This window comes from Saccopteryx leptura, chromosome 5 (genome assembly GCF_036850995.1).
Source record: "Saccopteryx leptura isolate mSacLep1 chromosome 5, mSacLep1_pri_phased_curated, whole genome shotgun sequence".
In the NCBI taxonomy this organism is placed as follows: domain Eukaryota; kingdom Metazoa; phylum Chordata; class Mammalia; order Chiroptera; family Emballonuridae; genus Saccopteryx; species Saccopteryx leptura.
In genome coordinates, this window is record NC_089507.1 from 64,404,372 (window position 1) to 64,476,460 (window position 72,089).

The 72,089-nt window shown below is 39.8% G+C and overlaps 1 protein-coding gene and 2 pseudogenes across 2 annotated transcripts; all 3 read left to right on the forward strand.

Annotated features, from left to right (window-relative positions):
• The first annotated feature begins 279 nt into the window (after positions 1-279).
• On the forward strand, positions 280-5,611 carry LOC136406498 (small ribosomal subunit protein eS1-like; annotated as a pseudogene).
• Positions 5,612-11,925: 6,314 nt separating this feature from the next.
• COPS4 (COP9 signalosome subunit 4) lies at positions 11,926-44,461 on the forward strand. Of its 2 annotated transcripts, XM_066385837.1 has the most exons (10): positions 11,929-12,146; positions 18,224-18,303; positions 21,914-22,065; positions 22,540-22,643; positions 30,093-30,246; positions 30,414-30,564; positions 35,690-35,860; positions 41,166-41,281; positions 42,995-43,079; positions 43,943-44,461. In XM_066385837.1, exons 1-10 carry the CDS (start codon positions 12,073-12,075, stop codon positions 44,074-44,076), a joined length of 1,221 nt encoding a protein of 406 aa, XP_066241934.1. In that variant the 5' UTR covers positions 11,929-12,072; the 3' UTR covers positions 44,077-44,461. The 2 variants fall into 2 exon arrangements, with proteins under 2 accessions (XP_066241935.1, XP_066241934.1); XM_066385838.1 differs by lacking the exon at positions 42,995-43,079 and having other exon boundaries at positions 11,926-12,146.
• Positions 44,462-45,833: 1,372 nt separating this feature from the next.
• LOC136406499 (ferritin light chain pseudogene) lies at positions 45,834-49,150 on the forward strand (annotated as a pseudogene).
• The last annotated feature ends 22,939 nt before the right edge of the window (positions 49,151-72,089 follow it).

The following is a 72,089-nucleotide window of genomic DNA, read 5'->3' on the forward strand; positions in this document are numbered from 1 at the left end:
AAACAAGCCGATGGACTATTTTGTATGCTTACATACAAACAATGGAGAAACGGGCAACTTTTTTGAGAAAAACCACAAAGATAAATGAGAGAGCCCTCAAAGCTAGCTACCTTGTTGCTGAACTAGTAGCTAAATCAAAAAAGTCTCACACTGTGGCAGAAACATTAATACTGCCAGCTTGTAAAGCCATTGTAAATGAGATGCTTGGCCCTACCGTGGCCAAAGAGATAGCTTAAAGTGCCTCTCTCAGATAACACAATTGCCAGATGTATTGATGACATGTCTGTGGACACTGAAACTGTTGTTTTGGAAAAGATGCACATCAGTAAGAAATTTGCCTTGCAACTCGATGAGTCTACGGATATTAATGGACATTGTCAGCTCTTGGCCAATGTGCGTTTTGTGGATGGAGAAGCCATTAGAGAAAACCGCACAGGTGTCTGCACTGATGGAGCCGTAGCCATGGTAGGGCGCATCAAAGGCTTCGTAAGTAGGGTCAAAGAAAGAAACCCAGATGTTATTGTTATGCACTGTTTTTTGCACCGTGAGGCCCTCGTTGCAAAGACCTTACCAGCAGATCTAGCTCCTGTGTTGGATGATGTTGTGAGCATAGTAAACTTTGTGAAGACGCGACCTTTGAGATGTCGCTTATTTGCGTCTTTATGTAAAGAAATGGGAGCGGAACATAAAATCTTATTGCTCCACACGGAGGTCCGGTGGCTGTCGCGCGGCAAAGTGCTGGCCCATGTGTATGAGTTGCGAGAGGAACTTAAAGTATTTCTGACAAATGAGAGGTCCTATTACTCAAAGCTGCTTGCAAGTGATGAGTGGTGTGCAAAGCTGGCATACCTGGCTGATATATTTCATTATCTGAATGAACTGAACACATGGATGCAAGGCCGAAACGAAAACCTGCTTACAAGCACTGATAAAATGAACAAATTCCGTTTAAAGGTGCAGCTCTGGCAACATATGCAGCATGGCAACCTTGAGATGTTCCCGCTCACCGAGAAACAGCATGATGGCAACACTGCTGCAATGTGCGAGGTGATTGGCAGACATTTGAAAACTCTTGAGAAGACGTTGTCATTTTATTTCTCTTCAGCCTTCACAGAATGCCTTGACTGGGTTAGGGACCCATACAGCTCAGTATCCGTTGCTGGAAAGGATATGACTTTAGGAGCAAGAGGAACTCATTGAACTGAAACAAGATCGTGGTTTAAAGCTAAAGTTTGCTGATCTTCCTTTGGACAGTTTTTGGTTATCTGTTGCCAAGGAGTTCCCCATTCTGGCCAACAAAGCTATTTTGACATTGCTCCCATTTTCAACCACATATCTATGTGAGCTGAGCTTCTCAAGCTTGACTGCGATAAAAACTAAAAACAGAGAGAGACTGAGAACCGTTGAGGAAGAGCTTCGTGTGTGTCTTTCTACCATTCCTGCCAGGATATCCCTTTTGTGTTCATCGAAACAGGCCCAGGTTTCACACTAAGTGAGTATAAATACATTTAGAAACTATATTATAAACTATATGTATAATATGTACTGTGTTAGAGTGTCATTTTGTGTCATTTTGGTAGCTGGTGTGCCCCAGGATTTTGTAAATGTAAAAAATGTGCCGTGGCTCAAAAAAGGTTGAAAATCACTGCCCTAGTGCATATGCCGGGTGTATCACGGTCAGATGCATACGGGGGTCTGTCTCTTTGCCTCACCACTTATCACTTAGAAAAATAAAAAAAAAAAGAAGGAAAGATATCTGTGAATATGCACAGATTCACAAATATGTTACCCATGCACAGTATCTAACAGATCACTTACACGTGAAGACTACAAAACCATAAAACAATCATAACAGAGACCTCATATCAAGACAGGCCCCAATCAGGGAGGATGAAAAGAAGGGGAATTTGTGGTGAGTAATTTCTTTGAATTTATAAAACAATATAAGTAAATAATGACAATGTAAGTGGGAATTATAATACAGGTGGTAAATTAAGGATTCCTAAAGTAGAAGAGACATATTGCAAAGGAAAACCAAATACTTGGTGAAATGGAACAAAGTGCCAAATTTTCTTAGTAAAACCTAGTAATTATGTGGGGTTAGAAGGGACAGAAGTAAATATGTCCTAAAAATCTCAAATAGGAGTGAAGGGTATGAAAGTAAAAATATTATAAGAGCTTCATTTATTGAGCTATAATAATGAGGCAATGGTGGCCTTTTGGCTTTTTGAGTAGCACCTTAAAAAAGGTGGCAAAAAGGGAGCCAATCTCTGACTAGTTAGGTCAGTTGGATAAAGGATCGCCCAGACACACCAAGTTGCAGGTTCAATCCCTGGTCAGGGCACAAACAAGAATCAACCAATGAATGCATCAATAAGTGAAACAACAAATCAATCTTTCTTTCTCTAAAATTGATCAGTCCTGAAACAATAAAGTACATAGAAGAAGACATAGGTACTAAACTCATGGACTTGGGTTTTAAAGAACATTTTATGAACTTGACTCCAATGGCAAGAGAAGTGAAGGCAAAGATAAATGAATGGGACTACATCAGAATAAAAGGTTTTTGCTCAGCAAGAGAAACTGATATCAAAATAAACAGACAGCCAACTAAATGGGAACTGATATTTTCAAACAATAGCTCAGATAAGGGCCTAATATCCAAAATTTACAAAGAACTCATAAAACTCAACAACAAACAAACAAACAATCCAATAAAAAAATGGGAAGAGGACATGAACAGACACTTCTCCCAGGAAGAAATACAAATGGCCAACAGATATATGAAAAGATGCTCAGCTTCATTAGTTATTAGAGAAATGCAAATCAAAACTACAATGAGATACCACCTCACCCCTGTTAGATTAGCTATTATCAACAAGACAGGTAATAGCAAATGTTGGAGAGGCTGTGGAGAAAAAGGAACCCTCATACACTGTTGGTGGGACTGTAAAGTAGTACAACCATTATGGAGGAAAGTATGGTGGTTCCTCAAAAAACTTCAAATAGAACTACCTTATGACCCAGCAATCCCTCTACTGGGTATATACCCCAAAACCTCAGAATCATTGATACGTAAAGACACATGTAGCCCCATGTTCATTGCAGCACTGTTCACAGTGGCCAAGACATGGAAACAACCAAAAAGCCCTTCAATAGAAGACTGGATAAAGAAGATGTGGCACATATACACTATGGAATACTACTCAGCCATAAGAAATGATGACATCAGATCATTTACAGCAAAATGGTGGGATCTTGATAACATTATAAGGAGTGAAATAAGTAAATCAGAAAAAAACAAGAACTACATGATTCCATACATTGGTGGAACATAAAAACGAGACTAAGAGACATGGACAAGAGAGTGGTGGTTACCAGGGGTGGGGGGAGGGAGGACGCAGGAGGGAGGGAGGGAGAGAGTTAGGGGGAGGGGGAGGGGCACAGAGAAAACTAGACAGAGGGTGACGGAGGACAATCTGACTATGGGCGAGGGGTATGCAACAGAATTTAATGACAAGATAACCTAGACATGTTTTCTTTGAATATATGTACCCTGAATTATTAATGTCATCCCATTAACATTAATAAAAATTTATTAAAAAAAAATAAAAAAAATAAAATTGATCAGTCAATCAAAAAATAATTAAAAAGAAAAATATGAAGCCAAGAAGAAAGTGGTTGATTCATTTTCTAAGAAAGACTAGTATGATGGCCTGAATGGTGATGGCCTGACTGGTGACGGCACAGTGGATAGATGTCGACCTGGGATGCTGAGGTCCCAGGTTGAAACCCTGAGGTCACTGGCTTGAGCATAGGCTGATCTGGCTTGAGCACAAATTTGCCAGCTTGAGTGTGGGATTATTGACATCGTCCTATGGTCACTGGCTTTAGCCCAAGATTACTGATTGCACAAGGGGTCACTGGCTTGGCTGGAGCCCACCCGTCAAGGCATGTAGAGAAGAAATCAATGAACAACTAAAGTGATGAAACTACAAGCTGACATTTCTCATCTCTCTTCCTGTCTCTCTGTCTTTGTCTCTTGTTTGCTAACAACAACAACAACAACAACAACAACAACAAAGATTGGTATGATGTGAAAGCATCAACTGTGTTCAATATAAGAATTGGAAAAACAGTAGTCATAACTCAAGGAACCAAAAATCACATCAGATGATCTAATGGTCATGTTTACCTGATCTTACCTGATATGCAGAATGATAATGTTACATTTAGAAAATTCATGCTAATTACTGAGGATATTCAGGGCCAAAACTGCCTAATTTCATTACATGGATCTGATCTGTGATGAGATGTGCTCCATAGTAAAAAAATAGCAGACCATGATTGAAGCTCATGTTGATGTCAAGACTGCCAATGGTTATTTGTTTCATTTATTCTGTGTGGTTTTACTACAAAATGTAACAATTAAATTCAAAAGACTTCTTATGCTCAGCACCAACAGGTCCCCCAAATCTGGAGGAAGATGATAGAAATCATGACCCAAGAGGTACAAACAGATGACTTGAAAAAAATGGTCAGCCCTGGCTAGTTGGCTCAGTGGTAGAGCATCAGCCCAGCATGTGGATGTCTTGAGTTTGATTTCCAGTGAAGGCCTACAGGGGAAGCAACAAACTGCTTCTCCATCCCTCCCTCTCCCACTTCTCTCTCTCTCTTTTTGTTTTTCTCTTTTTCCCTCCCGCAGCCATGGCTCAGTTGGTTTGAGGGAGTTAGCCCTGGGTGCTGAGGATGGCTCTGTGGCCTCTGCCTCAGGTGCTAAAAATAGCTCAGTTGCTAAGCAATGGAGTAACTGGCCCCAGATGGGCAGAGCATTGCCCCATAGGAGACTTGCCAGGTGGATCCCCACTCGGGGTGCATGTGGGAGTCTGTCTCTCTGCTCCCCTCCTCTCACTAAAAAAAAAAAAAAGAAAAAGAAATGGTCAATAAATTGGTTCCAGATAGCATTGGAAAAGACAGAAAGGCCTGTCAATCTATTTATCCGCTTCATGATATGTCTTCATTAGATAGTCAAAATGCTGAAGAAGCCCAAGTTTGAATTAGAAAAAGCATAGAGCTTCATGGCAAAGGTAGCAGTTTTGTTGGTTTTTTTTTTTTTTTGTATTTTTCTGAAGCTGGAAACGGGGAGAGGCAGTCAGACAGACTCCCGCATGCGCCCGACTGGGATCCACCCAGCACGCCCACCAGGGGCGACGCTCTGCCCACCAGGGGGCGATGCTCTGCCCCTCCGGGGCGTCGCTCTGCTGCGACCAGAGCCACTTTAGCGCCTGGGGCAGAGGCCAAGGAGCCACCCCTAGCGCCCGGGCCATCTTTGCTCCAATGGAGGCTTGGCTGTGGGAGGGGAAGAGAGAGACAGAGAGGAAGGAGGAGTGGGGGTGGAGAAGCAAATGGGGGCTTCTCCTATGTGCCCTGGCCGGGAATCAAACCCGGGTCCCCCGCACGCCAGGCCGACGCTCTACTGCTGAGCCAACCGGCCAGGGCCAAAGGTAGCAGTTTTGGAAAAGCTACTGGGAATGAGACAAATGCTAAAGTTGAATGAGCTGATGAATATAAGCCTCCAGTCCAAGAACCTGTTCAAAATTCAGACATTTAATGGTGACAAATAAAAAATCCTATTTGTAATTTTTTTTAAAAGAAAGCACTAGGGGATTAAACTGTCTAGAAGGCAGGAAAAGGCTGAACAAGTGTTCTTGTATATTATTACAGAAAAAGTGTTTGATAGTGAATGTCAGAGAAGGGAAGGTAATAAAATTGAAAAGGTGAAATACTACTCTTTAAGCCTTAATATGCTATTCACACGAGTTAAATAGAAAGAAAATTATACAGGATACAATAGGACAACATGATAAAATTAGAAACACCCAGAATGAATGGCAGAACTCAGGAAAGAATTAGAAATAACAACATTTTAGGAATGAACAAGACCAAACTGGAAGGAATCCAGGAGTAAATAAAAATGGCTTCTAGGCCCTGGCCAGTTGGCTCAGTGGTAGAGTGTTGGCCTGGCGTGTGGAAGTCCTGGGTTTGATTCCCACCCAGGGCACAGCACACAGGAGAGGCACCCATCTGCTTCTCCACCCTTCCCCCTCTCCTTTCTCTCTCTCTCTTCCCCTCCTGCACCAAGGCTCCATTGGAGCAAAGTTGGCCTAGGTGCTGAGGATGGCTCCATGGCCTCCACCTCAGACGCTAGAATAGCTCCAGTTGCAATGGAGCAATGGCCCAGATGGGCAGAGCATCGCCCCCTAGTGGGCATGTTGGGTGGATCCCAGTTGGGCACATACAGGAGTCTGTCTCTCTGCCTTCCTGCTTCTCAATTCAGAAAAATACAAAAAAAAAGGCAGCTAATGACTTAAGAAAAATAGTGTTAAAAGAAAAAAAATTAAATAAAAAAGATGTAAAAACAGAGGAGGAAACGTAATTATCTTTAATAATTAAAAACAAGTAAAGAAAATTAACATATAGATAATAGATAATAGTAGTTTCTGAAGAAAAAAACAAAAATAAAGAACAAATAAAAATATAATTAAAGATATTGTTATTGAAAATCAATGTTTCCCTCTCTTTCCCTTTTGCTAAAATCAATAAATTTTTTTTAAAATTAAAAAGGAATTTTAAAAGTTAGTAATAATAATAGAAGCCTTAGCAGGGTGACTCGGTTGGAGCATCATCCCTATATGCCAATGTGTGGGTTTGCTTGTTCGGTCACATACAAGAATCAACCATTGAATGCACAAATAAATAGAACAACAAATTGATGTTTTTTCTCTATCTCTCTCTTCCCCTTCTTCTCTCTCTCTAAATCGAAAAAAGAAATAAAGATAATGTTGAAAAAAGTTGAAACTATATATTGAAAATGTACACAATCTACCTGAGAATACTGACCGAAAATGACCAACAAAAACACATAGTCTAGTAAAATTACTCAATGTTATAGGAGAAAAAAATTGGGAGGCAAAAGAATAGATAATTTATAAGGGAATGAGTATTAGATTCTCATGAGATTTTCCAGCAATGCTTTTTGCCACAAGAAAATGGAGTACCACAAGTAAGATACTCAAGAAAAGTGACTGAAGGTTTATTCTATCTAACAAAACCGATTCTGAAACATAAAAGCACAAGATGTCACCAACATACAAGAACATGCAAGAATGTGGTTTCCATGAGCCCTTCCTTAGAAACCTATTAAAGTATTATGGTTAGAGAGAGAGCAATAAAAGTTGATGGTGAGCATTAAATATCTATTACTTTCAGAACTAAGATTAAATGTGGACTAAAGTGAAGAAAGCATTGTTTGTAAAGGGGACATGTGCTCACAATATAGATATAGTTCAACTGAAAAATTAGAGGAGCCCTAACCAAACAGTTTGGTTGTTTAGAGCATCATCTAGAAGCGCAGAGGTTGCATGTTCCATCCCTGGTTAGAGCACATACAGGATCAGATTGATGATCTTGCTTCTCTGCTCTCTCTCCCTCTCTCTCTCTCTAAAACCAGTCAATAAGTTGTTTTTGTTTTTTTAAATTAGAGTATTAGTACTGTTATACTGAAGCTGTTGTGTATATAACATGGGATGAATGAAGTGAACAATTTTGGACTATAATGATTCTATAATCCCCTATGTACTTGTGAACCAGTGAGAAGGAAGGAGATACAGATGTCATATAGAAGAGGTTAGGAAAAATCATCTAAATTGGATTTCGAGGTATCAGAATGAACTCTTGTGTTATTTTATCCTTCAAATATGTAGATATTTCCTACCTCTGTCTTATGAAGAGTTCCCCAAATGACTAATGCAATAGCAATGAGAATCCTAGCACTCAGATTGTTATCTGTAAATATCAATTTCTAAAAGGAACAAGGGCTCTTTGGAAAGGTTGCTGATTTGGGGTCTAGGCTAGGAAACACACAAGGTCACTCTAGAACAATTCTGTCACACAGCACTACTAACATGTGGAATAAATGTACAGTAAGGATTAGTGCTCAGAAAACAGCAGAATATATGCAATCACCTATGTTCTTCTTTTCTTCTCTAGTGAGGCATGTAGGACCAGGACACATGAGCAAAGAATAATGTACATGGGAAAAGGACCCCAGGATGACTTCTTCTGCATGTTCATAGGGAAATTGAAGGTATAAAGACCAACTGGTTGAATATGTAGAAATGGGTGTTGTGGACAGGGAAATGGCATCATTTGACAAGAGGTTAGTGAGAACAGCGTCTATACCAGTGGTGTTGACATCTGCTACAGCAGGGTTACCCAAACTTTAATGTGAAAGAATTAGTAGAGGGATTTTGTTAACAGGAGAATTTTGACTGAGTAGGTTGGGGCTGGGACCTAACATTTTGTCTACTGAAAAAGAAGTAGGATTTGTGCACTTCCCTTGAGTTAATTCAGATATGCTTATCTAACTTCTTGCCAAGAAATTGAAAAAAGGGTGACTTTAAGCTTTCAGTGCCATGCGTGTTTGTTTTTCTTCACTGCTGTAAGCAAAACCTAAAAATATGTAGCATTCTCTTAGAGGTTGGGCAGGGATAATGAGCAGTCCAGAAATGGGAGACCTTGTTATATTAAAAAAAATTTAGTAAAATTGCTGACTACAATAACCATGAAGGCTGACACTCTTTCTCTAACTTACAGCTCTAGTAGAGGTATCTGGAAAGAGCCAATTTGTGTCAGTGGCTGCTTCTTTTTGTTTTCAGCAAGGTATTACAGGTAAAGTTTGAAGTCATGGTAATAAGGGGATAGAATGTGCAGAAATTCTGGGGCTTTACTAAGTTGAAAAAGACAACTGTTTATGTACCCCTAAATATCAGAAGAGAAGACTTGGCTTAGAGATTTCTCATAGCCCATTAAGATATTGTGGCATTCACACACACACACACACACACACACACACACACACACACACCAGAAAACAAAGATAAGGTGAAGCAAAAATAAAATTAATAGAGTTTTCTTCTCACTTAAACTTATTGTTTCAGATAATTTCAAGGCTGCCATCCTTAAAAAGATGTTAAGAACAGTTTGAAAACCACAAGAGAAAAACAAAAATAACAAAAATGAATAGGTTGATCATGGAAGTAGGAAATAGGGCAAGTTTAATAACTACTTCTCGAAACAACTTTGGATGTGGTTACTGGTACTTGAGACTGTCTTGAAGCAAACAAAGTTTACTTAATAGTCAATGGAATTATATTAAAAAATTAAAAACACTGAAAAACCTGGCCTACCCGGGTTCGATTCCCGGCCAGGGCACACAGGAGAGGTGCCCATTTGCTTCTCCACCCCTCCCCCTCTCCTTTCTCTCTGTCTCTCTCTTCCCTTCCCGCAGCGAGGCTTCATTGGAGCAAAGATGTCCCGGGCGCTGGGGATGGCTCTGTGGCCTCTGCCTCAGGCGCTAGAATGGCTCTGGACGCAACAGAGCGAGGCCCTGGTGGGCATGCCGGGTGGATCCCGGTCGGGCGCATGCGGGAGTCTGTCTGACTACCCCCCTGTTTCCAGCTTCGGAAAAATGAAAAAACAAAAAACAAAAAACAAACAAAAAAACCTGGCCTACATGTCTCCAATTGTTTGAATCCTAAGGCATTCTACCAAAGAAGGAATATACTCCAACATCCAGTTAATCTATATTCCAAGGACAAAGGTTGGACCCACAGAATATAATATTAATAGACAATGGAAATTCACTCAAAGAGCAGAACTAGGGTTTAACCCAGGAACTTACTACACTACAGGGTAGTGGGCGTTTATAATTCCTACCCAAGATTTCACCGTTGCTATGGATAAGTAACTTCTGTGTTTCTCATTCTTACTTTTTCAGAGTTTCAACTGCAGTTATCCTGTTCCTGCTCCACTATTATTTTGTATTACATGTATGGGCAGGAGGGAAATAATTTGTTTTATAGTTTATATGTATTGGGGCCATGAAATTCACAACCTGACCTGATGGAGAAGTTTGTGCATCATCAGATATTCTGGATTTTGAGGTAATATAGAAATTAAATGGGAAATTCAACTCTTTTCTTTAGGGGGGAGAGTATTCTATTGTAAGAAGATGGGTACACATAGATATTTTAGGTGGTCAGAAGGACAGACTTTTAGAGATTGCCGATTATCCCTTTAAAACCATTGTTTTCTTTTTCCTGGGCAAAAGCTTCCAGTGTAAACAAAATTTCTGGTCTTACTGTTGCTAGGCATGATCATTTGACAGAGTACTTGCCAATGGAGTGACATCTAATTTTTAAAAATTTATTTTAGAGAGAGTGAAAGGGAAGGAGAGAGAGAGAAACATCCACTTGTTGTTCTACTTATTTATGCATCCATTGGTTGATTGTTACATGTGCCTTGACCAGGGATCAAACGCTGCAGCCTTGGCATATGGGGAAGATGCTCTGATCAACTGAGCCACCCGACCAGGGCAGATCTACATTCATATGGGCAATCTCTACATCGCTTTAAGTATTTCCTTATAATGGTCTTCTTTTCTTTCCCCTTCCCAATAGAGGAAACACACTATCTTTCACCTATTAAGAGAAAAAATTCAGAAGTTTAGCATCCTTTGTAGGTAAGGCTGTAGAAAATTGCACTCTGACTTATTGCTGGTAGAAAGACAAAATTGCATCCAGAGCCATTCTAGCACCTGAGGCAGAGGCCACAGAGCCATCCTCAGCGCCCCAGCCAACTTTGCTTCAATGGATGCAACAGAGCAACAGCCCAGATGGGTGGAGCATCGCCCCCTGGTGGGCGTGCTGGGGCGCATGCAGGAGCCTGTCTGACTGCCTCCCCGTTTCCAACTTCAGAAAAAAAAAAAAAAAGGCAAAATTGTACCATCCCTATAAAGTACAATTTGGCAATCTATATAAGATTGTAAGTAAATTTCCCCCTTTGAATTTCTTTTTTTTTTTTTAAGATGAACTGGTATTTTTTTTTAATTTATTCATTTTAGAGAGGAGAGGGAGAGACAGAGAGAGAGAAGGGGGGGAGGAGCTGGAAGCATCAACTCCCATATGTGCCTTGACCAGGCAAGCCCAGGGTTTCAAACCGGCGACCTCAGCATTTCCAGGTCGATGCTTTATCCACTGCGCCACCACAGGTCAGGCCCCCTTTGAATTTCTTTTTGGAATGTATTCTACCTATACACGCGTCAAATGATGCATGTATGTGCAATGGTTGACAAATTAAAAACAACATGTCTAGTTGTAAGGATTAAACAAACTACAGCATCTCTCATTTTATGTAAAACTTTCCAGCTCTAAAACAGAATGAGGAAGCTCTCTGTACTTACATGGCAAGATCTTCAGAAGAAAGTGAAAAAAATCAAGAGCAGAATAATAATATGCTGTGTTTTTGTTTTGTGAAAGCAAGAAAGGATAAAATTTCATTTATTTTCAGAAAAATTCTATAAGGACACATAAGTAACAATTATAGTACATATAAAGGTAGGGTGACTGTATAATATGTCTTCCAAATGGTAGCGTTTCTACAGTGAAAGGGCGTGTTATTAATAATTACTCCGGAACAACAGATGGAAAATGCACTGTCCCGCACAAACTGGGATGTATGACCAGTTCGGGTATAGAGTACGAGGGGCTATGTGGACATTTTAATTGTGTTTTACAAAAGACCCTCTTTGACTTGAATTGGCAATTAAATCTTTCTTCACCACAGGTAGTTTAAGAGCTATCTTAATGAAGAACGGTAAACCATAGACGTGACACACGGAACTTAATAAAAACGCTGTCGTTTTGCGTACTCGGAACTTATTATGGTTGCACAAGCAATTTACCCCCTTTGAGTTCGTCCGCCAATCCGGAGTGGGAGCGTGCGAGTTTGAGCTTGTGTGAGAGGCCTGGGCGGGCCTCCGGCTTGAGGAGTGGAGCTTCCCGTCACTCAACGCCGGGGGCGGGCCTAGCGCAGGCTCACACACTCGGCGCTCTGGCTCACACAGAGGCTACTCTGTGGCATCTCGAGTTCCCTCTAGCTCCGCCTTGGAGGACTATACTCGTTTTCTTTTTGGTTTTGAGGCCCAGCTACCTCGGCTAAGCTGGAAGAAAGATGGCGGCAGCTGTGCGACAGGATTTGGCCCAGCTCATGAATTCGAGCGGCTCTCATAAAGACCTGGCAGGGAAGTGAGTATTTCCCAGGGCTGTGGGAAGGGGCGGAGAGGGAAGCCACAGACTTGTTCTCCTTGGGATGGAGACTGCTTTCGGATGTGTGGTTAGTAGCCGGCCTGCAGATCAAGGGGGCGGGCCTGAGGTCGGTTGTGGAGGCAAATGTTGGAAGCAGCAGAGAGCTGGATGGAACCTTGTGCAGGGAGCCCTTCAGGCCATAGAGCTGGGGGGATTGGCAACTTGTTCAGCCCCCGATAGCATTCTTACTTGCCTTTTAAGATTCTGGAAGCGCGGTCTGAGGGTCGACGGCCTTCTTTGCCGTCCCTGGTACCTCTTCCTATCGCTGGCTGGACTGACCAAATTCTGGCCAGCCTCTCTTTTTAATTGAGGGAAATTTATATTTTGGGACCACGATGCATAATTTTTTAGGGAGATAGTTTCTTCAGGTTGTTGGGGTTTGAGGAGGTATGGCCGCTATCACGTCCAGTATCATTTGGACCATGTACCACTTGGTCCAGTATCATTTGGACCATGTTCTGTGGGCCCTTGTGTTTTGGGTCCTCTTTCTCCACCACCAACTCGGAAGAAGGGCACCTGGGCACATGTCCTCATAATATGGGTCAGGATGTGTAGAATAGTGATGTTTGCGGGAGTCTGGATTATCTGGCAATTTTGTTGTAATTTATGTAGAAGGCTTAGGTCCACTCCAAGTTAAAATTGTGACACATGCCTGTGAACAGTGTTGATCATAGGTAGATACAGATATTGTCTGTTTCTCTTTGTAGGTTTCACAGCGCTGTTCTTTTATAATGAACATACAGTATGCTTCTCAATTGATCCCAATATTTCACCCTGACAGTTAAGATTACTTTGATCTCTATTAATGGGATACACCTGCTCTTACATTGAAACCCTGTGTTTTATATAGGCTGTTTTTCCTTTTCTTTGGTGGTAAATGTAAGCTACTTTTATCAGTGAGAAATTTTGCATGTATCTTGGTCTTTACTTCCTGCAGCAATTTCCCTTTCAGGAAAATGAGGATAATCAGAGGACTTATTCTTGACTGGGACAAAATGAGTAGGTGTGTGTACATGCACTTATATCACACTTACACCATATTTCCCCATATATAAGACACTCTCATGTATAAGATGCCCCTTAATTTTGGGGCCCAAAATTTGAAAAAAAAAGTATTACATAAAGTTATTGAACTCGTTTTATTCATCATAAAATTCATACAACTCTTCATCACTGTCAAAACTCCCATCCATTAGCTTGTCCTCATCTGTGTCTGATGACGAATCACCGTCTGTCTTCATATTTTACCTCGTCCTCAGTTCCACCTATGCCTTTTGAAATGCCACAACCGCTGTATAAGATGCACCCAGTTCTTAGACCCTAAATTTTTCAAAAAAGGGTGCATCTTATACATGGGGAAATACAGTACATCACTTAAAACAGTACATAACTCTTTGAGCATTAGATTATCTTTGTTACTATTATTGCTATTAAACAGTTATTAACTTCATATTGAATTATTCTGTGGGTTGGAAATAAGTTGAATATGTCTTCATGGCACAACGCTTATTGCATGTATATTTTATAGCTTTGGATGAAAGTAAAACTAATATTTCCCCCCATGCTTGCTTTCCTTTATGTTTTGTTGAAGAAAATAAGTGCATTAATTATCAGAAGAGATGTAGTTTTCATGTATTTTCAGATATTTGAAACTCAAGCATTTACTTCCTTAGCTCTGAATTGCAGATAAGCAACAGTTCCTATATTGAGTGCATCAGTTACTTATTGCTGTGTAACAAACCAAACAGTGATGTAAAACAACTACTATTTTTCAAGATTCTTTAGGTTAACTGGGCTGTTTTGCTGGTCTTGTTTGGGCTCACTGGTGCAATTAGCTGGGGCTGGTGGGCTAAAATGGACACCCATACATCTCTGGCTATTGGCTGGGCCTCTCTCGCAACACATGGTCTCTTATTCAATAGTTTAGCTGAGGCGTCCTTATAGGACCAAGAGGGTGAGAATGGAGGCTGGAAGACTTCTTAAGGCTAGACTTGGAAGTCTCACATTATTTCTCAAGTACTGGTCAAAGTAAGTCACAAAACCATCCCAGATTCAACGGGAGGGGAAATGAGTTTACTATTTTTTTTGGGGGGGGGGGGGGAGAAGTGGCCAAGTTACATTTCCAAAGCACATGGTCAGAGGGAGGTATAATTTACTGGAGGCCATTACTGTAACAGTCTACCCAACGGGGTTATTGTGAAGATTGAGTGAAATAATGTGCTTGGTAACTGGTAGCCAGTGCTTTCTGAAGAAAGTTTTGGCCTTGCCTGCTGGTATGTATCTGGTCCTATCTGAGCAAGAATGTGTCAGGATGTTTATTTTCATACCAAAGCAGTTCCTCTAGCTATATGTTTCATGAGAGAACACTCTTGAACTATATCAGTAATGTTTGGGGTTCACATTAGGAGCTAAGTAACAAAGGGTTTCATATTAAGGAATGATGGAGAAAATATTTCTAAAATATAGATACTGTGAGTTCCCAGCAGTTAACAGGCTATCTGTAACAGAGTATTCAAAAAATATAAATTGATTCCATGAATGCTAGAAAGGTGCAGAGCTTAAATTTGAATCCAAGTTTGTCTACTCTAAAAAGCACATTTTTAACCTATACTGTTTTTCCAAAACTTCAATTGAAAATGCTTTCCTATAACTATGAATCAACACAGCAGTGTAAAATTGATATAATTGGCCATATGAAAAGCATTTTTGCAAATTTTGTACATACATGCACTGTTTGTTTTCTCATATAAAGCTTTAGAAGAGGAGGAGCTGCTTTAAAGGGAACATTTGAGTAGATAGCTGTTGTGATAGCCTGTCTTATTCAGTTAGCTAAAATCTACTTGGTTTTTCAAAATTAGTTCAGATGTTCTTTCTTTCTAAAGCCTTCCTTGAACAATTACCAATATACACTTATACCCATACACACACACACAACTTGGTTAGTTGCTCTTCTTATGGCCAGTGACATCCTATATACTTTTTAACCTCTACCATAGAGCTTGGATTTTAGATATTTGTTGAGTTAATCCTATAGAAATAGAACCATTTATGTTTTTCTTTTCTTTCCAGTTCTGAGGTATGGATAGTACCAAGGAAAAAGAAAATAGACTCTGCTATCTTACAGAGGTAGACTTTGGATTAGATTAGACTAGAACTCTTAAAAAATGGTGGACACTCACACACACACAAAACCACCCACCGACCCAAAGGATAGACTGTATAAGCTTAAACGCCCCTTCTAATTCAGATATCTGGTTCTTTGTTATTCCCGTACCCAACAGTTTTAGTGGTTCCATCTCAAGAGTGAAGTTCCCTGACTTCTAGTGTTTACTCTGTGCCAAGTGCAACTTTACTTACATTTTTATTTTTATTTAAAAACTTTTTTACTTATCTTTTGATTTTTTTAAGAGGGAGAAGAAGAGAGAGATATCAATTTGTTGTTACATTTATTTATGCATTCATTGGTTGGTTCTTGTATGTGTCCTGACCAGGGATAGAACCCATAACCTTGGCATATCAGGACAACTCTCTAAGCAACTAAGCTACCTGGCCATGCTATTTACATATTGAATAACCCTTAGAAAGTAATATTATTTATATTACATATGAGAAAACTGAAGTACAGAGGTGAAATACCTTGCCCCAGGGTCACACAGCTAGTGGCAAAGCCCTTACCTCCAAATACATCTACTTTTTGGCCTATATTGTTTTTATCTAACTAGACTACATTTCAGATAGTGAAAAAAAATTTTTTTTGTCTAGAATGCCTGTCTTATCCGTATTCGGTTCCACTTAGCAAAAAGTTGAAATATTTAGAATAATGCTTAAAGATCAACCTCATTGGGAAATTATTTCTCCTAAAAAGTTATTAATACCTGTTTTTAAGATTGTCTTTATTTTTCTTTTAATTTTTGGAATTTTTATTATAATATGTCTCTCTGGATTTGTTTTTACTCATCTGTGTTAGATAGTTGATTTTTTTTGTATTTTCTGAAGTTGGAAACGGGGAGGCAGTCAGACAGACTCCCGTATGTGCCCGACCGGGATCCACCCGGCATGCCCACCAGGGGGTGATGCTCTGCCCATCTGGGGCGTTGCTCTGTTGCAACCAGAGCCATTCTAGCGCCTGAGGCAGAGGCCACGGAGCCATCCTCAGCGCCCGGGCCATCTTTGCTCCAATGGAGCCTTGGCTGTGGGAGGGGCAGAGAGAGACAGAGAGGAAGGAGAGGGGGAGGGGTGGAGAAGCAGATGAGCGCTTCTCCTGTGTGCCCTGGCCAGGAATTGAACCTGGGACTCCTGCACGCCAGGCCGACGCTCTATCACTGAGCCAACCAGCCGGGGCCTATCTATGTTAGATAGTTTTTTTTGTGAAATAAACCTTGGTAAAACTTGGTGGCTTAAAACAATAATTGTGTTGGTTGGCAGTGTGGCTGGGACTAGCTGGATGGGTCTTATCTGCTCCACATGGCCTTGGTTCCACACGGGCTCCCACATGTTTCTTTAGTCAGCTGCTTGTCAAGTAGGCAGCTCTATTTCTGTGTGTTGGCTGGGGCTGTGGAGGTGACTTAGCTACGTATTTCATTATTCAGTAGGTTAGCCTGGCCTTGTTCATGTGACAACAGAGATAAAAACACATGTAAGGCCTCTTGAGGTTTAGTTTGAGAACAGGTACTTCACTTCTACTGCATTCTATTGGTCATAACAAGCCCAGATCAAAGGGTGGGGAAATAATTTACCTTTTGATGTGAAGAGCTATAAGGTCACCTTGCAAGGGGACATAGATACAGACAGTAAAAGAATTGCAGCCTCTTTCTGTAAATGCTCCATTGCATTATCCTGGTTGAGCTTCATTTTATTTCTTGATTCAATAGATTGGATTTTTTCATTGTCCTAAGAAGTTTTCAGCTAAATTTTTTTTAAAATTTGCCTCTGTTCCATTTTATTTCCTACTTTAGGACTCCACTGAAACCCCTATTAGGGTTCTGGATGACCTTGAATAATCTTCTTGTGTGTCTGTGTAATACATAATTGAAGGAAATAATGGCTTATCTTTGAAGACATTTGACTTTTGACTTTAAATTCAGAACTACAACTTTCAAGCAAGAGTGGCACCTTGGATCTAGTACAGGGGTCCCCAAACTACAGCCTGTGAGCCGCATGCGGCCCCCTGAGGCCATTTATCCGGTCCCCGCCACACTTCCGGAAGGGGCGCTTCTTTCATTGGTGGTCAGTGAGAGGAGCACATTGACCATCTCATTAGCCAAAAGCAGGCCCATAGTTCCCATTGAAATACTGGTCAGTTTGTTGATTTAAATTTACTTGTTCTTTATTTTAAATATTGTATTTGTTCCCATTTTGTTTTTTTACTTTAAAATAAGATATGTGCAGTGTGCATAGGGATTTGTTCATAGTTTTTTTTTTATAATCCGGCCCTCCAATGGTCTGAGGGACAGTGAACTGGCCCCCTGTGTAAAAAGTTTGGGGACCCCTGATCTAGTAACTTATAGATTCACTTTTCTTTATGATGGCTTTGAAAACTTAAAAGTTGTAGTACACTAAAGAAATATAGAAATGGCACCTTAGAACTGTAGATTGCCTTTTTAGTTTAAATTTAAAACAAAGTTTCAAGCAAAAATGGCACCTGAGATCCAGTAACTTATAATTTTTAAAAAATTGATTTGAGAGAGAGGGAAACATGATTTGTTGTTCTGCTTACTTATGCATTCATTGGTTGATACTTGTGTGTTCCCTGACGGGGATTGAGTCCAAAACCTTGGCATATCAGGACGATGCTCTAACCACCTGAGCTACTTGGTTAGGGCCAATAACTTAAAATTATAGACACACTCTTTTTTGTCATGGACTAGAAATGTAAAAAAAAATCTGTGGTGTATCATAAAAAAACTGGAAATGAGAGCACTGTGAAAGATACCAGAGTAGATAGACATGAATGAACATCAAAGTTAACAGAATATATAGTGACCTCTGAATGTTATTTTTATTTGGTATTGTTTTAGGTATCGTCAGATCCTGGAAAAAGCTATTCAGTTATCTGGGGCAGAACAGCTAGAAGCTTTGAAAGCTTTTGTGGAAGCAAGTAAGTGGAATGAAAAGTCTGTTTGCTTTGTGTTGCTGAGTAGGACTTTAAAGTTTGCCTAAGCTTTGTTTTATATCAAATGATCAATATGATTTCCAGGAGATTAAATGAAATATACAGGATGGGGCAAAAGTAGGTTTATAGTTATGAGTACGCAAAACACAGTTTATTCTTCTATGATTATTTATTAATTATTGTATTCTCCATATGAGCTATAAATCTACTTTTGCCCTACCCTTTTCATTGAAATTGATAGATTTATTTTAGAATTTAAACTATTTACAACTTGATTTTTTTGTTGTTGATATTTTTCTGAAGTGAGAAACAGGGAGGCAGAGAGACAGATTCCCTCATGCGCCTGACCGGGATCCACCTGGCATTCCTACCAGGGGGCGATGTTCTGCTCATCTGGGCTGCTGCTCTGTTGCAACCGGAGCCATTCTAGTGCCTGAGGCGGAGGCCATGGAGCCATCCTCAGCGTCCAGGGCCAACTTTGCTCCAGTGGAGCCTTGGCTGTGGGAGGGGAAGAGAGAGACAGAGAGGAAGGAGAGGGGGAAGGGTGGAGAAGCAGATTGGTGCTTCTCCTGTGTGCCCTGGCTGGGAATTGAACCCGGAACTTCCACATGCTGGGCGACACCCTACCGCTGAGCCAACTGGCCAGGGCCTACAACTTGATTTTTTGAAAATGAATTGTCTTTAGCGATATATTTCCAGTTAAGATTTTGTATAGTTGTCAATAATAGTAACTGATGAGAGACAGTATAGCATTTTGACAAAGAAAGTAGTCTGGATTCAAATCCTAGTCTGCTTTTTTATTAGCTGTATCATCTTGAGTAACTTATTCAACCTCTTTGTGCCTCCTTTCCTTGTCTGTAAAGTGAGGATATGATACATACCTGTAGTAGGTATGTATATATACATAATTAAGTACTTAGAATAGAACCTGGCATATAATAAGGGCTATATAAGTATAAACTGTTCCTGATGTTAAGATCATTCTTTTTGAATAGGAACTAGAGTAGTAATCTCCGTTCTTCAAGACACTTTCCCCCACATGACTTCAAACAGTTATCTTGAAACTTACTCAAAAGTCAAGTTGGAATTGGTACTGCATTATCAATATCAATGATAGAAGGAAAAAAAAAGAAAAATAATATACAAAACAACAACAAAAAGCCCCCAATATTAATTATACTTGACAGTACTTTACAGTTTACAATGTGCTTTTACACATTATCCATCACAGGTTCCCTGAGACTACACAGTATAGATATAGATACCCTTGTATAATATATTGTAAAATTAGTCTCAAGAGTAAGTGACTCTTTTTCCCAAGGAAATTTAGTCAGTGGCAGAGCACAAACTGGAAACTAGCTTTTCTGTGATCTATAGTCTTTACTTGTATTTCCCTGAGAAGTGCTAGTTTGTATAGTAATTTCTAACAGTTATGTATCTATTGATGCTTGTAATGCAACTTTTTAGTCACAACCAGTATTTAATAATGAATTCCAATGAATGTATTATAGACTGATTAATTACATGGTCTGTAAGTTATTGCCTCAAAATTAGAGCCTACAATATGAAAGGAACTGGCAGTGATTTCAGAAGAACCTTTTTTTTTTTTTTCCAAGTGAGAGGAGGGGAGATAAAGAGACAGACTCCCGTATGCACCCAGGCCGGGATCCACCCAGCAACCCTCTCTCTGGGACTGATGCTTTGTCTATCTGGGGCCCATGCTCACAACTGAGCTATTTTTAGAGCCTGAGCAGGAGGTTCCACAGAGCCATCCTCAGCATCCTGGCTGATGTGCTCTAATTAATTGAGCCACGGCTGCAGGAGAGGAAGAGAGAGAGAGAGAGAAAGAGAAAGGAGGAGGGAAGAGGAAGATGGTGGCTTCTCTTGTGTGTCCTGACCAGGAGTTGAACCCAGGACATCAACACGCTGGGCTGATGCTTTAACACTGAGCCAACCAGCCAGGGCCAGAAGAATTTTTAAGACCATTGAGAACATTGCACTGTAGTAGCAAAAGAATAGTGCTTTTGGTAAACTTTGACTTTTATGTCAACTCTGAATCCAAAGAACTGCCAACAAAAACCTTCTTTTGTTAAATCATTTATATCAACTGCATAGTTTTTGGACTATCATTTATCTTCACAGTAACTGCTGACTTAATACAGATTATGTAACCTGACCAGGTGGTGGTGCAGTGAATAGAGTGTTGGACTGGGATGTGAAGGACACAGGTTTGAAACCCTGAGGGCGCTGGCTTGAGCACGGGCTCACCAGCTTGAGTGCCGCGTCACTGACTTGAGTATGGGGATCATAGACGTGACCCCTTGGTCACTATCTTGAGCCTAAAGGTCACTGGCTTGAAGCCCAAGGTCACTGGCCTGAGCAAGGGGTTACTCGCTCTGCTGTAGCCCCCCTGGTCAAGACACATATAAGAAAGCAATCAATGAACAACTAAAGTGCCGCAAGGAAGAATTGATGCTTCTCATCTCTCTCCCTTCCTGTCTGTCTGTCCCAATCTATCCCTCTCTCTGACTCACTCGGTCTCTGTCCCTGTCTGTCCTTCTCTCTGACTCACTCTCTGTCTCTGTCAAAAAAAGAAAAGAAAAAGAGTTTAGCTAAGCTTGGTTCACAAGCATAATGCATTTAAAAATATGATAGTATTAATAATAACATTTGTTGAGTGCTATGTGCCAGGTATTGTTCAAAGTGCTTTATGTGTATTGCATTTAACCTTCACAACAATCTTACCCACATTTTACAGATGAGGAAACAGAAGCATAGAGGCTTTTTTCTGAGGTTATGTTATCAGGAGTGGTGGAAGCAGTGTGGCTCCTTTCATCCTTAATCACATACAGTAATAACCTCTTAGCTATTTATAAATAAAAGTCATAAAATATGTCACTATATCTAGTGCTGACCTAAGTTGTTTTTTTTTAATACTTTAAAATTTTTTTGTTGATTTAAGGAGAGAAGAAGGGAGAGGAGAGAGAGAAAGAGAGAGTGCCATCAACTTGTTGTTCTACTTATTTATGTATTCATTGGTTGGTTATTGTATATGCCCTGAGCAGGAATTGGATTTACAGCCTTGGCATATTGGGATGGTGCTCTTATCACCTGAGCCACCTGGCCAGGGCTCTAAATTCTTATTGGAAAGTATAAGTGATAGCAACTATGAGTACTTGCTTTATTTAAATTTCATGAAAATTATTTCACTATTTTTTTAACTCCTTTTTGTAGCTAGGTGCGATATAAGGACGTAGATAAAAATATAGGTGTTTGTATGCCTTTACTTTGTATATAAATAAAGAAGAGAAAAAACTAATGTAAAATTTTCAATTGTTAAAAGTTTTTTCAACTGTTTCTATTTCTTAGAAAAGTTATGGTAGTTTTATTATTTTGGTGAAGTCATGTAATCAAATAATTCAGGATAAGGAAAACTTATTCTCTAATATAAGATGATAGGGGTGTGAAAATCTAGAAATAATACATTGTAGGTTTTACTAGTATATATTGTTTTTAGTATTAATTTCAGGTGAAGATTGATTGCTTAATAAAAAATTTATAAATTACTTTTCTTATCTCTTTTGTTTTTGACAAGTGGTAAATGAGAATGTCAGCCTCGTGATCTCTCGACAGTTGCTGACTGATTTCTGCACGCATCTCCCTAACTTGCCTGATAGTACAGCCAAAGAAATCTATCATTTCACCTTGGAAAAGATCCAGCCTAGAGTCATTTCATTTGAGGAGCAGGTAAAAATCTAGAGCAGGGTTTTTTGAACTTGAGATAGTAGCAGTTATTTTGAGAGATATTATTACATTTAAAGGAAATAAATCATTAAAGTTCATTTGTCAAAACTTTGCTAAACAGCATTTTATAATATATAATAAGATATTGGGATATTGTCACTCTAGCTGATATTTGCTTATTTATTACAATTTGATTTTATGTACCAAACATTGCTCTTTAGACAGCTTTTAAAAAATCAGTTAAGTTGTTAGTTATGCTGAAAATGTAGGAAAATTCCAGTATGTTGTTTACTATTTTGATAGTCTATGAATACAAAATTCATAGAAAAATTTGGGTAGTCTAGATAAACTTTTACTATTTATACTTGCCAGCTTGATATGTTGAATGAGAGCATGGTAGCAATAGATAAACTTATTTATTTACTTTAATTACTTAATTCAAAGCAGTTGATATAATATGTATACCTATTATTTCAGGTTGCTTCTATAAGACAGCATCTTGCATCCATATATGAGAAAGAAGAAGACTGGAGAAATGCAGCCCAAGTGTTGGTGGGAATTCCTTTGGAAACAGGACAAAAGTATAGTAAATAGTGGATACACACACACATAATACATATAAAGGATATATATAATTGTTCGCTTATGTTTTTCTTACATTCTAGTGTTGGAAACAGGTAATAAACAATTTAATAAATAAGTAAATTAGAATAAATAAGTATGTTAGAAGGTGATAAGGGAGAAAAGAAGAGTCAGGGGCAAAGTTGAGAACAGGTTGTATCATTAAATAGGGTGATTGGGCCCTGGCCGTTGGCTCAGTGGTAGAGCGTTGGCCTGGCGTGCAGAAGTCCTGGGTTCGGTTCCCGGCCAGGACACACAGGAGAAGCACCCATTTGCTTCTCCACCCCTTCCCCTTCTCCTTCCTCTCTGTCTCTCTCTTCCCCTCCCACAGCCGAGGCTCCATTGGAGCAAAGATGGCCCGGGCGCTGGGGATGGCTCCTTGGCCTCTGCTCCAGGCACTAGAATGGCTCTGGTCACAACAGAGCGACGCCCCGGAGGGGCAGAGCATCGCCCCCTGGTGGGCAGAGCATCGCCCCTGGTGGGCGGGCCGGGTGGATCCTGGTTGGGCGCATGCGGGAGTCTGTCTGACTGTCTCTCCTCCTTTCCAGCTTCAGAAAAATACCCAAAAAAAAAAATAATAAATAGGGTGATTGGAGTGGTGGAGTGCTCCTGACACCATCTTCTTAGACTTTTGAAGGAGTTAAGGGAGTGGCTGTCAGCTCTCTGAAGGAAAAGTATTAGTAGATTCTCTTAGAGAGGATGGTTCCTGCAAAGGCCCTAAAATGGGAGCATGCTTGGAGTGTTTTAAGAAGAGCAGGCAGACCGTTGTGGTGGAATGGAGTGAGCAAAGGGAAGAGTGATAGGATGAGTCAGGGAGTCCTGGGGTCTTTTTTTTTTTTTTTTTTTGTATATTTCCGAAGTTAGAAGTGGGGAGGCAGGCAGACAGATTCCCGCATGTGCCTGACCGGGATCCACCCGGCACGCCCACCAGGAGGCAATGCTCTGCCCATCTGGGGTGTTGCTCTGTTGCAACCAGAGCCATTCTAGGTCCTGGGGTGGAGGCCATGGAGCTGTCCTCAGCACCCTGGCCAACTTTGCTCCATTGGAGCCTTGGCTGTGGGAGGGGAAGAGACAGAGAGGAAGGAGGGGGGAGGGGTGGAGAAGCAGATGGGCACTTCTGTATGCCCTGACCAGGAATTGAACCCCGGGACTTCCACACGCTGGGATGATGCTTTACCACTGAGCCAGCCAGCCAGGGCTGAGTCCTGGGGTCTTTAAGCTATTGCAAGGCCTTTAGCTTTTCTTTGAGTGAAATGAGGGCGAGACATTGGGACATTTTTTACAGAAGACTGACATGATCTGACTTAAATTTTTAAAACTCATTCTGACTACTTAGTTGAGAATTAACTAGGCATGCAGTGATAGAAGTAGAGCCATTAGGTGGCCTTTTGCATTATTGCAGATGAAATGGAGATTGTGAGAAATGTTGGATTCTGGATATGTTATTAAGGTAAAGCTAAGGATTTCCTGGTTGCTGGATATGGTGTTTAAGAAAAAGAAACAAGATAAGTTCTGATTTTTGGTCTGAACAGCTGGAAAAATGGAGTTGCCATTTACTCTGTGGTGAAGAACAGGTTTTGAGGGAAGATCAGTAGTTCTATTTTGGACATGTGATAATCAAATGGAAATATCTAGTAGGGAGTTGATGGTATTAGTCTGGAGTTTAGGAGAGAGGTCTGGGCTAGAGATACACATTTGGGAGTCATTGATATACAGATGGAATTTAAAGCCATTACATGGATGGGGAAGAGGACCCACTACTGAGGCCTTGAGCACTCCAAATTAAGAGGTCGGGCAGGAGGAAGATGTAGCAAATGAAGGGTAGCCACTGAGGTAAGAAGAAAACCAGCAGAAAGCAGAGTGTCAGAGTGTGGTGTCCTACAGGCCGGATGAGGACATTGTATTGAGAAGAGGCAGGTGTCCATCTGTGGTCTTCATAGGTCAAGTAAGATGTGAGGGTTAGCTGTAGGATTTAGTAATGTGGAGGCCATTGGCTATCTTGACAAAAGCTGTTTTGGTGAACTGGTGAGAGTGAAAGACTAAAGTTGTTTAAAAAGAGAATGAGAAGAGAGAAACGAGATGGTGAGCAATTGTCAGAGGTGACTTGGGAAGTTTTCACAAGGGGAAGAGAAATAAGGTAGAAGATGATAGCAGAGGTTAAGTAAAGAGATTATTTTTACTTTTATGATCCGGTGGAAGGCAAAAGTTTGACCTAGGAGAGTGGTGAAAAGTATTCTTACAGGGCAGACACGAGGGGAAGGAATCTGTGGAAGGTTAGATTTTAGATAGGAGCATAGATACTTCATCTTGGCCCTGTTTCTCAGCCTTGGCACTGTGGGGATTTTAGATTGATTCTTTGTTGTGTAGGCCTTCCTGTGTATTGTAGGATGTTTAGCAGCATAACAGGCCTTTACTCATTAAATGCCAGTAGCACCACTACTCCACTTGTGACCACCAAAAATGTCTGTAGACATTGCTGCAGGTCCTGTGGTGGGCAGAGTAGCCCCAGTGATCTGTGGTATGTTGGTGCAGGTATCAATGATGTGGTAGTGAAGTGTGTGCAACCACTCTTTTTAAAAAAAATTTTTTTATTTATTGATTTATTTATGCAAGAGAGGAAGAAAAAGAAACTTGGATTGTTGTTCCACTTATTTATGCATTTACTGTTGTTTCTTTTATGTGCCCCGACTGGGGATCAAACCTGCAGCTTTGACGGGTGTAACGGGATAATGCTCTAAACACTGAGCTAACTGGCGAGGGTGCAGTTACTCTTTGATTGCTTCAGTATTTTTAGTGAGGTTGGAATCAGAAGTGTGTGGTTCGGGGGGGTGGGAGTTGTGAAATTGAGGAGAGAAGAACATGAGAAAAAATTGTTTAGGAGAGTGGGACAGTGAATGGACTAAGGAGGTGTAGTAGAGTTGGAAGCATTAAGGGCTCATTTGAAGATTGTAGTGATTAAAATGAGATCATTCAGATTGGTTGGACATTTTTCTCCATCAGAGTTCAGCTTCATGGTTGCAGAAAGGATTGAGTGAACTGTTAGGTTTAATTATGATTCTGTCCACATATGGCAGCATGAAAGAGGCAGGGGAGATGAGTGCTATGCAATTCAATGATTATGATTGACCAAAAGACTTGAGCTAGGTAAGGAGGGAAGTGAGGCCTTTCAGGGGAAGAAGACCCCTTAATACAGTGCTTCTCAAACTTTTTTGAAGTTGGGGCACATTTAAAATCCTACTAATAATTGTAGGTGCACTATATACAAATTTCTGAGAAATACAATAATTAAGTCAAATATTAAAGAAAAAAATATAAAGTCCAAGCGTGCTTTTATGGTAATTAAATGAAATAAATATGACAAAATTAAATTTATTCTGAAATTAAAAACCATTTTTATGTTATATTTTTTGAGTTATACTTTTTAGAATTTATAAAAAAGAAGGGTTAAAAAACAAAAAAAGACAAGTTATCTTTTTATATATATATAGATACATTCTTAGTAAGATTTAGTAAATTCGGCAGGTCCTAGATTGAATGTGTTAAGTTTTTTCATTCTTGTGTTTATGAGAAATATGAGTCTGATGTGTCCTAGTGATTTCTTTGATGTTTGGGCATATATTTGAGAGGCAAACTCTCATTTCCTGGTCAATACATTGAAGAATTCCTCTCTTTTTACTTTTATTTGTGTTGAGAGTAGAAAATCCTAATTCACATAAATAGAATGTTGAAAATTATAGTAAAAGCCTGACCAGGCGGTGGTGTAGTGGATAGAGCATCGGACTGGGATGTGGAAGACCCAGGTTCAAGACCCCGAGGTCTCCAGCTTGAGCGAGGGCTCATCTGGTTTGAGCAAAAGCTCACCAGCTTGAGCCCAAGGTCGGTGGCTCGAGCAAGGGGTTACTCGGTCTGCTGAAGGCCCGTGGTCAAGGCACATATGAGAAAGCAATCAATGAACAATTAAGGTGTTGCAATGCACAACGAAAAACTAATGATCGATGCTTCTTATCTCTCTGTTCCTGTCAGTCTGTCCGTCCCTGTCTATCCCTCTCTCTGACTCACTCTCTCTGTCTCTGTAAAAAAAAAAAAAAAAATTGTAGTAAAATGTTCAAAGCTTTTTTTATATATTGCCACATATTCTTCTTTTATAGAAGTCCAAAAGGCTTCAAGAGACAATTCCTAATGTTTAATCATCAATCCAAAACCCCCACCATACATACCATTTTAACTTTACACCAAAGAAAGGATAGAAGAAACTTGCCCCCAGTCTTTCTGAGGAACATGGGGGGTAGTGTAACACCACAGCTTAACAGCCTTTTGCAACCTAATCAGGCAAGTGAGGTGGGGGGTTGGGCAGACTGTCAATTTACAGTCAATTCCCCACACCTCTGTTCCCTAAAAATCTAAACTCCAAAAATCCTGTTGGTTTTTGGTCCCCAACAGGCACATATTTCTCTGGAATACCGTAGGGTGCACCTGGAAATCTAAGTGGCGCACACTTTGAGAACCACTGCCTTAATAGGATCAGGTATTTGGAGGTCACAATGGGTTCAGTGGATTGTTGAGTTTGGGATAGTAGAAAAAGATACAGTGCTAGAGGTGGAAAAATAATTATAAAAAATCAAGATGACAGTTTGTAACTCTTATTTAACCAATCTTACCTTTTTAAAATTTTTATTTGATTTTTATTTTTCCTTTGAGAGGAAGGAAGAGAGATGAGAAACATTAACTTCTAGTTGTGTTACGTTAGTTGTTCACTGATTGCTTCTCATACATGCCTTGACCTGGGGGTTCCAGATGAGCCAGTAACTCCTTGCTCAAACTGATGACCTTGAGATTTCGAACCTGGGCCCTCATTGTCCCAGGTCAACATTCTGCTTGATATATATTAAAAAAAAAAAAAAAAGCAAACCCAGCATTTATAGTTCTTTATGAATACTCATCTAAATTGTGTTGTACAAGAAGGATGAAAGGCGTGAGACTCTTGGTTGAATTATTAAACACATTTCCCCTTTCAGTTGGCAGTTGGCAAATATAAAAGTACCAATTTGTGGATGACTTAAAAAATATTTTCAGCTGCTTGTCTACTCTTTTACCAGGTGAATGAGGGATTTTTTTGGGTTTCTATTAATATTTGTCGTGATAAAGCTGATACTACTGCAGGCATCTTGCCTTTTGCGTATTAATGAAATTGTTAGACAGTAATGCTCTTTGAGAAAGTAGCCAGTATATGAAAAAGCCTTCATATGTAGATGTTGAATTTTGCTTTCTAAGGCTTCTTGTTAATTCTGTTTTTCTTTTATAGTTTGAGAAGGCAGGGCTTTCTTAGTTGTTTTGGTCTTATTCTATCTGGAGTATTTTCTCCCTTGCACAGAGCAGTTGATTTATTTTCACTGGTAGTTGAAATAAATAGAAAATTAGATACTGTTCTTTGCAGTGGTGGTAATGATAATTTTTATAGCACTGTAATATTGTGAGGATACCAAAGAACTGAAAATTTAGTTCTTTAAATAAGTTAAATTAAAATAAAAGTAGTTACAAGTTGAATTTAGATGAATGATTAAGAACTTTTAAAAAATGTTTTATTCTGATTATGAAAGTAATAGATATAATAGATACATTGGCATAAAATTGAAATATTCAAAAAGGTATACTATTTATATCAGTTTATGTAAATTTGAGTTGTGAATGGAAATAATGCAGTACAAAATACTAATATGTGACATATGGAAAAAATTTGAATTACTATTAGACGTTTTTTAAGTAAAGATTAATTTTAGATCTGGGGCCAAGTCAGTTATAAACTCTGTTCTTGCCACATGGTGGCACCACTTTTGCTGGTAAATAGGATTAATTTTTTCTCTGAGGATTAATCTTGAATTATGTGATTTTTGGGTTATATAGGGTCTTCAGTTATACATTTCTTGCATAAAATTTGACCACTCGCATAAAGAAGAAATGAAAACCACATTTCACCACCCAGAGATAATTGTTATTATCTTGATATATGTGTGTAGAAATAATTATTTCTTTTTTTTAGAGAGAGAGAAGGACAGATAGGAAGAGAGAGCATCAACTCATAGTTGCAGCATCTTTGTTATTCATTGATTGCTTTCTCATATGTGCCTTCAATGGAGGGCTGCCCCAGAGCAAGAGACCCCTTTCTCAGGAGACCTTGGGCTTCAAGCCAGCGACCTTTGGGCTCAAGCCAGTGACCCTGGCGTCATGTCTATGATCCTATGCTCAAGCTGACGACCCTGCGCTCCAGCTGGTGAGCCCATGCTCAAGCAGGATGAGCCCAGGCTAAAGCTGGTGACCTTGGGGTTTTGAACCTGGGTCCTCAGTATCCCAGGCTGATGCTCTGTCCACTGTGCCAACACCTGGTCAGCCTAGAAATACATTTTTTTAAACATTTATTTATTGGTTGATTTTAGAGAGAGAGGAAGGAAAAGAGAGGAGAGAGAGAGAGAAACAGTGATTTGCTGTTCCACTTAGTCATGTATTCATTGTTTGATTCTTGTATGTGCTTTGTTTATCGAACTTGCAATCTTGGTGAATTGGGGTGACACTTTAACCAACTGAGCTAACAGCCAGGGTGTAGAAATACATTTTAATGGTGTTTTGTGTACTGTTTTATCCAAGTTTTTCACTTAGCAAAAATACATGGTGACTATTATTACATAGTAATTATTATAATAATGGTGAAGCATTATACCATCTTTATGTACCTACCACAACTCAATTGAATACCATAAATATAATTGGAGCTTTCCATTTTTTTCCTATAACAGGTATTTATGGGTAATTCTACAAATGAATATCTTTGTACATACATGTATACACATGTCCATGATTATTCAGATTTATTTTCTAGAGGTAAAATACAGGATGTGGCAAAAGTAGGTTTATAGTTGTTCATGTGGAAAATAATGCAGTAATTAATAATAATATAAGAATAAACTCTGTTTCATATACTCCCAACTATAAACCTACCTTTGCCCCTCACTGTATAGTGGGTAAAGAGTATATGCAATTTAAAGCAGTCAAAGGATGGTTGGAAAACACATTGCCAATTATTTTTCCATGATGGTTATACTTAATTATCATCCCACCAGTAGTTTATGATAAATCCCTGAACTGGGCAATTTGTCTTTTAAGATCTTTGATTTTTGAAATTATCTGAGAATTAAAAGAAGCTAAAGTATAATGTGAACAATGATGGTAAAAATAATGAAAATTCAGTAAAACTTATTTTGGAAATATTTCTTAGCTTTTCTATAATATAGTAAAAAGTTTGATTCCATTATATTAGCACAATATATATATAAGGAAAAAAATAAGATTTTCTACCAGTCTTAATAATATTTTTGATAAAATAATTAGTCATTCTGTGTTTTTCTGTTATATCCTAGACAGTACAATGTGGATTATAAACTGGAGACGTACCTGAAGATCGCTAGGCTATATCTAGAGGATGATGATCCAGTCCAGGCAGAGGCTTACATAAATCGAGCATCATTGCTTCAGAATGAATCAACCAACGAACAGTTACAGATACATTATAAGGTAAACAGATGAACTGATTTGGAATTAATTTTCTGTTAGAGAATCCTACTATACTAAGGTGCTCCAGAACATGATAAATGCTATTATATATTAGAAATTCTTTTTAAAAATTTTTTTGCATTTGATTCTTAATTTTCCCCCCAATTGAAACTTTTTCCCTCCTGTAGGTATGCTATGCCCGTGTTCTTGATTATAGAAGAAAATTCATTGAAGCTGCGCAAAGGTACAATGAGCTCTCTTACAAGACGATAGTGCACGAAAGTGAAAGACTAGAGGCCTTAAAACATGCTTTGCACTGTACCATCTTAGCCTCAGCAGGTAAACCTGTCATTTATGCTTTAGTCAATAGTCAATTTGTTTAATGTTTTAGGTTTATTACTACTAGAGGATTTAGTAAGGGGATGTCTTATTAATACAGTTATGGTATACTAGAAAGCCCGGCGGTCATACGAAATGACCGCTGTTCTAGATATTATTCAAGGGACTCATTTTGTCGAGACAGGCTTTTTTGTCTTGCATCTGAGGCAAGCCTTGTTTCTCTATGCTCATCAGTATCATTTTGCCGAGAAAGACGCATTTGCTCTGCGACTGAAGCAAGACTTGTCTTTCTCTGCTCAGTGGTTTCTTTTTGTCGAGAAAGCCGTTTTTGTGCAGCTTTAGCTCCTTTTCTCTCCTCTTCAGTGCTGTATTTTCTAGGAGGCATTCTTAAAAGAAATTACATTAAGACGTAGTTTTTATGTAAAACAGATGATTGCCAATGCAAATAAATGTTCACCTTCCCCCTGACACGCTCAATTTGCGTTCAGCCTTAAATTGTTTCAAAAGCAGATGATTGCCAATGCAAACAAATGTTCACCTTCCCCCTGACCCGCTCAATTTGCGTTCAGTCGTGGCAACTTCACCCCATTGGCTAGTACAGTTACGCAAGCAACCAATAAGCTATCGGTGACAAACAGACACTTAAGCCGCATATAATAAAGATTTAGCTTAAAGATATTTAAACAGAAACAGATAAAATGAATTGCTAACTTAAAATTTTTTAAAATTATGCATGTATCAGTCTACTACCATATTAGGAGTAGTTAAGAGATAATATGAAATTTATTTCTCCTAAAAGATCACTGAAAAAAAATGAATATTAAATTAAGAGAGAATTACACAAAAGGAAATGAAAATTAAAATCTAGAATTGGTGATCGGATAATTAATGAGCTGCTTTTGGGATTTTTTTAACCTTCAAGCCTCAGTTTTAGACGACTTGGCATTTATTCTTTTTTTTGATAAATATAAATAATAAATTATTCTTTGTTCTTTTTACTGTATTATAGCATATATATAAATCACTACACTTATGAAGCAGAAAGGTCATTGAGAGGAAATGCTGATAATTCTAAGCCTTGGCTTTTCTAAGTCATTTTATTTTATTTTATTTTATTTTATTTATTTATTTATTTTTACAGAGACAGAGTCAGAGAGTGGGATAGATAGGGACAGACAGACAGGAACGGAGAGAGATGGGAAGCATCAATCATCAGTTTTTCATTGTGACACCTTAGTTGTTCATTGATTGCTTTCTCCTATGTGCCTTGACCATGGGCCTTCAGCAGACCTAGTAACCCCTTGCTCAAGCCAGCGACCTTGGGTCCAAGCTGGTGAGCGTTGCTCAAACCAGATGAGCCTGCGCTCAAGCTAGTGACCTCGGGGTCTTGAACCTGGGTCCTCCGCATCCCAGTCCAACGCTCTATCCACTATGCCTCCACCTGGTCAGGCTCTAAATCATTTTAGAATGTTTATTCTTGAATCATGTTTAGTTGAGAGACTAAAGACATATTCAGACTACGTAGTTCATTCTTTATGAAGCAATAATCTTATTTTTGTTATGGAAAAGGCAGTATATAAAATGGTATTGCATCCTGTTCTAAAGAACTGTTACTAGCTTTTTGTATTTCCTTTAATCTAAAAGTTTGTGTCTTTTTTTTGTTTATTTTGTTTTTTTTGTATTTTTCTGAAGCTGGAACTGGGGAGGCAGTCAGACAGACTCCCGCATGCGCCCGACCGGGGTCCACCCGGCACGCCCACCAGGAGGTGATGCTCTGCCCATCCGGGGCGTCGCTCTTTCGCAACCAGAGCCACTCTAGCGCCTGGGGCAGAGGCCAAGGAGCCATCCCCAGCGCCTGGGCCATCTTTTGCTCCAATGGAGCCTCGGCTGCGGGAGGGGAAGAGAAAGACAGAGAGGAAGGAGAGGGTAAGGGGTGGAGAAGCAGATGGGCGCCTCTCCTGTGTGCCCTGGCCAGGAATCGAACCTGGGACTCCTGCACGCCAGGCTGACGCTCTACCACTGAGCCAACCGGCCAGGGCTCGTGTCTTTTTTTATACACAAATGTTAGCATGATACACTGGCAACTTGCTTGTTTATGTAGTTACATATTATAGTGGTGTTTATATATGGATGGCTCATTTTTTATTTTCTGTTCAACTTTTCATAATTTAGTCAATTACAAACAGTGCTATAGTGATGATGCACATATATGTGTAAATGTATAGGTTAAATTCTTGAGTCCAAGGTCACATGCATTTAAACTTGGATAGAAATTATACATTGCCCTTTAATGTTATACTCTAAACAACAATGTCCATGTGTTCCTGATTTCTCATGTATGTATTACCAAATGTTTTTATCCTTGCTAGTCTGGTAGATGAAATATACACACAGAAAAGTACAAAAGTGTACAGCCTGATGAATTGTCCCAAAGAACACCATCATGTAATCAGCATCCAGAACAAGAAACAAAAATTACTAGCACCCTGAAAGCCTCTGTCATGTTTTCTCTTAGCCACTAGCCCCAACTCATTCCCCAAAAGTAATCTTTAATATATATTAGTTTTACCTGCTTCTTATATTTATGTAAATGAAGTCATATAGTTTATGTATTTGTCTTCTTTTGCTTAATTTTATGAAATTTATCCATAGTGTTATAGTTTCTTCATTTTCATTGTTACATGGTATTCTATTATGTGAATTTGCCACAATTTGTTATCCTATTATCTGAGTAGTTTCTTTTTGGCTCATAGTAATAGTACTGCCATGAACATTCTTGTATATTTGACTTTGTTTTTTTATTTATTCAGTGTGTTGTTATTATAGTTATTGTTCTTTGTGAAGCTCAAATTATCTTTACTATGACCAAATCATGTCTTTTTGACATGTCCCTATTAATCTGTGAATAATTACCTGCATTGCAGCATGAAAAGATGTCTTAGGTTTATCTTACATTTTTCCTGTCCCAGATTTGAAATCAGCTATTTTTCAAGGATCCCTAGTTTCTTTTAACAAGGACACCAAGATCAGGGTGGTAGGTATGCTCATTGTTACTGGGTGTCATTGTGGTTAGGCTCTTTCAGAATATAGAGCTAAAAATAGATGTAAAAAGAAAAAGGTTGGCCCAGGCTGTTAGCACAGAGGTTAGAACGTTGTCCTGGAATGCTGAGGTTGCTGGTTCAATCGTGGGGTTGCCAGTTCGATCCCAAGGGTGCCAGCTCAACCCCAAGGTCTCTGGTTTGAGCACCAGTCTGGGCATATATGAGAAGCAATCAATGGATGCACAACTTAGTGGAACAACAAATTGATGTCCCTTCTGCCCTCCCTCCCTCTCTCTCTCTCTCTTTCTCTCACACCCTTCCTTCCCCCCTATCTATCTTCCTCATTTCCCTTCCTCCCCCTTTTTTTTGTAGAAATACAAATAAACAAGAAGAAAAGAACAATTAGCTATAATTGAACCACTTGTAGCAATTTGGTGTATATCCTAATCATTATAAACGAATATACTGTTGATTTTCATTATTCCATATTTGTGAATTTGCCTACTTGCTAAACTTTGTCACTTCACAGTCAATACTCATGGTGCTTTCTCAGTAATTTGCAGACATCTGAAGAACTACAAACGATTTGAGCCCCCCCCCCCCCCATGTGTGTGTTTGGCTGGGGTTGAACAAGGCAGTGAGCCCCCCCCCCCCCCATGTGTGTTTGGCTGGGGTTGAACAAGGCAGTGAGCCCCCTCGTGTGTGTTTGGCTGGGGTTGAACAAGGCAGTGAGCCCCCTCCTCGTGTGTGTGTTTGGCTGGGGTTGAACAAGGCAGTGAGCCCCCTCCTCGTGTGTGTGTTTGGCTGGGGTTGAACAAGGCAGTGAGCCCCCTCCTCGTGTGTGTGTTTGGCTGGGGTTGAACAGGCAGTGAGCCCCCTCCTCGTGTGTGTGTTTGGCTGGGGTTGAACAAGTGCTCTCTACCTTCTTGTTTCTGCTCTCATACTGTAAACAAGTTCCTCTTTGTGCTTCATTAATATGATTTTCACATTTTTGTGCTTTTTTTTTTTTCAAACTATAAGAGAAAGTTTATTTAGAAAGAGAGGTAGAAGAAGTGAGTGGTAGAAGAAATGGGCTCAGGAAACAAGTTACAGAGGCAAAAGAAGGGGCCCTGGAGCTGAGGAGAGAGAAAGGGAGAGGTAAAGCACCTGGGGAGGGAAGAGAAAGGGGAGGGGAAGTTGTGGGCCTGGTGCTGGGAGAGAGAGCTCCATAGTTTTATGCTTTTTGATGGTGATTTTGATGTTTAAAGTGGCCCTTAAGCATAGTGCTGAAGTACTGCTGTTTTGTGTTTTTAAGTAAAGAAAGTGTAGGCCCTGGTCAGTTGGCTCAGTGGTAGAGCATCGGCCTGGCATGTGCATGTCCCAAGTTTGATTCCCGGCCAGGGCACACATGAGAAACACCCATCTGCTTCTCCACCCTTCCCCTTCTCCTTTCTATCTCTCTATATCTCTCTTCTCCTCCTGCAGCCAAGGCTCCATTGGAGCAAAGTTGGCCTGGGCACTGAGGATGGCTTCCATGGCCTCTGCCTCAGGTGCTAGAGTGGCTCCAGTTGCAATGGAACAATGCCCCAGATGGGCAGAGCATCACCCTCCAGTGGGTATGCCAGGTGGATCCTGGTCAGGTGCACGCGGGAGTCTGTCTCTCTGCCTTCCTGCTTCTCACTTCAGAAAATACAAAAAAAAAAAAAAAAAAAAGTATGTGAGGTGCCTGAAAGAGAAAATGTATGTATTAAATAAGCTTCATTTAGTCATGAGTTATAGTGTGGGCTGAATTCAGTGTTAATGAATCAACAGTATATGTTAAGGTGTCTTTAAACAGAAACACACATGAAACAAGGTTGCATATTGATGAGCCGACCATAATGTTGTGATGAGAGTCTGGTAGGGACATAACCCTGCATTTCCTCTAGGAAGAACAGTTGAGTATTCGCTAATTTAGAGTTGGCAGCAATTTTATAAAACATAATGATTGCAAATAATGAGAATTGACTGTATGTTTTAGTAGACAGAAATGGGGACATAAGAAAGATTGCTTTTATTGATGAAATAAATTGTGAGAATATTTGCAGCTCACTTGTTTTCTTTAGGACAACAGCGCTCTCGAATGCTAGCTACTCTCTTTAAGGATGAAAGGTGCCAGCAACTTGCTGCTTATGGGATCCTAGAGAAAATGTACCTGGATAGGATCATCAGAGGAAATCAACTTCAAGAATTTGCTGCCATGCTGATGCCTCACCAAAAAGCAACTACAGCTGATGGTAATGATCATGTCTTATAAGTACGTGGCAGTGAATATTTAGGTATATTCAAGTGGAAAGTATGCTAAGTTTGAAGCACCTTGATATCTTTCAGTAATATTTTTACGTAACACTTGATTAAAAAAAGAATATTGACTAAGATGAGTACCCATACACAGATAAGGATTTGAAGTATAAAAACAGCTTTTTGGACTGCTTCTTACTGCTTTGTGGCGGGAAGCACCTTCCCCTGGGATATCAGTGCAAGACTGAGTAAGAAAAAGAGTTTCTTCCTTGTAAGTCTTGGCATAACTGTTACACAGAAATAGCACTTTGGGAAACAGTCTTTAGAAAAGCCTCAGTGAGCTCATACAGTTGCAACAGATCAGCCCCCAGTTTGCCCTTCAGCTTCTCCTTTAGTTTGATAAGGGCTGTAAGTTCAGCATTGGCTCAAGAGGGTCTGGAACAGAGTCCATTTCAGGGGCTCTCTTAGACAGATTCTGTGATAATCTGTGGACTTATGCATTGAATGATGTTGAATTCAGAGACGTGACAGAACTTAATAAAGTGGGTAAAGTGAAAATACTGGCGTCAGTACTACAGAATCAATAGGAAAATGGCTTTTTTATGCCCTCATCTGTTATTACTCATCACTTTTTAAAGAGAAGCATAGAAGAGACTTTAAAATTTTTTTCTAGCATTGTAGAAATGATTACACTGTGCTATACTGTCAGAATCCAGTAGAAAGAAGCTTATCACTCTAGCCTCCTACACCACCTTTATTATACAGCATGGAGAACCAGAACTTTGTAAAACGACAAATCAAACATTGCATTCCTAATAACATTCTTTAATAAACTTAATTTAGCCTAGCGTGCGGAGGACCTGGGTTCGATTCCCGGCCAGGGCACACAGGAGAAGCGCCCATTTGCTTCTCCACCCCTCCGCCGCGCTTTCCCTCTCTGTCTCTCTCTTCCCCTCCCGCAGCCAAGGCTCCATTGGAGCAAAGATGGCCCGGGCGCTGGGGATGGCTCTGTGGCCTTTGCCCCAGGCGCTAGAGTGGCTCTGGTCGCAACATGGCGATGCCCAGGATGGGCAGAGCATCGCCCCCTGGTGGGCAGAGCATCGCCCCTGGTGGGCGTGCCGGGTGGATCCCGGTAGGGCGCATGCGGGAGTCTGTCTGACTGTCTCTCCCTGTTTCCAGCTTCAGAAAAAAATAAAAAATAAAAATAAAAAAATAAAAAAATAAAAAAATAAACTTAATTTAAAACTAAAAACTAAAAAAATAGCCCTTTTGGAAAGTATTTTGAGGAACTGCATTTTTGGGAAACTGTAAGGGAAGTATAGGCTAGGCTTATAAGGGTCTGTTTTTAAAAAAACTTAAACCATTTGACAAATACCTATATTAATTTTAAACATTAGTTTGTTGAATAATTATTGTCTAATTTTAGATGCAGCACAGTCTGGCACAGTAGCTTGCCCAGGGTTATACAGGGTAGAAGTGTTGCCAATAAGAATAGAGCTTTGATGTCATATTCCTAACCAAGGGATATATTTTCTCTAATCAGACTGTCAAGAAAGAAACTTTAATAAATGCTTGTTCATAACATCAGTTATTTTTCAGGTTTTCAAGTAGCTTATAACAATACACATGATAAAAGTGCCGACATAGACTATTAGAAATGTGGAAGAGGTTAAAAGCAACATGCAGATCTGCACTGCTTTGGATTTACTGTCATCCTATTGAAGAGAATTTAGCTGTAAAGAGTCATTTATGTAGACCCTGAGAGTTGGCTCAGTAGTAGAGTGTCGGCCCGGCATATGGATGTCCTAGGTTTGATTCCCAGTTAGGGCACACAGTAGACGCAACCATCTGCTTCTCCACCACTCCCCCGCCCCATTCTCTCTTTCTTTCTCTCTCTCGCTCTTCCCCTCCTGCAACCAGTTCCTCAACTGGTTCTAGTCCATCAGCCCCAGGATGAGGATGGCTCTGTGAAGCTTCTGCCTCAGGTGCTAGAAGTAGCTCGGTTATAAGCATGGCCCAGTTGGGCAGAGCATCAGCCTCAGACGGGGTTTGCAGGTGGATGCCGATTGGGATGCATGCAGGAGTCTGTCTATCTCCCCTCCTCCTACTTGGGAAAGAAGAAAAGAATAAAGTCATTTATATAGGATTTGGCAGAAAGGTGTACATACACTTCACCCAATTTTAATTTGAGTTAAACCAGATTAGTGAAGGGATTGCATTGAACTTTTACTGATTTTATAAAAAAATTTAATAGTCCTTTAAGAAGCAGTTGATTCTTTTCTTTTTGTTTAAAGGAGATTTTTTTTTCTATAGGACATTATCTGTATAGATTCTGAGGAAAAATTCCATTTCATTCTTAGGATTAGTTGTGATTCTCCTGAGCAGTTGGTTTTTGTCTTATTTAAAAATACAGTGAGTTGATAAACTGATTGGTTTACTTAACTTGGTTGGCTGCTAGAAAGCTTAAAATTGCCCTGGCCGGTTGGCTCAGCGGTAGAGCGTCGGCCTAGCGTGCGGAGGACCCAGGTTCGATTCCCGGCCAGGGCACACAGGAGAAGCGCCCATTTGCTTCTCCACCCCTCCGCCGCGCTTTCCTCTCTGTTTCTCTCTTCCCCTCCCGCAGCCAAGGCTCCATTGGAGCAAAGATGGCCCGGGTGCTGGGGATGGCTCTGTGGCCTCTGCCTCAGGCGCTAGAGTGGCTCTGGTCGCAACATGGCGACGCCCAGGATGGGCAGAGCATCGCCCCCTGGTGGGCAGAGCGTCGCCCCATGGTGGGCGTGCCGGTGGATCCCGGTGGGGCGCATGCGGGAGTCTGTCTGACTGTCTCTCCCTGTTTCCAGCTTCAGAAAAATGAAAAAAAAAAAAAAAAAAAAAAAAAAGAAAGCTTAAAATTAAATTTGTAGCCCACTTGTAAATACTGTATTTATTTTGATTGTTGCTATTATTTTTCTCTTTTTTAAAAACTAAATTTATTGGGGTGACATTGGTTAATAAAATTATATAAATTTCAAGTGTACTATATTATAATTCATCATTTGTACAGTGTGTCTGTAAAGTCATGGTGCACTTTTGACCAGTCACAAGAAAGCAACAAAAGACGATAGAAATGTGAAATCTGCACCAAATAAAAGGAAAACCCTCCTAGTTTCTGTAGAATGATGTGGCAGCATGTGCGCATGCGCAGATGATGATGTAACACCGTGTATACAGCGGAGCAGCCCACGGCCATGCCAGTCGAGATGTGGACAGTACAGAGGAAAGTTCACAATGTGAATATCGGCGCATTTATAATGAAGCGCCACCACATAGGAATGACATTACTTGGTGGGATAAGCAGTTGAAGGAAACCGGCAGTTTGGTGGAGAAACCCATTCTGGTAGGCCATCAGTCAGTGGTGAGTCTGTAGAGGCTAGCAACCTAAGGAGCCCTAAAAAAATCTGTGTGAGCCCACATCGAACTGCACTGAATAGGTATGAAACTGGGAGAGTTTTCCTTTTATTTGGTGCAGATTTCACATTTCTATCGTCTTTTGTTGCTTTCATGTGACTGATCAAAAGTGCACCATGACTTTACAGACACACTGGATATTGCATTTTGTGCTCATCACCTCTTTTTTTACTTTTAAATTCTCTTCTGTACATTCTTCTGAGCAACTTTAAATTCTTTTTGTGAGAAGATATCTGACAAACAAGTTAAAAGCTAGATATATAAAAAGTGTTCATAATGGATATAGTTGAGCTTCAGATTTGACTTTGAGCTTTCTGACCATAAAAAAAAAAAGATATAATCAGCTAGCTAATTTTTTTTCTAAAAACAAGGATACTCGGTTGACCCTAAATGTGAGTATTTATTTCTGGATATAAACTCTGTTTTTCCCTTCTGTAACCCTGTGCTCATGCCAGCACTACACTATCGTGGATGCTGTTATCTTTGTAGTATAGCATCTGGACAGTTTTAAAATCTGGAAGTGTCAGTCTTCCAACTTTGTTTTTTTTTGATGATTGTTTTGGCTCCTCTTGATCCCTTGAATTTCCATGTGAATTTTAAGATCAGCGTATCAATTTTTACAAAGATGCCAGGTGGGATTTTGATAGGAATTACACTGCCTATAGATCAATTTGGGGAGTATTGCTATCTTAACAATATTAAGTCTTTCATATATTCCTATTTATTTAGGTCTTTATATTTGAAAGATACTAAGAGAATAGATTTTAAAAGTTCTCATAAGAAAAAAAATTTTAACTGAGGTGATGGATCTTACCAAAAGTTTTTGTGATAATCATTTTGTAACATATACATATATCAACTCATTATGTTGTATACCTTAAACTAATGAAGTGTTATATGTCAAGTGTATCTCAATAAAACTGGACAGAAAGAAAAAAGAATTGGGTGAGCCCAGCAGTCTTAACACCTTCAGGTCCAGAACTTCATCATCAGGCCTTCATCTAAGGGAGGATGTTATGGCTTATCTCTTATGAAGGGATAGCTTGTTCCTACATACTGGACATATTTCATATCTGCCTCAGTAAAGGTGCTTGTGGAGTATCCAAAAGAATAGAGATATTTCTGATGAACTTGATCTATTGACTTTATTAAGCTTGTACAACAAGTTGCATGATTGTTTTGCTGATACTTGCTAAAAAAGTTAGCTTACCAAGAAAAGAAAAGTTATGAATCTGCTAGGTAGCCTAAGGAAGCACGCTCTCAAACCCAGAGGGTTAAATCCATTCAGCTAGTCCAGGGGTTGGGAACCTATGGCTCACGAGCTTGATGTGGCTCTTTTGATGGCTGCATCTGGCTCGCAGACAAATCTTTAATAAAAAAAAATAACATTTAAAATATAAAACATCCTCATGTATTACAATCCATTCATTTCCTACCACTCATGTTCATGGTTGCGGGTGGCTGGAGCCAATCACAGCTGTCCTCCGGGACAACACCAAATTTTTATTGGATAATGCATAACTACACGGGTGGTTGTATGGCTCTCACAAAATTACATTTTAAAATATGTGGCGTTTATGGCTCTCTCAGCCAAAAAGGTTCCCAACCCCTGAGCTAGTTAATTGACTTGCCAGTTGCTCATTTTCCAAATATGTTATTTGTATTTAATTGTATAGTATATTATTTAGGCTATATCAAATAAGGCATTTGAGTTCCTTTTAAAGCTTGGGTGGGAATAACGACAATGATTGTGAGTTATTACATGCTTAGAAATTTTCAGAAAAAAAAGATGCATATTTTAAGACTGTAAAACTAGTTTCAAACTTATAACTGTCTTATTTATATTTATTTAAGGTTCTAGCATCTTGGACAGAGCTGTTATTGAACACAATTTGTTGTCTGCAAGCAAATTATATAATAATATTACCTTCGAAGAACTTGGAGCTCTTTTAGAGATCCCTGCAGCTAAGGTATATTCTTGTTTCCAATACATAAAGAGGAGATTAAGAGACTAAATTATTGATGTAATGAGAAAATAAAATATATAATTGATAAATATTAGCAACTGCAACAAAAATACAATTAAAAAGCCTCAGGTAAGTAGAAATAAATTATTTGAGTGTTAAAATAGTACTGTAACGGAATTGTCTTTGTTTTTTCTTTGGGTTTTATGATAAAGTGACTAGAATGGAAATCTTAAAGGGTTTCCAGGTTGGGATACCCATTTTGTGAGAATATCTTTGCTTAGAGCCTGTATAAATTCATTTCAGAGTGGTTTCTGATTTCTAATTAACAAGATTTTGATAGATGCCGTATTACTTATATTCTCTGCCCTAAATTGACTCAAAGTTTAAATATTTCTTCTTTTTGAGAAAATGACTATGGTACTATGCCAGGCTATTCTGTTGTAACTTCTGTGCTTGATTTAACTTAAGGTGTTGACTGAGAGTTATTGGGAATTAATTTCATTTTTTGTCATGATAAAGGTTTAGTTGGCTAAGTACAAATCCCAACAAAGTAGCAATAGTATAATATTTAGAGGGTATTTCAGGTTATCATCTACAAAACATTCTCTTAATTTTAAGTAATAGTAAAAGCAAGCAGTTAACCTTTTATCTAACTTGCAAAACTTAAAGTCACATAGTTTTATGTGTTAGTGCAGTCGTAGGTAAATATTTTCTAACACAGTCTCTTTACATATACACATTTAATACACAATAAAGGAAGTGGAACAATTTGGAAACCAAGGTTCAGTTACTATTAACAGATGCTTTCTTCTTAGGCTTTGAAGTATGATTCCTTTATGAGACTAAAGGAAGTGAATATATTTTTAACAGTAAATGCTAGTCACACTCTGTTCTGAAGTGATTTACAGCATGGCCTGTGCTGGTGCAGTGGGTAGAGGTGCAGTGGCTAGAGCGTGGGCCTGGAGCGCTGAGGCTGCTGGTCCCGGCCCTGGGCTTGCCCGGTCGAGGCACCTACAATAGGCAGTCAATGAACAACTAAAGTGAAGCAGCTAGAAGTTGATCCTTCTTACTCCCCCCACCCCCGTAAAGTCAGTAAATAAAAATCTTAAAAAAAAAGTGATTTACAATTGACTGTGAAGGTGGTCTGATTTATTAAAATGACTGAGTTACAACCCAGTTTGTTTACACGTATGTAGTAAACATGAAACATGTCATTAGGAGATAGGTAGGGGACCTTTTGCTCCCTTTTAATTGTTTCATAAATCCTTTCAATTTTTTAAATTTGAACATCTTTTTCTCCTTTTGTTTTTTTGTTCAAAAATATTAAAGAGTTTTTGGGGTGATAAACACTGTGGAAATTGAAATAAAATGAGAAAAACTTAAGTTATTTTGAGATGTGAATTCCAGTGAGAAAAAAGAATTGTTAGTTTGATTTTAAGCAGAGATAAATATTGGAAAGAGGGCTATGTTCTTGACCAGAATCTCACAAACAAAATAGATTTCAGTTAACTTAAAATAATGGATTGTATCCAGAGAGAATTGGGGCGATATAATAGGATTTACAAGATTTATTCTTGTAGTGAATGGCAGGTAAACACATTTGTAAGCTTAGGGAAGGGTAGCTAAACCAAGAACTTCCAACTGTCTTACCGTATATAAATGTGTTTGGTGTGATAAGTAAAGTGTCTGAGATTTATTATTTTTATATTTAAACAGGCAGAAAAGATAGCATCGCAAATGATAACGGAAGGACGTATGAATGGATTTATTGATCAGATTGATGGAATAGTTCATTTTGAAAGTAAGAAGTTTTGCTTGTTTCTGTCATAATGAAATGTCAGTGAGATGTTGTATATTTACAAAAAAATATATTGAACAATTTCCTTTGACCAAGAATCTTACTCCTGGAATAGGCTTATTGCCCAAAGAAATAATTAAAAAAATATTTTTATGTGAACTTGTATTCATGGATCTACTTAATGCAGCATTTTCTATGCTGTGGAAATAATTGAAACTGGAATTGTTGTTAGTTCATTCATTTACTCATCAGACATTTAGTGAACACATACCATGTAGCGGGCACGTGGAAATGACAGCATTTCCTATCTAACAGCTCTTTAAACTAATGGAGGCATTGCAGGTAAGTAGAGTAGATCTTTTAACTTTCTCATTGTCTAATACCTCCTCAGCCCCTGTTCCTACCTCATTCACATTGTGGACCTTGTGTCCAGAACCATTCCACTTAAAAATGTTAATTTGAAATAGCTCCCTCTGCCCATAACCATTTTCCTCTTTCCTAGTGGTCTGTCTCAGCCGCTTCCACCTCACCACTTTCCCCAGTAGATGGCAGTGTCTTATGAGTCATTGGTGATGAGATAGCTCGCTTACAGCTGTCTTACTATTGTGTGGTTGAGATTGATTGGGTTGGTTGGTTTTACTTTGTTTTCATGGATAATAACTATGTGTACATTTTTATTTTGTTTTACACTTTGTGCTAGTGACTTAGGCACTTTTCCTAAGTATGACTTAATTAGCTTAATTTTATTAGCCAAGATTTTTGGAGTAAATTTTTAAAAACTAGTAACTTCTGTATATATCTTTTAACTTACATTTGCTGTGAATACAAAGGAGTAATTTCAGCTTTTTACATTATTTTTTACTTAGCCCGAGAAGCCCTGCCAACATGGGACAAACAGATCCAGTCGCTTTGTTTCCAAGTGAATAACCTTCTGGAGAAAATCAGTCAGACAGCACCAGAATGGACAGCACAAGCCATGGAAGCCCAGATGGCGCAGTGAGCCCCGCAGAGCGCCTGTGCTGCTACGCCTGTGTCCGTGCTGTCCAGGTTAATGTCACCGTCTCCAGAGCATCTGCATCATGACCGGATATCTTTCAGCCCCTTCTATGCTGGATTCCATTTAAAGAAGATATTATTAGAGCAGGAAGTACAAACATTTAAAAATATGTAGTTCCCATATTTCAGGGTCTCTGTGTATCAAGCTAACTCAGATGTTTTGAAAGCTTTTTCTTTAAGCAGAGGAAGTGAGAAATCTGTGGCTAAAAAGTTTGGGATTTGTGATAACTTTGTAGTCATGTAAAACTTAAGTGCTTTGTGCCCCTCCAAATGTGGTTATTCTAATAAATGGAGAAGTGAGCCAAATAAAAGTAGTACTTTGTTTTTAATTAGTGAACAGTGTTTTTTTTCCCTTTTTTTCTTTTATTTTTTTCAATTAAGCAGACAGTTATACCATATGCTGAAAATGCGAAGATAAGCCATAATGCCTGTTCTCTGGGCATTCACAATCAGAGCCAGTAGATAGTAAGTGTGATACTTGTAGTTGTACCAAGTACTAGAACACGTGGGCGGAGCTTTAGCAGAGGAAGAGGGGCTCCTCAGAGAGAGTTATTTCAACCCAGCTTCCTTGAGAAAATGGGGAAAGGACTTTCAAAAGTTTGTGGGTGAATATCAATTTCAGCTCCAGTAAGTCATCACTCCATTCTCACAACAAGAAAAAAGCTAACAGGCAGAAAACCAATGACCTTTCTTAGATGTACCAGAGAGCTGAAGTCACAGGGCACACCACCGCTCTGAAAACGGGAGAGACAGCAAGTAGAATAATAGAGATGTGCTTTCTAGGCACAGGATCTGCTCCAGCCAGTCCCTGACGTGGACAGTGGAACGGTAACTGACATTACTGGAGGCTGAGTGTGGCCTAGCTTGACAGTTAAAAACTCCTGAGTGCTCACTCCTAGAGAAGCTGCCATACTTCCTAAGAATCGACCCTCAGCAACCCCACCAAATTCTCATGATTCAGGTCAGGGATCCCCTTGTGTTTCAGACAGGCCACAGGAGGAGAAAGGAACTATTTTGAAACATACCTAGATCATTTTTCATGATAAAAGGCTGCCTTCTAAGGGGAAACTCCCTTTTCAGAGCCTTATCGGAGCTGGGGAAAAGGCAGACAAGTCTAGTTCCTTCATCCTTCCTGTATCAAAAAGGCTAAGAAACACTTTTGAAGGTCACTGTTGAGGGAATCAGGCCAAATATACTGCTCACAAAAATTAGGAGACATTTTATAACTTGAAGTGATATTTTATCCGCTAATTTTTGTGAGCAGTATAAAAAATAGAGATGAGATTACAGCATACTTCCCAAATATCATACCACCAGAGCAACCGTATAATCAGTGGACTGAGAGCTGCAAGACACCTTATAAGAAAGATTTCTTAGGGAAACAACACAACAAGGAAGAAGAAAAGAAGGAAAATAGAGGAAACACAAGATGCTGCCACTTACAGCTACAGCGGACACTAAGTGCAGCATAGCTCCGACCTGGATTACATAAGACCTTATGCTAAAGCCTACATTATCTTGGTTATTATTACCTGACATATTATGTCTGGCTTTAAGCCAAAAGATCACAAAGCAAGAAAAAATCTGAAGAGACATATCAAGCATCAGAACCAGATTCATTTATGGCAGGGATACTGCAATGATCAACTGATTAATTTGCTAAGGTCTCTAACGGAAAAAGTAGACAACATTCAAGAACAGATGGGTAATGTAAGCAGAGAGTGAAACTCTTAAGAATTAAAAGGAGATGCTAGAACTAAAAAATTACTGTAAACAAATGGAGATGCTTTTGACAGGCTCATCATTAGGCTGGACATGCCTGAGGAGAGATCAGTGAGCTTGAAGATAGATGACTTGAAATTTCCATACATTTAAGATAACATACCTTTGAAACTTCAAAATAATGTTCTCTTCTAGACCTCTTGAAGGCACAACTACAGGCACCAGAGCATGAGACCAGCAGAGCACGAGACCACAGAACCTCACTGTTACCTTGTTCCCCACATACCCTGTCTGTGTGTTGTAGATGTTAATAGCTATCCTGCGCCCTGCAAAAGAGATTTGTTTCTCCATTTTCCTTTTTATCCAATCCTAGTCTCCACTTTGCTTTCTCCTGCCTCCTTAATCTACCACCAATGGATTTCACATCCCTTCCTTATGCCTTCTCCTTTTATTCTAAATGGATAAAAGGAACTCAATACTGCCATTTTCCAGAGCATTTTCTGTTTCTGGAGATCTTGCTTCTGGGCACGTCCTCAAAAACTTGGCTCAAATAAAATCCTATAAAACTTAAAAAAAAAACAAAAACCCCAAACTTCCCAAACTGAAGATAAAAGGAATTTTTTTAAATGAAAGATGGAACAGAATACCCAAGAACTAGAGGACAGTTCTATAAGGTGTACCAGCATACGTATAATGGGAATACCAGGCGAGGGATGAAAGGGAACAAAAGAAGTATTTGAAATAATGATGGCTAACAGTTTTCCTAAATGAATGACAGACTCCAAAGCATAGCTCTAGGAAGCTTGGAGAACACTTTACTGGATAAATACCAAAGAAGCTGGGGGTGGTGGGTGGGGGTAGAACTTACTTACAAAGGAACTTGGATGAGAATTATATTGGATTTTTTGACAGAAACCATGCAAGCAAGAACAGAGTGGAAATATTTAAGAGGGTGATAAAAAACCCACCAATACAGGATTTTACCAGCAAAATTATCCTTAAAAAGTGAAGTAAAGACTCAATAAAACTGAAGAAATTTGCTGCTAGGAGATCTGCCTTGCAACAACTATTAAAGGAAGTTCTTCAGAGAGAAGGGAAATGGTGTGGGTTAGAAATGGGTTAGAAACTCAGATCTACAGAAAAAGAGCTTCGGAGAAGAAATAGTGAAGGTAAAATATTTTTTTTCTTGTTTTTAGTTGGCTTAATAGATAACTTTGTTCAAAATAATAGCAATAATTTTTGAACGATTATAGCATATGGATAAGTGAAATGAATGACAGCAATGATGGGGAGAAGGAATTGAGAATAGTCTGTAATGTGGTAGCTACACTACCCATGAAACAGAGTAGTATTATTTGAATGTGGGCTCAGATTAGTTGTAAATGTACATTGCACACTGGAGGGCAACCACTATAAACATTTTAAAAAGAAATGCAATTGATATGCTAAGAGAGGAGGGAGAAAATGGAATCATAAAATGATAAAATGCTCAATTAAAAGCAGAGCATCAAAAAAAAAAAAAGACATCAAAGGACATGAGGCAAAAACTGATAAAACTATAAGGAGAAATAGATGAATCCACTACTATACCTGGAAACTTTACAATCCTTCTATCAGCAATGGACAAATCCAGCAGGCAGAATATTGGGAAGGACATAGCCGAACTCAACAGCACCATCATCAACTGGATATAATTGACATCTATAGACTACATCCAGCAACAGCAGAGAACACATTGTTTTCAAGTTCACATAAAACATTCACCAAGATAGATCACATCCTGGGCCATAATATCCCCCGTAACAAATTAAAAAGAATAGAAGTCATACAATGTGTGTTCTTAGATCACAGTGAAATTAAACTAAAAATCAGTAACAGAAAGATAGCTGGAATATCCCCAAATAGTTGGAGATTAAACAGTATACTTCTGTATTTTTTAAATTCATTCTTTGAGTTTTAGAGAGAGAAGAGGGAGAGAGAGAGAAACAGAAACATCAATCTGTTTCTGTATGGGCCCTGACGGGATTGAACCCACAACCTTTGTTTCAGGAGGACGCTCTAACCCAGTGGTTTTCAACCACTGACAAATCATTGAAAAGCATGGCCTAAACAACCGAGCCATCTGGCTAGGGGAAAACAGTACACTTTTAAATAACACATGGTTCAAAGAAGAAATCTCGAGAAATTGAAAAATATTTTAAATTAAATGAAAATGAAAATACAACTTATCAAAATTTGTAGGATGCAGTGGAGGCAGTGCATATGTTAGAAGAAAGATAATAATCTAAGCTTCTACTTTAGAAAACTAGGGGAAAAAAAGCAAATTATACAAAGATTGTAGAATACAAGGTTAATATACAAAAGTCAATTTATTTCCTATCTATATCAATGAACACTTGGAGTTTGAAATTTTAAAAAAGTATGTGTTGCCAGTGCCCTCGGTGGTCCTTGGGATCTGTCTCTTGCTTCAACAGTGTTTGGATGGAACAGACCTAGGGACACCCCTTCTTCCAGCCTCTGACCGCCTTCCAACCTCTCTTCCAGTCACCACCTTCGGAACCACCTCAGCCCTGCTCAGCTCCGAGACCAGCCAGCACCATTGTTTGACCTTAACTCCTTATTGCTGAACAACCACGAGCTTCTACTGAATTCATCGTCGTTATTGCATTGAGGTGGAGGCTGCCGTCAACCACCCGCTCAACCTGCACCTGTGTGCCTCCTGCACCTACCTCTCTGGGCTTCTGTTTCCACCGGAATGATGTGGCTGTGGAAGGCATGGGCCACTTTTTCTGTGAGTTAGTCAAGGAGAAGTGTGAGGGAGCCCAGCGTCTCTTAAAGATACAAAATCTGTGTGACGGCCGCGTTCTCTTCCAGGATGTCCTGAAGCCTTCCCAGGATGAGTGGGGTACAGGGGTACACTCAGGGTGCGTGGAAGCTGCCGTGGTCATGGAGAAGAACCGGAACCAGGCCTCTTGGGATCTGCCTTCCTGGTTCTACCCACACAGACCTTCATCTCTGTGACTTCCAGGAGAACCACGGCCTAGATGAGCAGGTGAAACTCATCAAGAAGATGGACGACACCTGATCAACCCCCTCAGGCTGGACTGGGCGAGTATTTCTTCGAAAGGCTCTGCCTCAAGCACTGCCGGAGCCTCTGGAGCCTAGAGGCCTTTGAGGAGCCCCTCTGCAGTCCGCTGGTGTCTGGCTTCTGCCTGAGCCTCTCCCTGAAACTATTAGGCATCCTTTTAGCCACCCCGGAGCCCTCTCCCATGCCCTGGACCAAATGGAAACAATAAAGCTTTCTGCAGAAAAAAAAGAAAAGTGTCTGTGTCGAAAGTGGAGGAAATAGGAAATTTTGAGAGTAAAGAAGTGGTAGGAGAATAGGCCAAAGAAGTCGATTTGAGGTTCCAGTATGAAGGACCAAGGAAACTTTGGAGTCTGTTTTTATAGAATCCACACTTTAACTTGTGGCAGGCAGTGTGGGATGGATTGGAGAGAAGGCCGCGGAAGCTGGAGTTCCTGGAGGCAGAGAAACTGGTCCAGGAGCTGTAAACATGATTCTCCCATTGGAAACATAATGAGGGTTTGGGTTACATTCATGGCAGATGACATGCAAGGTTAATTTCATTCAATACATGATTTGACATAGGTATCTATTAGGTGTCAGGCATTGCTTTCTTCACTAGGGATACAGCAACAAACAAAATAGATCATCCAGTGGGAGGAGATGGAGTGGAGTTTAACTGATAAAAGTGGGTGTCTGATTAGAGGGCTACAGGACATCCAGATGGGCTTGTGTAGTGGGCAACTATAGAGACATTCTGAAGAGTAAGTTAGGAGAAACTGGAAATACAGTCCTCAGACAGGAGGCAGTGAAGCCATGGGAGTAGATGACACCGAGAAGGAGAGGTGTGAGAGAAGTGGACCTCGGACAGAACCTACGTCTGTAAGGCAAGTAATGGAAGGGGCGAAGCATTGACGTTTGTGGAATGCCGCTAAGTTCCAGGAGCTTTTACATGTCATTCCAATGGAATTTCACAATATATTTATACAGTAGATAGTTCTGCCTCTTCCTCTCCCTTTCCCAACAAATCAAATGGACTCAGAAGTTCAAGAGAGCTAAAGGAAACTAGGAAGTGACATTTTCATCCAGGCAAACTTGCAGATAGATAAATAAGATGAAAAATGTGGAAAAAAATTGTTGCTTCACACATTTATCAATAGTTAACCAAAATTGAGTCATATTGAATTTGATAGTTGAGTTTTTTTATTACTTGCTCTGATACCTCATATTTAAAAGAGAAAGAAAACTTACAACATAATAATGAACCCATCACATGCTTTGGGAAGCAGAGTACATTGTTGCTTTGTCAGCATTAATAATACTTACAGATAAAGGAAGAAAAGTGTTGGCTAATAAATGACTTAAAATACTTATCTGTAGTCTTTTTCTCCCCCTATAATTTAAAGTTCTTAGATGAAAAAGAGCTGGGTTGCTGTGGGCCAAAATCTCCTGTTAATAAACCAAACTCTCCCTGGCCAGTTGGCTCAGCGGTAGAGCGTCAGCCTGGCGTGCGGGGGACCTGGGTTCGATTCCCGGCCAGGGCACATAGGAGAAGCGCCCATTTGCTTCTCCACCCCCCCTCCTTCCTCTCTGTCTCTCTCTTCCCCTCCCGCAGCTGAGGCTCCATTGGAGCAAAGATGGCCCGGGTGCTGGGGATGGCTCCTTGGCCTCTGCCCTAGGCGCTAGAGTGGCTCTGGTCGCGGCAGAGCATCGCCCCCTGGTGGGCAAAGCGTCGCCCCTGGTGGGCGTGCCGGGTGGATCCCGGTCGGGCGCATGCGGGAGTCTGTCTGACTGTCTCTCCCCGTTTCCAGCTTCAGAAAAATACAAAAAAAAAAAAATAAAAATAAATAAATAAATAAAAATAAACCAAACTCTGAGAACAAAATGATGAGATTGACCCTTGAAATTAATGAACGATGGACATTTTATATTGAGAGCAAAGAAGCATAAAGAATGATGTTAGTAAAATCTTTGATTTATATTTTAAATGCAATACAAAATTTATAAGCCAGAAACATTTAATAATCTGAAAGCAAGGAGAAACTGAGCTAAACTAAGGGACAACATTCATTTAAAATAAAACAAAATTTCATTTTTTACCCCATTGATTGCAATTTCATTTAATATTTCAGTTGTATAAGTGGAGATGTACTCAAGCTGAAGAGATGCCTGCTGAGTTTAGTTGCCTCAATAAGAGTTCTTCACCTACAAGGGACACACAGAAAAATAGCTTTAAATTTTCTCAATATACTTTTTTATTTTTAATAAACTTTTAATTTTGCAACCATTTTAGATTCACAGAAGAGTTGCAAAGACAGCAGAATGTTTCCACATACACTGTACCTGTTGCCCTGCTGGTTAACGTCTCACTATGGTAGTTTGTCACCTTAATGAATCAATAGCGATACATTATTATTAACCAAAGCCTACACTTCATTTAGATTCCGCTGTTTTTGACCTAATGCCCTTTTTCTGTTCTAGGATCCCATCCAGGATAGTACAATGCATTTAGTCGTCATGTTTTCTTAGGTTCCTCTAAGCTTTGTTTCTCAGACTTTCCTTGTTTTTGATGACCTTGAGAGTGAGTGTTGAAGAGTACTGGCATTTTGTAGAATGTGCCTCAATTTTAATTTGCCTAATGTTTTTCTCTGGAGTTGTGGGGTTTGGAGAGGGACACCACAGAGGTAAAGTGCTGTTCTCATCACATCATTTCAGGAAGACCTGCTGTCAACATGACTTACCACTGAAAATGTTAACTTTGCTCACCTGGCTGAGGTAGTTATATCAGGTTTCTCCACTGTAGTTACCCCTCGCCACCCCCCCCCCCATGTCCTGTTATACGTCTTGGAAGGGGGCTGCTATGCGAACCTTAAGGAATGGGGAATTATGCTCCGTCTCCTTGAGAGAAGAGTATTGGAATTCTTCTGTACCTCTGAGAGATCTATATTTTCCTTTGTTTGTTTATGTTTATGTATTTACATTAGTATAAACTCATAGATATTTATTTTACACTTTGAGTTATAATGCACTACAACCCCTTTTATTGCTGGAGTTTTTCCAGTTTTGGCTATTGGGAGCTTTTTCAGTTGGTTCCTAGATCCCTTTGTCTCAGTCTGTTTTTAACATAAATCATATGATTCTTTTATCTATCTCTTGATGTGCCCATTTCAGATATTTGTGTATCCAGAGTTTTACTGTCAATGAATTGGTAGTGTCCAAGTTGCTGAGGTAAAGTCAGGACCCCTAGGATATTTCACTTCAAACCAGTTCAAATTTTCCAATAAGATTATTTCCCTGAGGCTAAAAAAATGTTTAGATATCAGAATTCATTAGTAACTACAGGTTGGGGCAAAAGTAGGTTTATAGTCATGACTACATAGAACACAGTTTATTCTTGTATTATTATTTATTTAATTAATGTATTATTTACCACTGAAAACCGACCTTGCCCCACCCTGTATGTGTGGGTAGATACTTTATCCAAATTGTCCCATGTATTTATTTGAATAAACAGCATTGAAAACGATCTAACTTCACATCCTTTTTTTTTTTTTGTATTTTTCCAAAGCCAGAAATGGGGAGGCAGTCAGACAGACTCCCGCATGCGCCCGACTGGGATCCACCCGGCACACCCACCAGGGGGCGATGCTCTGCCCATCAGGGGTGTCGCTCTGTTGCGACCAGAGCCATTCTAGCACCTGAGGCAGAGGCCACAGAGCCATCCCCAGCACCCGGGCCAACTTTGCTCCAATGGAGCCTCGGCTGCGGGAGAGGAAGAGAGAGACAGAGAGGAAGGAGAGGGGGAGGGGTGGAGAAGCAGATGGGCACTTCTCCTGTGTGCCCTGGCCGGGAATTGAACCCGGGACTCCTGCACACCAGGCTGACGCTCTACCACTGAGCCAACCGGCCAGGGCCTAACTTCACATCCTTACTTCTGACCTCATCCTGTCCTGTCTTTGCTGTATATCATTATCAGATTAATTTTTCTGAAGTGAAATTCTATTTATGTTACTTCCTTACTTAAAACCTGTGGTAACTCCCCACAGCTTACCAAGTAAATGGCAAATATTGGCCTATTCTTCATGACATTGCATGCCAAGACCCTAACTCAGCTTTAAAAATCTTCTATTTACTATTATTTTCCTATTGGTATAATATGTTCCCACAAAATTGGAAGTAAGCTCATAAAGACGTTTTACCTCTTTTTTTTTTCTCACCTCTATTGTTCCACCAATTTTGTTGCTGATTTTAAAGAACATTCATTTCTAGTAATTAAAATCACATCTTGCCTGACCAGGCGGTGGCGCAGTGGACAGAGCGTCAGACTGGGATGCGGAGGACCCAGGTTTGAGACCTCGAGGTCCCTAGCTTGAGCGCAGGCTCATCTGGTTTGAGCAAAGCTCACCAGCTTGGACCCAAGGTCACTGGCTTGAGCAAGGGGTTACTTGGTCTGCTGTAGCCCCACGGTCAAGGCACATATGAGAAAGCAATCAATGAACAACTAAGGTGTTGCAACGAAAAACTGATGATTGATGCTTCTCATCTCTCTCCATTCCTGTCTGTCTGTCCCTATCTATCCGTCTCTCTGACTCTCTCTCCGTCTCTGTAAAAAAAAAAAAAAAAAAAAAAAAAAAAAAAAAAAATCACATCTTGTGTTGGAGGTCTTCAGTTTGCTCCATGCAATCCACCTCCACCCTTGCCAGCCCTACCCTCCTGGTGGGTTCAACCAATGAGAAACCCAAAAGGACATCAGAGGGTGAGGTCTGGGTGTTTTTTCCCCTTGACTCAGTCCTAAGGGGATTGCCTCAGGCTGCTCACCTTCCTCTCTGGAGAGGTTACCGTTCCCCTCTGAGCAGCCCTTCTTCACAGAGCTCTCTCCTTTGGGATTCAGGTAACTGCTCCTTCCCCCTACTCCTCAGAGGAGTAGGGGGAAGTAACGGTTTAGTAGCTGTTGCTAGCTCAGATTACTCACCATTCCTGTCCTTTCCTTACAACTCTCACCCACACCTTTATAAGTAGGCTTCATTGAATTCTTGCATTATCACAATTTGAGTGACATCTATTTTCTATTGTGCCCTGATACTCACTTACTCTTTAGAATCAAAAAATCACTTTTTTCAAGAAACTTTCCCTGGTGTATGGATATCCTGGGTTTGATTCTTGGTCAGGGCACACAGGAGAAGTAACTGTCTGCTTCTCTCCCCCTCCCACAGTGGTTCGATTTGTTTGTCAGCCTTGGGTGCTGGGGATAGCTGGGTTGGTCCTAGTGTGTCAGCCTCCAGTGCTAAAAATATCTTGGTTGATTTGAGCATCTGCCCCACACGGGGTTGCTGGATGGGTCCCAGTGTGTGTGTGGGAGGCATGTGGAAGTCCGTCTGTCTATCTCCCCTCTTCTCACTTAAAAAAAAAAAGAAAAGAAAAACTTTCATTTGTACATCTCACAGAATATGATCTTTTCTCCCTCTGAACATAAAATAGTACTTTATCTAAAGCATTAGTCAAAATTTGCATTTTATTTAAGGACTTGTTTAATTCCTTCTTTTTTATTATAAAGTCCCTAAGGCCTGACCAGGCACTGGCACAGTGGATAGAGCATCGGACTGGGATGTGGAGGACCTAGATTTGAAACCTGAGGTCACCGTCTTGAGGGCGGGCTCACCAGCTTGAGCATGGGATCATAGATATGAACCCATGGTCACTGGCTTGAGCCCAAAGGTCGCTGGCTTGAAGCCCAAGGTCACTGGCTTGAGCCCAACATTGCTGGCTTGAGCAAGGGGTCACTCGCTCTGCTGTAGAATCCCAGTCAAGGCACATATGAGAAAGCAATCAATGAACAGCTCAGGTGCCACAACAAAGAATTGATGCTTCTCATCTATATCCTCTCCTGTTGGTCTGTCCCTATCTGTCCCTCTCTCTAATTCTCTCTCTGTCTGTCCAAAAAAAAAAAAAAAGTCCCTAAGGACAGGGGTTTAGCTTATTTTTGTCCCCCACAATACCTACCAGTGTCCCGCATAGTACTAGCTACTTGATACATTGTTTACTAAATAAATGAAAAGTTTCCCAACCTCAAAGCTCTCTTAACTGCATCCTTTTGGGTTTTCATGGAAGCTTCATTATATAGGCATGCTCGATTAAATCATTGGCCGTTAGAGATTGAACTCAATCTTTAGCTTCATCTCTCTTTCTGGGAGGTCTGGGAGGTGGGGCTAAAAGTTTCAACCCTCTAATCACAAGGTGGGTTCCCTGGCAACCAACCCCCATCCTCCAGGGCTTTCCAAAAGTCACTTCGTTACTATAAACTGCTTTGTTGTTGAGAAAGGCTTGTTAAGAATAACAAGACACCTTTATTGCTCTTGTCATTTAAGAAGTAACAGAATTTAGAAGATTTGTGCCATGAACAAGGATAAAGACCCAATATATGTTTCTTTTTTTAAAAAATTATTTTATTTATTGTGGTTTTTTTTTTTTTTTTTTTTTTTTTTTTTTTTTTTTTTTTACAGAGACAGAGTCAGAGAGAGGGACAGACAGGGACAGACGACAAGAACGGAGAGATGAGAAGCATCAATCATCAGTTTTTCATTGCGACACCTTAATTGTTCATTGATTGCCCTCCCATATGTGCCTTGGCCACGGGCCTTCAGCAGACCGAGTAACCCCTTGCTTGAGCCAGTGACCTTGGGTCCAAGCTGACAAGCTGTGCTCAAACCAGATGAGCTTGTGCTCAAGCTGGCAACCTGAGAGTCTCGAACCTGGGTCCTCCGCATCCCAGTCTGATGCTCTATCCACTGCGCCACTGCCTGGTCAGGCCCAATATATATTTTATTTTAAGTAAAATTTAAGGTAGAATCTGCAAAAATTTATAGTGATTGCATTTTCCAGAGGCAATAAAAGAAATCAAGAATTACTCCTATGTTTCTAGCTTTGATGACTGGGAAAATGGAAGTACTATTAACTGAGATAGGAAACATAGAAGGTGGAGCAGAGTGGTGGAGGTAGTTGCAGGTCTTGTGACTGGAATAGTGGGATGAAAGGCACTGCTCTTTCAAATGGTAGCTACCCCTTTAAGATCCTGCCCTTCTCCCTTAATCCACTCAGATTCTGCTGGATTTCCTTGCCCTAATTAAAAGTCATTGCCAGAGTTTCTGGGCACGCTCTGAAGTTGGAGCTGGACTAATTAAAGCTCTCCTGAGGCTCAAGGTATTGCATCTGTGGCTTTCAGCAGAGTTTCATTTTGAGAGCATATCGTCCCCATCTAATCATTCTTTTCTCATTTTTCTTAAGTCCTTTTCTACCATAATTTTATAGTACCTGTATTTTTCTTTTATAACTCAGGAGTAATAAACATCTGAGAATTTTTCAATAATAAAAAATTTGGGGGCTATGGTTGAAAAAAGGGTTAGCTTTATCTGGTGAATTGCATAAAGCTTTGAAGCAAATATACTAAACCATTATCATTTTATCATAAAATCTTCACATCTAGTCATGTCCTGTCTTGCTTCATAGGTAATTTGGTGTTCCAGAACAGAAGTCTACTGAAATTTGGTATGTGAGATAGTAGACTTCTTGTATGTTAAGTGTTGCATCAAATCATTGGAAATCACTGTTGTATACTAGCCTAAATATACCCAGAGTTACTGTCTTTTAAAAAAAATCTGAAGAATATTTATTGTTCCTTCTGCACAAACCTTCATGCTAAGATAACCCTTGATTGTTAGGATATGACAGCAACATGCCTTAATAAAGAGAGCCAAAGTACAGATATCTCTGTCAACCATAAGTTGATGTAAACACAGCAAATACAAAGAGAATAACCAAATCACGAGGAAGTCAGACTTTGTGGGTATATGTCAGGACTTACAGTAGAGGGATATGAAATATGAGGGAAATTAACAGTGAATTATGTTTGAATTTGGACTGTAGAGTGTTTTGCTTTCTAAGAGTCCAATTTTACATGTTGTCCCAAGAGGCACTGAGTTTAGATAATAGAAAACTCATATTCAATAAAGTCATTCTTGAGTGCCCAACTTTAATGGAAATGCCAGTGCTATTATTGTTGCTGTTACTGCTGCTATTTCTTACATGAAAGTGTTGGTGATGAAATGGTTATGGATGTCAGACCGGTGGAGTCAGACTGGACCTGGGTTCAGCAACCTCGGTACTGGAGTTCAGGCTAAGAAACAATTCAGAGCCAAGACAGAAACTATAAGAAGAAGTTTATTTAGAAAGTCACAGAGGTAGAAGAAGTGAGCTGTAGAAGAGATGGGCTCAGGAAAGGCATGGGAGTGCTCCATAGAGAGTGTATATTTCTTTTTCCTTTTTTTTTTTTGACAGAGAGAGTCAGAGAGAGGGACAGATAGGGACAGACAGACAGGAAGGGAGAGAGATGAGAAGCATCAACTTTTCATTGTGGCTTCTTAGTTGTCCATTGATTGCTTTCTCATATGTGCCTTGATGGGGGAGGAGGACACACTACAGCAGAGTGAGTGACCCCTTGCTCAAGCCAGTGATGTGGGGCTCAAGCCAGCGACCTTGGGCTTCAAGCCAGCGACCTTTGGGCTCAAGCCAGTGACCATGGGGTCAGGTCTAGGATCCCACACTCGAGCCAGTGACCCCACACTCAAGCTGGTAAGCCTGTGCTCAATCCAGATGAGCCCACGCTCAAGCTGGCAACCTTGGGGTTTCGAACCTGGGTCCTCTGTATCCCAGTTTGACACTCTATCCACTGTGCAACCATCTGTTTGGGCCATATATTTCTTATTATAAATAACAATATCATAGCAGTCCTCCATAGTCTTCCTGCATCCAAGCTGGTCCATCACTTCAAATTTACCTGGAACCTGTATTCCTACGTCAGTGCTCGCTTGACAGATCCTTGACATGATTAGGGCAAGTCCTAGTAGTGTGTCCTAGCAAAGTTGATTGTAAAGCACATTTTGTTAGGTTAGCCCTAATTTCTCTCCATTGTGAGAAGCAGTACGGGGTCACAGAACATCTATTAGATTTGGAGTGAGAATATTTTTGTTCAAATCCTGGTTTCTTGAACTGTGTGACCTTGCACTAGTCATTTAACAGCCTGGTCATTTAAGTAGTCAGCCATTTAAATTCCTACCTACTAATCTGTAAAATAGAAATGATTTCTGACCTACCCACTTAACCTGCTTATTGAAACTATTAAATGAGATAAGTCTGGGGTTGAGTTTAAAGAACAATAGAGAATCAGATAAATATAAGGGAGCATGGCTGTAGTATACTGAAAGGTAGCAAGAATATTTCTTTGGTGGTTTCCACATAGATTATTGGCAATAATATCAACTAATAATCATTGAGATTCTACTCTACATCAGGCACTGTACCTGACTTACATTGTCCACTTAATTTTATAACAGCTCTGCAAAGTAGAAATGATCTTTATTGAGCTGATGGGGAAATAAAGGCTCATGAATTTATCTAGATTGTGAAATACCAATTCTTCCCTGGCTCACTCCACAGTCCCTGTTCTGCCCTTTGTCCCTCAGGTTTAGAGCCCCGTTCCATCACAGCACTTACTACAGTGTCATACTGTCATTGGTTTGTTGTGATTGAATCTGGAACCCTTGGTTCACATTTATTCCTTGAGTGCAAGCTCAATGTTAGATGCACAGAGGTACTTTTCATTATCTTGTTGAATTAAGTACTTGTCACATGCTTGATACCCTTACAGTGGGCTAGTCACTTGGTTGTAATACATTTCTATGTCAGAGTGCAGGACCTGTTTTAAAAAGCACAATAGAAAAATACTAAAATAAAAAATGCAGTGCCTTCAGATACTCAGGCAATGTGATAATACTATTTGTTTTCTTCTATTATTTCCCTCGGAGAGAGAGCAGTTTCAAAAACAAGCAAATTACATCAATCGTCCCATATTATAGTACACCGTTTTTATTTCTTAAATTAGTAGATTTCTTTCTAGATCTCATTGCTTAGTAACACCTGGCTAGTTTGGCAGTTTCCTTGAACAAGAGAGAAGAGAGTATGAAACTAGGAATAGTTTTTAAAACAGGGCATTGTCTGGGATATTTCCTCACACAACTAAAAGTGGATCGTGCAGGAATGGCTCAAACATGTCTAAACCCACGCAGGCTTCATCACAGCTAATTGCAAAGTAACCAGGCCTATCCTCAGCAATGGTCCCCTGAGTCCTAGCAAACAGCCTCATGCAAAAGATGCTCAATTATTTCGCGTGAGGATAAAATTGGTTTAATAGTTTTGAAAGAAGGAAGAAGCTTAAAAATGTTATTTTAAATGTTTATCTCTATTAAACATTGTCACCATCAGAAAATAGCTCTAGATAGTTCCCTTCCTGTTAGGGAGTGTAGTATGTAAGCACCAATTTTTTTTTTTAATTTTAATAAAATGATTATAAGTACACAAAATGAGTACAAAAATTGACATTAAGTGTTTAGAAATTCTTTAAAACGATAGATATTTAAAAGTGCCAAGATTGGCCTGACCAGGCGGTGGTGCAGTGGATACAGCATTGACCTGGGATGCTGAGGACCCAGGTTTGAAACCCTGAGGTCCCTGGCTTTAGGGCAGGCTCACCAGCTTTAGTGCGGGGCCACCAGCTTGAGCATGGGATTATAGACATGACTCCATGGTTGCTGGCCTTTGCCCAAAGGTCACTGACTTGAAGCCCAAGGTCACTGGCTTGAACCCAAAGTTGCTGGCTTGGGCAAGGGGTCACTGGCTCAGCTGGAGCCCCTCCTCCCCCAGTCAGGGCACATATAAGAAAGCAATCAGTGAACAACTAAAGTGCTGCAACAAGTTGACGCTTTTCATCTCTCTCCCTTCCTGTCCCTGTCAGTCCCTCTCTCTCTCTCTCTCTCTCTCTCTCTGTCTCACTCGCTAAAAAAAAAAAAAAAAAGAAAAGTGCCACAATTGAAAAAGTAGCAAAAAGGCGGAATAGACAACTCACAAAAAAAGACATGAAGATGACCCATAAATGTACAAAAAATGTTTAAACTCACTAAATATTAAAAAATGCAAATGAAACACTTTAGATTAGCAAAAATTAGAAAATATGCAACACATTCTCTTGACAAAGCTGTGGAGAAACAGGCACTCTAATATTTTGCTGGTGGGGATGCAAACTTGTGTGACCATTCTGGAAGGGACTTTGGCAATACTGAACAAAACTACATATAGATTTACCATTTGGCCCAGTATCCCCACTTTTAGAAATTGGGCCTGAAAATATACCTCCTACAATGCAAAAAATATATATATTTGTGAGGTTATTCATAGAAGTATTGTTTGTTTTTACAAAATATTGTAAACAAACCAAATGCTTACATATGGGACTGGTTAAATAAACTCTGGTACATTCATACAACAGGGTGTTATGAAGCTGTCAGAAAGCGAATGAGAGCAATCGCTATAAACTGCTGTGGAATGACTTCCAGGATGTACAGCGAAGTGAAAAGAGAACTGTACAAAAGAATATAGCATGACATCCTTCATATAAGAAATAAAAGGATATAAGAAAACATATATGTATATATCTGTTCAAATGAGCAATAAAAGTTGCAGAAAGAATAAATTAAAAAATGGGTGAAATTTGTTAAGTTCAAAGAAAATGAGGTGGAAAGAATGGGAGAATGGAAATGGAGTGGTCTGGATGGGAATGACACTTCTCTAAGTATACCTTTTCTGTATGGCTCAGGCTCTGAAACATGCTAATATTTCACAAATAAAGTCAACATGTAAATAATTAAAATCAACCAGAATGTGAGAAAACCCCCAAAGCAAACAGGAACAAATGGACCTAGTTGTATTACAATTAATATTATAACCACACATCATTTTCATGTCTCCTTTTGTGAATTATTTATTTCTACCTTTTTGCTATTTTTTTCAATCTTGGCATTCTTTTTTTTAGAGAGAGAGAGAGAGATAGAGAGAGTGGGACAGGGACAGAAAGGGAGAGAGATGAGAAGCATCAATTCTTTGTTGTGGCACCTTAGTTGTTCATTGATTGAGTGGAAAAGAAAAAGGTCACCTTAGTAACTTTGGAAAACAGTATTTTGACTATATAATTCAGTGTTTTTCAACCCCCGGTCTGTGGACTGGTGTTGGTCAGTAGAAACTAGACTATAATCCTCATACAACATCAGAGAAATTAAGTCTTTTGCAGACCAGCATGACATTTCTGGCAGACCAGCCACAGAAAAACACTAAGATAATATAAAGCTGAAGTAAAAAATAATTAACAAATATTATACTCTAGTTAATAAACTCATTTTTTACAGGAGAATAGATTAGCAATTCTGAAACAAAAATACAAACAAATAAATGTACTGTGGATAACAAGACTGAGGACTTTCAATGTCAGAGAAAAAAACTACAAGGAAGAAGAGGAGGAAGGCTAGTATGAATCCTGTGCTATTGCATTGGAATTGGGAGTGTGAACTCATTGCTATTTACACACATACACATGCACACACAGATATAGAAATGGGTGTATAGGTATGTATACATAAATATATTTCTAGTCTTCTCCACTGACATTTGTTTTTAAGCGAGAGAGAGACAGAGAGAGGGACAGACAAGGACAGACAGACAGGAAGGGAGAAAGATGAAAAGCATCAACTCATAGTTGCATCACTTTAGTTGTTCATTGATTGCTTTCCCATATGTGCCTTGACTGGGGTTGCTCCAGCCGAGCCAGTGACCCCTTGCTCAAGCCAGAGACCTTGGGCTTTTTTTTTTTTTTAGAGAGAGAGAGAGAGAGAGAGAAGAGCAGAAAGCATCAACTCTCATATGTGCCTTGGTCAGGCAAGCCCAGGGTTTTGAACCGGCGACCTCAGCGTTCCCAGGTCGACACTTTATCCACTGTGCCACCACAGGTCAGGCAAGCTTTAAGCCAATGACCCATGGGCTCAAGCCAGCAACCATGGGGTCATGTCTGTGATCCCACACACAAGCTGGTGACCCTGTGCTCAGTATCTCAGGTTGATGCTCCATCCACTGTGTCACCACCTAGTCAGGCTATGCTGTGATTTTTAATATAATAAAAACTTCTCTTCAATTTTAGAGTCACCCTTTCCTTCAGCTGACAGTCCTCACTCAGTATATGCTGTGTTTGTCATTTAAATTGGCTACTTATCTATAAATCGGCTTCTGTTAGACCTGTTAGCAGCTTGAGACCTGATCATTCTCTGCGTGCTGGGGGTCTGATCAGTAGTACTCTGTATAGTCTGTAGCAGGCAGCTCTATCCAAAATATTTGTGTTCTGACTGCCAGTTAGTTTGTATGAAAGTTTACTTCCTCAGTGTAGTGGTCTGAACAGTCTTTTGTCCAACAGTCAAAGCTCTGGGTGTCTGTTTTTTTTCACTACTTTTGACTTCCTCCTCTGTATATGGGAAATTGTGGCGAGTCAGGTGCTTCTGTGGGCTTGAGCAGAGAAAAGAGCAGAGGTGGCGGCCTGAGGAGGACTCTCACGCTGTGGGAAGCTGAGGCTCCTCTCCAGGGAAGGTGACCTGACAGCCGCGGGGAAGGCTGCCCACCCCGCCCAGTCTGGCCCCGCCCCGAAGAGCAGCACGAAGGCGAATCAGCATCTCAGATTTAAACCAGTTTAGCTTATTTTGAAACACCTCTCACGTGAGACCTTTTATTTATTTATTTATTTATTTATTTATTTATTTATTTATTTATTTATTTATTTATTTATTTATTTTTTCATTTTTCTGAAGCTGGAAACGGGGAGAGACAGTCAGACAGACTCCCGCATGCGCCCGACCGGGATCCACCCGGCACGCCCACCATGGGGCGACTCTCTGCCCACCAGGGGGCGATGCTCTGCCCATCCTGGGCTTCGCCATATTGCGACCAGAGCCACTCTAGCGCCTGAGGCAGAGGCCAAGGAGCCATCCCCAGCACCCGGGCCATCTTTGCTCCAATGGAGCCTTGGCTGCGGGAGGGGAAGAGAGAGACAGAGAGGAAAGCGCGGCGGAGGGGTGGAGAAGCAAATGGGTGCTTCTCCTGTGTGCCCTGGCCGGGAATCGAACCCGGGTCCTCCGCACGCTAGGCCGACGCTCTACCACTGAGCCAACCGGCCAGGGCCTCACGTGAGACCTTTTACTTGAGGAAAACAAAGGTGTCCAGTAGTTTTTTCTTTTTCTTTTTTTTAATAATTTTATTTTTTTAATGGGGTGACATCAATAAATCAGGATACATATATTCAAAGATAACAAGTTCAGGTTATCTTGTCGTTCAATTATGTTGCATACCCACCACCCAAAGTCAGATTGTCCTCTGTCACCTTCTATCTTGTTTTCTTTGTGCCCCTCCCCACCCCCTTTCCCTCTCCCATTCCCCCCCCCCCCCCCGTAACCACCACACTCTTATCAATGTCTCTTAGTTTCACTATTATGTCCCACCTACGTATGGAATAATACAGTTCCTGGTTTTTTCTGATTTACTTATTTCGCTTCGTATCATGTTATCAAGATCCCACCATTTTGCTGTAAATGTTCCGATGTCATCATTTCTTATGGCTGAGTAGTATTCCATAGTGTATATGTGCCACATCTTCTTTATCCAGTCATCTATTGATGGGCTTTTTGGTTGTTTCCATGTCCTGGCCACTGTGAACAATGCTGCAATGAACATGGGGCTGCATGTGTCTTTACGTATCAATGTTTCTGAGTTTTTGGGATATATACCCAGTAGAGGGATTGCTGGGTCATAAGGTAGTTCTATTTTCAGTTTTTTGAGGAACCACCATACTTTCTTCCATAATGGTTGTACTACTTTACATTCCCACCAACAGTGTATGAGGGTTCCTTTTTCTCCACAGCCTCTCCAACATTTGCTATTACCTGTCTTGCTAATGACAGCTAATCGAACAGGTGTGAGGTGGTATCTCATTGCCGTTTTGATTTGCATTTCTCTAATAGCTAAAGAAGATGAGCATCTTTTCATATATCTGTTGGCCATTTGTATTTCTTCCTGGGAGAAGTGTCTATTCATATCCTCTTCCCATTTTTTTATTGGATTGTTTGTTTGTTTGTTGTTGAGTTTTATGAGTTCTTTGTATATTTTGGATATTAGGCCCTTATCTGAGCTGTTGTTTGAAAATATCATTTCCCATTTAGTTGGCTTTCTGTTTATTTTGTTATCAGTTTCTCTTGCTGAGCAAAAACTTCTTAGTCTGATGTAGTCCCATTCATTAACTTTTGCCTTCACTTCTCTTGCCTGTGGAGTCAAATTCATAAAATGCTCTTTAAAACCCAGGTCCATGAGTTGAGTACCTATGTCTTCTTCTATGTACTTAATTGTTTCAGGTCTTATGTTTAGATCTTTGATCCATTTTGAGTTAATTTTTGTACAGGGGGAGAGACTGTAGTCCAGTTTCATTCTTTTGCATGTGGCTTTCCAGTTTTCCCAGCACCATTTATTGAAGAGGCTTTCTTTTCTCCATTGTGTGTTGTTGGCCCCTTTATCAAAAATTATTTGACTATATATATGTGGTTTTATTTCTGGACTTTCTATTCTGTTCCATTGGTCTGAGTGTCTATTTTTCTGCCAATACCATGCTGTTTTGATTGTTGTGGCCCTATAATATAGATTGAAGTCAGGTATTGTAATGCCCCCAGCTTCATTCTTTTTCTTTAGGATTGTTTTGGCTATTCGGGGTTTTTTATAGTTCCATATAAATCTGATGATTTTTTGCTCTATTTCTTTAAAAAATGTCATTGGAATTTTGATGGGAATTGCATTAAATTTGTATATTGCTTTGGGTAATATAGCCATCTTGATTATATTTATTCTTCCTAGCCAAGAACAAGGTATATTCTTCCATCTCATTATATCTTTTTCGATTTCCCTTAACAATGGTTTATAGTTTTTATTATATAAGTCCTTTACATTCTTTGTTATGTTTATTCCTAAGTATTTTATTTTTTTTGTTGCAATCGTGAAGGGGATTATTCTTTTGAGTTCCTTCTCAGTTGTTTCATTGTTGGCATATAGAAAGGCTATTGACTTCTGTATGTTAATTTTGTATCCTGAGACCTTACTGTATTGGCTTATTGTTTCTAGTAGTCTTTTTGTGGATTCTTTGGGGTTTTCGATGTATAGGATCATATCATCTGCAAAAAGTGATAACTTTACTTCTGCTTTTCCGATATGGATGCCTTTTATTTCTTTGTCTTGTCTGATTGCTCTGGCTAGAATCTCTAGTACCACATTAAATAAGAGTGGAGAGAGTGGACAACCCTGTCTTGTTCCTGATTTAAGGGGGAAAGCCTTCAGTTTAGTGCCATTTAATATGATGTTAGCTGATGGTTTATCATATATGGCCTTTATCATGTTGAGATATTTTCCTTCTATACCCATTTTGTTGAGAGTCTTAAACATAAAATTGTGTTGTATTTTATCGAAAGCCTTTTCTGCGTCTATTGATAAGATCATGTGGTTTTTGTTCTTTGTTTTGTTGATATGGTGTATTACGTTAACCGTCTTACGTATGTTGAACCAACCTTGAGATTCTGGGATGAATTCCACTTGATCATGATGTATTATTTTTTTAATATGTTGTTGTATTTGATTTGCTAGTATTTTGTTTAGTATTTTAGCATCTGTATTCATTAGAGATATTGGTCTGTAGTTTTCTTTTTTTGTGCCATCCTTGCCTGGTTTTGGTATGAGGGTTATGTTGGCCTCATAAAATGTGTTTGGAAGTATTGCTTCTTCTTCAATTTTTTGGAAGACTTTGAGTAGAATAGGAACCAAGTCTTCTTTGAATGTTTGATAAAATTCACTGGTATAGCTGTCAGGGCCTGGACTTTTATTTTTGGGGAGGTTTTTAATGGTTTTTTCTATTTCTTCTCTACTGATAGGTCTGTTTAGGCTTTCTGCTTCTTCTTGACTCAGTCTAGGAAGGTTGTATTGTTCTAGGAATTTATCCATTTCTTCTAGATTGTTGAATTTAGTGGCATAAAGTTTTTCATAGTATTCTACAATAATTCTTTGTATATCTACGGTGTCCGTGGTGATTTCTCCTCTTTCATTTTGGATTTTGTTTATATGAGTTCTTTCTCTTTTTTCCTTGGTAAGTCTTGCCAAGGGTTTGTCAATTTTGTTGATCTTTTCAAAGAACCAGCTCCTTGTTCTATTAATTTTTTCTATAGTTTTTCTGTTCTCTAATTCATTTATTTCTGCTCTGATTTTTATTATCTCCTTTCTTCGGCTGGTTTTGGGTTGTCTTTGTTCTTCTTTTTCTAGTTCCTTAAGGTGTGAAGTTAAGTGGTTCACTTGGGCTCTCTCTTGTTTGTTCATATATGCCTGAAGTGATATGAACTTCCCTCTTATCACTGCTTTTGCTGCATCCCATAGATTCTGATATGTCGTACTGTCATTTTCATTAGTCTGTATATATCTTTTGATCTCTGCACTTATTTCTTCTTTGACCCATTCATTTTTTAAAAGTATGTTGTTTAGTTTCCACATTTTTGTGGGATTTTTTTCCTCTTTTTTGCAGTTGAATTCTAGTTTCAAGGCTTTATGATCAGAAAATATGCTTGGTACAACTTCAATTTTTCTGAATTTGCTGATGTTGTTTTTGTGGCCCAACATATGGTCAATTCTTGAGAATGATCCATGTACATTGGAGAAAAATGTATACTCAGTCACTTTGGGATGAAATGTCCTGTAGATGTCTATCATATCCAGGTGCTCTAGTGTTTTGTTTAAGGCCACTATGTCTTTGTTGATTCTCTGTTTGGATGACCGATCTAGAGCCAGCCGTCAGCGGTGTATTGAGGTCTCCAAGTATGATTGTGTTTTTGTCAGTTTTTGTTTTAAGATCAATAAGTAGCTGTCTTATATATTTTGGTGCTCCTTGGTTTGGTGCATATATATTAAGAATTGTTATGTCTTCTTGATTCAGTGTCCCCTTAGCCATTATGAAATGGCCATTTTTTTCTCTGAGTACTTTTGCTGTCTTGTAGTAAGCATTATCCGATATGAGTATTGCTACACCTGCTTTTTTTTTTTTATGTTATTTGCTTGGAGTATTGTTTTCCAGCCTTTCACTTTGAATTTGTTTTTATCCTTGTTACTTAGATGAGTTTCCTGTAGGCAGCATACAGTAGGATTTTCTTTTTTAATCCATTCTGCTACTCTGTGCCTTTTTATTGGTGAGTTTAATCCGTTTACATTTAGTGTAATTATTGATACTTGTGAGTTCCCTATTGCCATTTTATATCTTGCTTTCTGTTAGTTTTGTGTCTTGTTTGATCCTTCTCTTTCGTTTTTTTATCTTTTGTTTTTATTTGGTTGTATTCCATACATCTTTCCTCTGTTGCTATCTTTTTTATCTCAAAAGAGATGGTGGTTTTTTCAATGGTGGTTACCTTTGAGTAATGAAAAGGGTCCCTACCCTGTTCATTGTAGCGAACTATTTTGTGAGTACTTTTGCACTCCATCGTCCTTTGCTACTGTTAATCTCCATCTTCTCCCCCTCTTTCTTTTTGTTGTTGTCACAGTTTAAATTTGGTTTTATTGTGTTCTTCTTGGAGCTTTTACTTGTGGCTCTGTTTTTTTTTGTTCTTTGTATCTGATTGGAGAACCTCCTTTAGTAATTCCTGGAGTGGGGGTTTTCTGATGATAAATTCCCTCATCTTTTCTGTATCTGTGAATGTTTTTATTTCTCCTTCATATTTGAAGGATAGCTTTGATGGGTATAGTATTCGTGTCTGAAAGTTCCTCTCTTTCAGGACTTTAAATATTGGGGTCCACTCTCTTCTAGCTTGTAGAGTTTCTGCTGAGAAATCTGATGATAATCTAATGGGCCTTCCTTTATATGTTGTATTCTTCTTTTCCCTGGCTGCCTTGAGAATTTTTTCTTTGCTGTTGGTTTGTGTCAATTTCATTATGATATGCCTTGGAGTAGGTTTGTTGGGGTTAAGAAAACTTGGAGTTCTGTTTGCTTCTTGAACTTGAGGCTTTAGTTCTTTCCACAGGCTTGGGAAGTTCTCATCTATTATTTGTTTGAGTATGTTCTCCATTCCATTTTCTCTCTCTTCTCCCTCTGATATACCTATTATTCTTATGTTATTCTTTTTGATGGAGTCAGATAATTCTTGTAGGGCTATCTCATTTTTTTTAATTTTTGAGTCTCTTTCTTCTTCTCTCTGTTGTGCCTCAAGTTGCTTGTCTTCTATTTCACTAATCCTCTCTTCTATCTGACCTGTTCTATTAGCTAAGCTTGTTACTTCGTTTTTCAGCTCGTGAATTGAGTTTTTCATCTCTGTTTGATTTGTTTTTATAGTTTCAATTTCCTTGGACATATATTCTTTGTGTTCATTGAGTTGTTTTCTGAGCTCCCTAAATTGCCTTTCTGTGTTTTCTTGTATATCTCGGAGGATTTTTAGGATTTCTATCTTGAATTCTCTGTCATTTAGCTCCAAGGTTTCCAATATATTAAATTTTTTCTCCATAGATTTTTCCTCATCTAGCTGTGTTACCTCTCTTTCTTTTGTATCCATGATATTCGATTTTCTCTTCCTTAATGGCATCTGAGGGTGGTTTTGTTGATAGTATTAATGAGATTTAATAAAGAATAAAAAGTTTAAAAAAATAAAAAATCGAAGAGTTTTTTTAAAAAAAAATTAATAATGAAATAAAGAAAAATAAAATAAAATAAAAATTTTTTAAAAAGGAAATTATTCCCCCCCTCCTTTTTTCCTCTCCTCTCCTTTCCCCTCTTTCTTGAGAAAATCTTGTGGTGAACTGTGAATTATAACAAACAATGCCTGTAATGGAGGGCCTGAATTGGGGAAAAGTAATAAAGGGGCAAAAAAAAAAAAAAAGAAAAAAAGAAAGAAAAAAAAAAAAGAAAAAAAAAGAGCGTATGGACCCACAAAAAGCAAATAAGGAAAAAATTTAGGTCAAGAATAAAATGATTTGCTTTTAGGTGTTGGTTGTCTAAGAGTTATGATGAGAGGATTAAGAGGAAAATGGAAAAATGGGGGGGCAAATTAAAAAATTACTATTGTATTTAGTGGAACAAGAACTAGATAAAATGGAGAGCCAGGGATGGGAGCACTGCTAGTGAGTTAAAAAGGTGAAGTAAAAACCCCCCAAAATGCCACAAACATAAGTTTGAGTCCCAGATAAGATAATTTGTTTGTTATTGAGGTTTGAATGAGAGGAGATGTAAAGGAGAAAGGAAGAAACTAATATAGAGGGAGAAAAGAAAGAGAGAGAGAGAAAAAAAGAGGGATCCACTAAAAGAAGAAAAAAGAAAGGAGAGAGAAGAGAGAGTTAAAGGTTTTGGAGTGCAACCCTCATAGAGAGAAAGGAAGAGAAGAGAAAAGATAATGGGAGATGTAACACTTATGGGTAGTGTAGTTCAAGGAGAGGAGAGAGTAAGACCGGCAGAGAGTTAATCGGCCAAGTTGGAGGAGGAAAAAAAGTATCAAGAATGAAGATAAGAGAAACAAACGAACAAATATAATAAAATGGGATAGGTTATAAAGTCTGCAGATTATTCTTGATTTTGAGAGGTTATCTTCTTGCTTTTTCTTTTCTCTCCCTCTTCCTGGTCGGTGACTCTGTACCCCGGGTTCTGCCCCTTTGGCACGCTCAGGGAGAGGTTTGCAGTTGATAAGTCTCTATGGCAATGTCATGTATTGTGCTTTAGTCTCGTTGGCAGTCGAGGCTCATTAGCATTTATAGGCTCCGACAGTGAGAGAGTCCGTGTTCCTGGAGCCTTTCTCCTAGTCTTTCCTTCCTCAATTAGTAGCCTGATAATCCAGCTATGGGGTTGCTGCTGCCTCTGCCTGGATAGTAAGAGGCTCAAAGAGCTGGCAACTCCCCACTCTATTTCCACTCAGCACAGGGCTCTGGGTAAGGCTCAGTCAGTCAGAGCTGCTAGCATAATCAGGCGGGCTTTCCGCCCACTCAAAGACTTCTGGCTCTGCCACTCTGTCTGGTAACACAGGCGGGCACCCACTTCTGGGGCGCTTGGAAGAAACTCTCACTCACTGTCTGCACGCGCAGACCAGGATATCCGGCCAACAGTCTCACGCTCTGAGTGAAACCCCCAACCACAGGGAAAAGTTGCAGCGTTGGAATTGAGTCTCGCTCCGTCCCCGTGCGCGGCTTTTGCAAGGCGCTAGGGCGGCCCAGGATTCCACTTTGGCCCACACAAAGGCCCCTGACTCTGCCCCTCTGTGCGATAACATGGGCGCACACTGCCGAGGCACTCGGAGGAATCTCTCATTCACTATCTGCAAGCGCAGACCAGGATATGAGGCCGGCCGCGTTTCCCTCTGAGTGAAACCCCCTCCAGCACGGAAAATCTCCACCGTTGGAATTAGTTCTCACTCCCTCCCTTGCGTGGCTTTCCCAGGGCGCTGGGGCTGCCCAGAGACTCTGCCCTCAGCCCACAGAAAGGCCTCTGACCCTGCCTCTCCGTGGGGCAACACGGGCACCCACTCTCAGGGCCTAGGAAGAAATCTCTCGCCCACTAACTGCGCGCACGCCAACCAGGAGACCGGGTAAAATGGCCGCCCCGCTTGTCTTTCTTTGTTTGGGTTTGGCGCGAGTGTTAGCTTGTATTGCCCGGCTTGCCACAGGATCAGTTTTTCCTCGGCTTGGATCTCCATGCCACAGCCTGGTTTGGCCGTTTGTGCCGCGGCCTGGATCTATTCACCCCCTTTGCCTGCCTCAGTATCTATATTCACAGTTACCAGAGAAAGCCGCCCTGTTTAGGTTAGTGAGGAAGGCGGAGCATTTCTTACTCCCTATTTCCTTCGGGGTTTGGTTATATATTTAGCCAATTTTTCACTCGACCATACCTTTGGGTGTATTGCGAAGCATCTGGAGGCTCCAAGTATAGGTTTTTCTGTTTCTGGTTGAAGATCTTGTTGAGTTTTGGGGGAGATTTATCGGTATTGCTTCCTACCCCGCCATTACTCTGACGTCATCCCTCTTTTTTCTTTTTTTTAACCTTCATGCAAATGAAAAGACCAACAGCAAGAGTGTGTGTGTGTAGGGGGAGGCAATAACAAAAGATGATGCCCCTGAAATAACTTTAATGCCCAGTGATGTTCCTAAGAATTTCAGGAACCTTATCCACTGTTCAGTGTCTTCCTGTTTAGTGATCCTCAATGCTTACTGTGTGCAAGAGCCACCAGGAGTACCAGCTAGTGCCACCAGGAGTACCAGCTAGTACCAGCTAGCCTGAGGAGCGCAGGCTGGACCTACCCTTCTTGCATCTTCGCTGCCTGCCCATGCAGAGCCCCGGCCTCCCAGGGGATTGCTGGTCCAGCAGCCTTACAGTGCAGATTCTGCAACCCACAACACTTGGTTTTTCCATTTCTCTTCTGTTACAGATAACTACAGATCCAAGCCAATTCAGCAAACATTTATTGGGCATCCAATGTGTGTAAAAGCTTTCTGTCTGAGTTGGTAGAGGTCCAGATGTCTGTGGTTCCTTCTCTATGACCAGCAGCTCTGTCCATTATTGGGTGACCACACAACTGTTTTGTTTTGTATTATCTTTGATCCCACAGGAGCAGAGAGAGTGATGGGAAAAGTGGATGGGAGCCACTTGGGGAAAAGGAGAAATGGAGGCGTGAGGAATTGAAACGGGGATCTTGCGGACAAACGTTGAAGACAGACTACATACAACTCCTTTCTTCAGAAGGCTCTTTTTATGGACCGACCTCAATGCCAGGGAACCTTGCAGGATTTGGCTCACATTTTAAAAATCTTAATTTCACTTATTAGTCTTAATTACAACTAATATTTTACTTATCTTCCTGCCTTGTAACACCTCACTCTTGAGAAGGATGCCATCGTCTTACTAATATTAATTAACAGTGTTAATATATTAATTACATTACAGTAGTGATCCTTTGTTCACCAGGGATCTGTTCCAAGACCCCCAGTGGATGCATGAAAAAATGGATAATACCAAACCCTATATATACAGTGTGTCCGTAAAGTCATGGTGCACTTTTGACCGGTCACAGAAGAGCAATAGAAATGTGATAGAAAAGATGATAGAAATGTGAAATCTGTGCCAAATAAAAGGAAAACTTTCCCAGTTTCATATCTATTCAGTGCAGTTTGATGTGGGCTCACACACAGATTTTTTAGGGCTCCTTAGGTAGCTATCC

Coding starts and splice junctions, on each gene's coding strand:
- COPS4 (XM_066385837.1), top strand. CDS start 12,073: ATGGCGGCAGCTGTGCGACAGGATTTGGCCCAGCTCATGAATTCGAGC. Junction 18,304..21,913: donor GAAAGCTTTTGTGGAAGCAA/GTAAGTGGAATG, acceptor GTTTTTGACAAG/TGGTAAATGAGAATGTCAGC. Junction 35,861..41,165: donor AAAAGCAACTACAGCTGATG/GTAATGATCATG, acceptor TATTTATTTAAG/GTTCTAGCATCTTGGACAGA.